Genomic DNA, 72,089 nt, shown 5'->3' on the forward strand with positions numbered 1-72,089 from the left:
AGAAGAGCACACATGCAAGAGAGCACCCAAAAACTCATCCAGGTCACCAGGGTCTCACTCAGCCCTGTGCTCACAGCTCCTAGCTGAGAGGATGGGTACCACAAATTCCTTTATTAAAGCAAGACATTAGATATAGACAAAGTCATCCAAGATATGTCAGGTTATTTGTAGAATTAAGAGTAGAATGGAAAAGGCAATAGTTTGGGGCAATTCTCCCATCAGTCAAGGGAAAAGACTAGTTTATGCTATCTACATTCAAGAGACCTGACTTATCTCAGCCAGGTCAGTGGAAACTGCAGAGTAATGGCAGGGTGTTCCTGGCTTGGTGTAGATGTGGATACACAGAGAAACCATTCCTCAGCACGTGGTTCTGGCTTTGGGTTGAAACCTTTCCAACCATGCTCTGCCAAGCCGCACCCCAGGCCAGACCCCGCCGGACAAATGCTGAGTGCTGGCAGCACAGCCTGTGGCTCAGCACCATCTGCCTTTGGCCCCAAAGCAGAGAGCAGAGTGACAGATAGGCAGCAAGAGAAGTGTCACTGACCTCTTTAATTAGAAAAACCCTGTCTCTCTGGAGAGGGGAAAAAAAAAAAAAAAAAACAAAACAAAAAAACACCATCAGAAAACACCAAAATCAAATCAAATGAGTTGATGAGTTGGAGCTCTGTTGAGAACTGAAACTAGACCATAAGACCAACTTTTTGACAGGTGACTAAGGACTATCTGAGCACAGTGAGGGGATTGAAGCCATGGTCTTAGAGGATGATACCTATATTAGCAATCCAGCTAGTTTTCCATAAAGCAAGACAATGCTATTGCTGATGACACAGAAAGGAATTACACGGAAAATCCAGACAAGGGATATAAAGCCTGCAGAAAATACACTGTATGGAAATCCTCAACAAAACTTTCTGGCTTAGCTTGGATGTAAAGAGTAGATACTAGTCCTGCAAGTAGTTTAACATAAAACATCAGATTAATTTCTTAATTATTAGAGACATAAACCAAAAACAATAAAATGTGTCTAAAAAAGTGGAAGATGTAGAAACTTAGAGAAGGTAAAAACACAGGTACTTGACAGTAATTATTACCTATAATAATAATAATAATAATATAAACCTGTTTTATAATGTCAAGTAAGCATAAAGACAGACATCCTGCACATTTTTTGAGTAAAGACCTGTGACTGCTTATTACAGCCTACTGTAAAATTTGATTAAGAAACAATGCTGGAAAACATTTTCAAAGGATCAACGAAATACACCATTATCCATGTGTCTACGATTGGATTCAAAAAGCAGGCCTCACAGCAATGAGAGATTGACTCAGCAGGGCCATAACTATGAGATAACTTTTTTTTTTTTTTTTTCAATTGAACCAAGCTGCCTGTAGCTTTTTGTAAGTTACAGCAAGTGACACAGGAATCAGACTAGTCTAATATAACTCCATTAGATCCTGCTACTGTAGGTGGAAAGCAATGACCAAACATTGCCTTTTTAAAGCACTTGACGACATCTCGTTTGAACAATATGTACTGCTATCACACTGAATAACCCTCTGGAAAGCTGTCACTGAGATGGAGTTTGTCTGTGGGAACTGCAGCAAGTCATTATTTGCCAAATACAGCAGTGGTAACAATGAAATGGAAAAAAAAGCGTTTTCAACCTATGGATTCAATCCTCAGAATGAAAAATCATTAAATTTGGCCCATGAAGTCACTCTGAAGCATGTTTTTGCCTTGACCACCTTCTAAGTTTGGAGTATCTAACAGACAACACTGGCTTCAACCATAGCATCTGCTGCTCTGCAATCAAACTTCAATTTCCCTTCCTCTGGTAGGCAAAGGGGGGCACCACTTACCTTCTACAATGGCATTTTAAATATGTTAGTTGAATATATTGAGTCTCTTCTCTGAATAAACATACTTTTCCTGTTCTTCCACCACTGTTTCTTTTGGGGAAATGAACACATGCTGACTGGCTATTTAAGTCAATTTTTTAGTACTACAACCCCGGAGAGGCAAGAACACAGTTCCACTGAATCTCCTTATGATTAATCCTGTATTAAACCTCTGACTGTAAAGCAGTTTTATACCTTGAGCATATGCATGAGCAGGGTCTATTTGCTGATTTTATTTTGCTATTCTCCCATTTCTTCACTTTTGCTGGAGCCTTTTAAAGCATTCTTTTCCCCAGACACTAAGAAAAAGGACTTTCAAAGAAATACAAATTCAAGAATTAAGTTCTCCTTCCTTCCCAATTTCTTATTTTTTCCTCTTCTTACAAGTTTATGCTGAGCTTTGCCATCTGTCACCACATGTCTACGCTGAACAACGAGGAAGAGATTCTTCTTTCCACAGCATCATCTCATCCCGGTGAATTGCTGCTGTGATATTCTCTCACTTTCAAATACAGCTCCGTGTGAAATTTTTTGCAGGATAAGACCTAAGCACAACCAATGCAAGCTTAATTATTTTTCTCCTGTCTGATTTTCCTGACTTCCTACAGGAATTGTAGGTACCGGTTTTCACCAGTCCTCATACAGTAGACCAATGAAGCAGTTGACATGCCTTGTGCAGGAAACTACACTGTGTGCCAACACTTTCCAAACTCAGCTGTTTCTGTTATAATTCTGCTTAAAATTGCTGCCTTCTAGCAAAAGCAGCTGAGGTAGTTAAAAAATAGCATGGCTGTGACTCATCTTCAGTGTTTAAGTAGAAACTGAACAACTTAAGCATCAAGAAGTCACAATTCAAAGATACTATAGTGGGACAGGATCAACATGACCAGAGAATTTTATGCCACTGTTCAGATCTATTGGTACAACTTTTTTTTTTTTTTTTTTTTCCCTGAACTCTGTAGTGAATTATCTTACTGGGCTTACATTAATATCAAAATTGTGCAGACTTCTTCAGAGAAAGTAATTTAAAAAAAACAACAATACTCTTTGCCAAAGTGTTGTTATTTTATCACCCACCAGCAATTACATATTCAGTTGAGCTTTTAGAATACAATTTTGAGAAGGTAGTGATGACCCAAACCAAACACTTTTCCTGTTAAAGAATCTGCAGTCGTCCTTGTTTTCTGTCTCTAGTGTCAACAGTTACAAAACAGAACCTCTTAGGAATATTTACTCAGACACTGAACAGATCATCATTCTGCATTAGGTTTCTTTGATATATAATATAAGCCGCTATCTGGCTGCAAGGTCCATAAATTGGCAGACTGATTTAAATTTTATTGAAAACAAATTATACAGTGCAATATTTTTTTCATTTTCCATAGATTCTTCCTAGTGAATCAAATGTATATATGCACATGTGCAGATATATATATATGACATACATAATCTGATTTTTTGAAAAGCACCTCAGAAGTTGATCCGAGTTAGGCAATTTTAGACACTGTTAATCAATGTGATTCATTTACATACACTGCCTGTATTGTGAGGCACACCATGCTCCAAGGAAAACTTTAATTAGGGCTTGGTTGTACTGAACTTTAGCTGCTATACTATTTTTCTAGACTTTTTATTTACATCTAGATCTAGTACATCCAGTATAAGACTGAAATAATTTCAATTTTTAAAACTAAGTACTACCACAAGAGTCCCATGTCAGTATTTACCATAAATCTCAATCAGACTGTAAGCACACAAGCTGAATGTGAACACAGATCTAGAAAGAAAAAGACACTGCAGGACTGAATGAGCTTCACACAGCAGATGTGCACATTTCAGAATGCTTCATGAGATGAAGACTTCTGCATCTCCCACACCTGTAGGATCAATCACATGCATGCTGTTTCACCGGTCATACAAGTCTAAAATGATTCATGTAATACAATGAAAGGGGTAACCACCATTACTCATGCTCTAAGATGTTTTCCAGCTAGAAGTTCTCAATCTAGACAACCCAAGATTTAGTTCAAAAAACTCCTCTTTCTTATAGACAGAGGTCATGTCCTTTCAAAAATGTAACTTAAAATAACTACCAATTAATCTGCTCAGATAATCTAAAATCAAGCTTATTTAATGTAAGACTCATGTTCAAAGAGAGAGGAGTAAACAGTCTCTATTTCAACTTGAAACTCATTTCTTCTACTGTTTCTCCATTGCTAAGAATGGTCAAACACAGATTCCATCATTACGGCTGCATTACAGACTTCAACGTTGACAGAAACTTCAAAATGCAAAACCCTGAAAATACAGATTATAAATTTTACCTGCTTCTTGAACTATTCACAGTTGTTCAAGGAAAACTCTCAAAGGGATTTAAGGGAGTTAAAATCATAGTTATTGGAAACTTTTTTTATTTGTACAACCCCAATTATATATCAGATGTTTATCTGCACTTTAAAAACAAAAAACAAACTTCTAAGCCAATGTGACAAAAGCATCCTAAGAGCTAAAGCGAAAGTTGCTTGAACTACAAAAGTGAAAGGAGAGCTCATTGGTATGGATCTCAGCACTGCTAAATGCATTTCATATTTTGCAAAGGGAGTCTTGCACTGGCAGTCTGTGGGGCAGCATGAAAGCAGAAAAGAATTACTTCACTTTCATCACTTATTTCCATGCTTTTCAAGATTTGAGAGCACCAACAATATCCTGCTTTAATTTAGCCCATACTAATATTTTGTTTACTAGTAAAGGTTAGCAATTAGCGCTACTGAAAGCAAACATTTCATAAGTACTACTACGGAAAGTGTGACTAATACATACAAAGGTTGGTCACTTCCTCTACTAAAACTAGCCCTGAGCATTGTTCCAGTCCAGAAGGCAAATAACAATTACACAATCAGCATCCAAGTGCAACAGATGACATTTTTGTATTAAATAAAGACACACAGAGATTTACAAAGGTTTTTTATTTTTATTTTTTGTTACTGTGTGACTACACTATTATCTAAATAAACTTTTCAACCACTTCTACGCTGTATTGTCATCATAAAGGTTTCAACAGGGAATACCATATCGTATTCTGCAACCTTTACACTTAAAAGTATATAAACGTTCAGTATCAAAAGGCCTTTGCAATGTTTTTCTTTTAAAAATGTTAGATCAGATTCATAACTCTGAGCGTATATTAAAGCAGATTTTTTTTCCAGACTTCCACTGACAAGCGATCCTATGTGATTTGTCAAAGAACAAGTTTGAGTGTGCTTACATTAACTCTCCGATGACCTTGTCCCTCAGTACTGCTTCTGAAAACAAGATTAAGAATTGAGGAGTGTTTCAGTTTTCAATGTGAGCCAGTATTTAGCCCATAATAATGACAGTTAATTTGGATTAACTTTGTTGCTAACAAGGTTAATACTTAAGGCAAACTTCATTGTACACTTATTTTCTCAAACTGTTGGTAATAAGACACTGAACATCCTTTATAATGTATGTAAGATGTGGCAGGACCCATGTAAGATATATTACGGTTTAAACATTTCCTTTTGTGTTTAGAGCAATGAAACTCACATTTGTATAAAAACAGTCATTCTTGAAATTCCTAACCTTTCAAATTTCATCAGAAATCCCATTTTAGATTTGATTTAAAAGGTTTACAGAAGTAAAGAGATGTAATGAAGCTGGTGCACCTCTAGGAAGGAGTGTAGAATATGCATTTTACAAATATTTGAACATAAGGGGAATCAAATATGCTACTACTATAAGTAGGAAAACCTTAGAATTACATTTAAAGGGGAAACCTTTTGCAGGCTATGATTCTTTTCACTAAACTTCAGTAGCTCCAACAACTTCATTTAAAGACTAAAGCTTTTTTAGCCAAGACTAATTTTCACATGCCACAATCTTCAACTTGCAAGTGCAATTTAACTTTAGCATACACTACTCTTCAGTTGTGGAATCTCAGTAAATAGAAAAGATACATCTAACAAAGAACAACAACAAAGAAAAAAAAAGCATTTAAACATTACAATACTGTGGGAAGATGTTTTCTTTCTGCTGAAATACTGGCACAAAAATGAGGAAAGATGCTGTCGGTGGCATCCTTAAGTATCTGGACCATGAGATGTGTTTACCATAAAAAGTAATTTAAAATCCAACGATTCTGACTTCATCCAATACTTTTTCTGCCTGTTAATTCATGACACATTCAAACAGCAAATAAAACAGTAACTGCGGAGAGAGCATCAGCAACCTCCTGAATGCAGGAGCCCATCTTACTGCTTTTGAGGTAGGATTATTTTCCTATTCTTTGATCCCATTAACCAGTCAAGACAAGGCAGAACTTAATCCCTAAAGTGTGCAGGGAGCATACACTTAAGAACAACAGAGAATATAACAATGACTTAATTGGGGAAAAAAAAAAGAGAAAAGGACATTTCATGAATTTCTGGAATGTGAGGAGCCTTTTGTAAATAAACTTGTTAAAAGATTCCATTCCAACCAGTTATGAAAATGACAATAGAATGAACTCATTTAAAACAACAGAAATTTTAAAGAGAAAAAATGGATTTGAGAATCCATGACTTTCCAGTAAAGAACAGTGTTTTGTGATCTATATTTATTCTTTAAATATATTTATATTTTTACAGTACAGACTGAATTATTTATACATATAATTACAACAGTAGTGAAGAACTATAAAGATTTGATTTTTTAGAAGTAAATGGAGTAGACTTTTACACAGGTATAGAACTCTTTCAGTATATTTTTAAGTTTGATTTGTACTATAGTTGAAAAAGTTGAATATATTCTTGTATAGTTTCATCATCGCCTTCTTTTCCCCTCTCTTGAAAATGAAGACAATTTAAAAATAAACATAAAACAGTTCTTAATCTTGCCTCCACACAAATTTAACAACATTTGCTCAAATCACACACGTGAACTATTACAGCGATTCCAGAGAAAATCCATTTTCACACAGTGGAGTATCAATCTGATAGACAACCCAGTTTGATAGGAAGTTTCCTCTTAACAGGGAAGGTAAAATTGTTACTCTTGTGTCACTTCCTCTTCAGGCTGTTTGAGCTCCATCAGTAAATCTTTACCAGCTTCTCCAGCTTTTGAGGAAAAGATAAGGGCTCCTTGCTTAAAGCCCAGAAGCTTCAAGCTCCTGGCATAATCTGCATATACAGCATGAATCAGTTTATGTAAATGAAGCATTAAGGAAAACAAACGTGAAAAAATAAAATTACATTTTTTTTTTCAAACTTACCCCTTAGCTCTCCCAAGTTGAAAGTGCTAATTGCGCTAATCCAATATTTCTCAGCAAAAATACAGACAAAAGTGTTGCTTTAAATTCTATTATTGTATGTATATTAGCATTTATCAGACAATGTGTGAAGTGCTATAAACTGAAACAGATAAATTTCAGATAAGCATAAGCACTACCGTAACACATCATAAATTGTGAAAGAAATTAAACTGTTAGCTCATGGTCACTAATTAGATGTGTCTGGAGTTATCAACATGACTTCTTAGCTTTTCTAATTTACAAGTTGACATCAGTGATGACTCCATAAAACACAAATCAGGGATTATCTACATAAGCATTATTATTTATTGGATATACCTAAATAAAAATGGTAGAGCACCTGTTCAGAGTTCCAGAACACCAGGTTAGAAGTGCAGACTGTAATGAAGAATACCATAGATATCTTTTGAAATGCTTATTATATTTTCAGATCATCCTGAATCTTGACCTTTAATTTTATGTTTTTTCTCTGTTTCAGAACTGATTCCTTCATAAAAGACTTAAGTCAATAAAACAGTATGTTGTTAAGGAAGGGATTTTTTTTTCCCTGAGCTAGTGTTTAAAAGATAGACTATATAGTAAAATCAGTTTGGTTAAAGTAACAATGTCTGACTTCTGCAAAGAACATTTTATCATCTGTTCTTTTTTCTCCTGTGTTTATTTTTTTCTTTTTTACTTTTTGTTTGTTTTCCAGCGCCACTGGCCTCATAGAGCATCAGGAGGAAGAGGTGTTACAGATTTATGCAAGTGATTCCTTTTCACTTATTTCCTTACAATTCCTTCATGCACACTTCCTGGAAAACAAAAATAGGATGTTCTATTCCTGTGCAGATTAGTTCATCTAACATTAGTTCACACAAAATTGTTTGCAAGTAAACAGATGCATAAACAGGATTTCAGAAAAAGGATATTTGTATCATTATTAACTTCGAATGCCCCGTACTTCAGACAAGCTTCAACAAATAAAGCCGCTCTATCAAAGTACCTCATACTGTAAAATGGAGGAAAAAGAAAACAATAATTTGTTAGGATAGGAAAACAGAAAAATATTCCTGGACACTGCATCAAAACACTTGCACACAGGCTTTCAAAAACTTTGCACAAAGCTCTGGAGTGGCAAATCTGGAGGGCTGACCAGCGCTTCTGAACATCGCCAGGGATAATCAGTACCACCATTTAGCTGCCCCTTTGCCACATACTCGCACTCCCCCCCATCACACACTATTCTCAGTTTCCAGTATTGCTCTACCTTGCTCTTTGCACTTTTGTGCTTCATAGGCCTTAAGCATCACTACATCATGACACCTCTCAGTGCTTTTCTCATAGTAGTGAATGCTGCTACGCTGATCCTGGACAGTATGTAGGAACAACCCACACTGTTCCCATATGCTGGCAACTTGCGCTGCCCTCGCACCTGTTACTCTGGCACTGCCCTCTTACCAAGCATCTTGTACACCCCCTTCCTCCTTGCACTCAAGAAACTGACATTTGATGTAATATTTTTGAAAGATCAAGGCTCAACTCACTGAGAAATAATCACAGCTACTATAAATTGTTACTGCTTGGTCAAAAGGTGCCAGCAATCTTAAAGTCTGCAGTAAATTAAAATGCCAGTGTATTTCCTGAAATTGCAGCAGAAAGCTCAGTTCAAGACCACAGAAATGACACACCGCTGAAATTAAAGTTAATTAAAGAAAAACACACTCAAATAGAAACAAATGTCAGAAATCAAACTGTAGACTCTCTCTCTTCCCTGTGACTTTTGAGTCACAAATGCTCAAATAACAGTTTTAGACAAGACAAAATACAGATTGTCTTGTTTCAGCTTTACCTGTGCAACATCTCTGCAACTTTTGTAAAGCATCCAAGTGACAAGAGGACAAGAATGGCTTTGGACTTCTGGTTGACTTGTGGAGAGCAAAGGTGATCTACCCAACGCTTTAACACATCAGCACACTCCTCTGAATTCAAACGAACCTTTAAGAGATGGGAAAGACAATTTTGAATCCTCAACTGCTAACTAAATAGAGCTTTGTTTCACTTTTTCCAGTCCTCTGGGCAGAAGGAAAATCATCTTAAATTACTGATTTTATTTTAAATAGTATACTAATCTCTTGAGCAAATATAATAAAGAAAACTTATATAGATATAAAAAGTCCACTCAGGTCCTCTGACATTTAAACGTGATTAACATCATTTTTTACCACAAGATTTTACTAAAACCTCAAGTATTAAGAAGTTAAGAATGTTTATCTACTGAAGACTAAAAGACAAAATTTCTTTATTTTTCTTATGAATGGAATCACTCATTTAGAAAATCTGAGAATGTTTTTTTTTTTTTCCATACTTTCTGCAGGAGAAACAACACAAACTTTTCTTAGGCACACGGAAAGATAATCCATAGTGACTCCTGTCCATTACATAATTTAATGTAGAGTATTAATGTTAAGTCTAGGTACTTTTACTTTAATAAGGTCGCCATAGTAAAACAGAAGTTGGTGCAAATGTATGTGGTTGGTGTTAACTTTAAAATCAGCACACACGCTACATCGAGTTCAGCACAAAATCACTGCCTAATTATTTATCCATTTCCAGGAATTGGTTTTTGCAGTTCACAATGAACTCTGTGCTGCTGTGACTATATGCAACTTCATAAATCCAAAAGTTAGAAAACCATTTTTAGGCCCCAATCCTGTCACAAAAGGCTGAAGAACCTGTGAATATTAGCTAAATGGATTGGCTTGTTATAGCTTAACATATGGAAAGAAACAATGATATTAGTTGATATATTGATTGATTGAACTTTGGAGAACTTAACACCCTCAGCATCCTTCATACCTACATATACTAAGTAGGTCGTTTATGCTACACCACAGAAAGTTGAGCAATTACATACCTTTGCAAGCCATGCTGCACGATTCCATTCGCCGTACGTTTGCAAGTAGCGACAAGCATCAGCAGCCTTATCTATCAGACACAGTAACTGTACACCCTCTGGAAAATAAAAAATAGACGACATAATTAGGGGAAGAAAGAGTTACTATATACTGTGAGCAGATCACTCATCCCCAGCAAAAGGATCTCTATTATATTCCTTCTTAGCATACGAAGATGTTGAAAAACTAAATTCTACCACTTGGCTATCTATATAACATGGGTATTGGTTACCACATCTTTTTCTTGGGCTGCAGAGCTTAGAAGTACCTTGCAAAACGTTCATTTACCTTTGTCCTAAATACAAATGACAAGCAGTTCACTGGATTTCTCGTCATAAAAAGATAATGATCTGTATATATCATACTGTTTTCATAAATAACCCTTTATTTTAATGTTGTCCATACTGTAATTTCTAACCATTTAGTGTTAATTGTCCACAGAATAGAAAGTATCTTTTTTTGGTCAATCACCATATTATGTACATCTCTTACATCAAGCAAAATTAATCTGTAGTTGCAAGAAACAAGTTCTGAACAGGAAGGAAAACTAAACCTGTATTTCAGCTTCAGTACTAAGACACTGAATTTAAATAATTCTTTACTTAGGCAAGTGGAAAATATGTAGTTTTACACGTTCAGCCTCTTCCCATGCAAACAAACAGTTGATAAGATAATTACTCCAGAAATACATTTGCCAATGAAAATTAATCAAGACAAGCTAGTGGTTCGGACTAGACGATCTTTAAGGTTCCTTTCAACCCGAGCCATTCTATGATTCAAGTTGAGCTTCATAACCAAGTTAGCGCTCATTTTTGTGCTGAATGCTGTAGAAAGAACATACTACAACACATGCAACTTGCAAGATCTATTACACAACAGGAAGTATTCCTCTCCCAGATGCATTACTGGCTTTAATAATGATTAGAATTGCTAATATACAAGCAAACACAAAATTCAACACACATTTTACCTGAGAGCTTTCCATTAGCTATCATGTTGGTTGCTACCAATTTAATGGTGCTTTGAGATGGACCTGATGAGGTGACAGTGGTTACCAAGCAAGCTTTGAGTGAATCACAGTAGTAATGGGCATTCTCTGAACTTGTTTCTAACAGTAGTTGTACTGCTCTGTCAGTCTGGCAAGAGAAAAAAACAACAGCTTTGACCATAACATATTCACTTTTAAACAGTCTTTTTATCCCTTTTAAGACATGGAACAAATAACAATGAAGGTTATTCAAAAACAGACTACAGATATATATACCAGGGTAGTAATGATTACAGTTCTATTTCAGAAAAGCATCCTCAGTGAGGACAGCATTTAAACATTCATTATGAATATAACGCTTAATCACAGCCTAAAAATTCTACTATGGGCCAAAGAAAAGTTTAATTCAGAACATTTATTTCCTTGTTTACAGAATCTTTTGCAAAGTTATAAAATGAAAAGAAGCCTTTAAAATAAGCAGAAGAAATGTAATTGTAAAGATATAGAAACTGGCCAGGATCTCAAAGGTTGATTTAATATCTGGTATTTTGGAACTACTCTAGAGTAGCTGCCTCTCCATAAACAGCTGAACCAGGGAGGCTTGTTACACCAGCTACAGACACCTGTCTCTAAATGGAATTAATATATTACATGAATCACTCCACCTCTTCATTATTATGAGGGACCTAACTTTTAGAGAGGTCAATTTGGTGAGGTCAATCAAACTGATGGCTTAGTTACAGAAATAATGAAAAGCCACATTAAATACATATTAAAATCCAGCCCAATGATTTAATACAGTGGCATTTACGGATGATCTACAGATAGTAGAGACTAAGTATTTCTGCCACCTTTTACATAGAATGTTTGCTGACGTGCTCAAATGCACAGTGGCATAAAAGTCGTTTATGTTCGGCCTATTCATATCAGGCTCATCCATTCAGCGAGCAGCTCAGACATATCCATTATGACATAAAACGAGCATACTAAGTGAAGACTAAATTATCCCAACAATATTGTTATTTAGTTACCTCTGGGCAACTCAAAATGCAATTTTTCTTTTCTAGTCACAAAATGCAAGGAAAGATTTTTATTGGGTTCCCATAAAAATTATACAGTCTGAAGAAAGTACCACCAAACATTACAATATACCATGTCGTTACACTGCATCTGCAATGTAATGCATTAAGACAGTAAAAACTATGCACTGGGTGAAGACGACTATGAAACAACACGAGTTAAAACAAACATAACTTTAGCTGAGCAGGGTAAGTATATAAAACAGAGAGAGAAGGACAAAAAAAATTCAAATATTACCCACAAACCTGGCCCAAGAGAAGAAGTTGGTCAGCACACTTCCTGGTATGATCATATGTTGATCTCTTCACCTCCTGCAGATTTACCCTTTCAAGTTGGAATTTCTGCATGAAAAAGAAAAAAAATATTAACAGAAGATAATATTATTAGATAATATTAATAAAAAGATAATATTAACAGAAGAGAGAGAGAACCAAGCAATTTAAAAAATAAGGAAGTATTTTAGAAGTTCCAAGAACTTCCTATTTTTAAATAATAGGGGGTGATTTCATTCAGAGTTGTATGTTTTATTATAAAGTTAAATATGTGCAAAGAAGAGCTCTACGATAATAAGAATGCTACAATGCTGAGGTTTTGTTGTTCTGATCACATTCTTATTAAATTTTGTTTTGGTTTGGTTTTGGTTTACTTTTAACTCCTTGAAATACCTGGAAGTAATGATTTTCACATAGAATGTCATAACATATATCCAATGGATTAACCAACTGTTCTTGAAGGATAGGTGCATTTGTTGGTTTTGCAGGTTTTTCCTGGGATAAGCTGTGCAAATAGTGGGCAGCAATGGTCCAGAAATGCAGTTCAGATTCATCTCCATACAGTCTGAGAAGATAGAAATCAGCATGAGAAATATGACTGTACTTTTCACATAAAAATTGTTATAAATTTAAAATATCTTTTTCCAAAGAATGCATTATTGTGGGCACAAGTATTTTGCATTATCAATGGTACAAACAACACAAAAAGATTATACCATAATATTCAGCAAGCTACGTAAGTAAGAAGTTGGCCAAAAACATTTACAACAGTAAATAAACTCACTGAACGTCTAGCTTACAAATATGTGGATTCTTTTTAATTATTATTTTACATTTAATCACTAATATCCTTTTAAAACTACAATAAAGTTACTAATAATTGCTTGAAAAAACATCTCTGAATATAGACAGACTAAAATTTGCTACAATTTAGGCAGAAGAATGACACAGAAAAAAAACCATTTCAAATAAGAAAATAGGCCCTCCCTTGTTTACAATATAATCTATTCTGTGTTGAGAAGTTCTGAATTATGCCTTGGGTCATTGTACAAGTATAACGTTAACTACATTACAGCATTTATGAAAGAACGATGAAGACTGACTGAAGATATATCCAACAATCAAATAAAACACAGTCTCAATAATGTAAAATTTTCAAGTTCAGTCCTGAAAAATACTCTAATACACGTGTAACAAAGTACTCCAGCAACTGCACTGAGTTAACCCGGAATTAGTTGACACCTTAAGTTTTAACAAATTCACATGCATTTATAGGATCAGAATTTTATTAAGAAACATTTGGTATAGTTATCTGAATATCTGCTACCTGGCAACTAGGAGACATCTTTGCAACAGAGTAAAATCTGGATCAAGCAACAGTTTCTTTATGTCACTGCAAAAAGAAAGAGATGTAAGTAATATGTAAAATGCTGTGTAAGACTGTATTTTTTTTTTCATTTGTTACATAATATATGCCATGTGTTTAAAAAAACAACTTTTGCTAACTGAAAAAACTCAACATGTCTGAAATCTCAAGGAGTAAGTCACTCTACCTGCTTAAATACCAACAGTGAGTCTGTCAGGAACACCTTACTCTTGCAATAATGGAAACAACCACAAGGGTGTATACAAAGCTGTAACTTAATCTTCACTGATTCTACAAATTACAAAATTAATTACAAATAATTATGTAATTATGCAGTGCATTAATTTTCGTTTTCTATATATTTTTCAGATTGGCTAAAAATACCCTAAGTTATTTTTTTCCATCCTACTAAATGAAAGAGAAAAAGGAAAATGGAAAAGCTTCAAATTCAATTTTCATAGCTTAAATGGAATGCCAAAATCTGTTTTCTATGTAAGAAGAGCAATGAACATGAACATTACTCTGGAAGTACATCCTCAATAGAAGATTTTTTAGACGGGTTTGTCTTTCCTTCTCTGAGAGTTGACTGAGCAACAAACCTTGGAGTATTTAAGTAGCAGTGTCCAATACAGTGTAGACCAAGAAAGTACCATACATCACAGAGTATTGCCTAGCCAACTACAACCACACAGTCCTGTTACAAATTACATACTAACCTTAATCTGTATCTTTAAATCTTTTGTTGGCAATCACTACTACAGTAAACTAACGTTAAAAAATCAATACTGACTTCAATCACAATATGTATTCAGAACAGTACATTTTGACTATTGAGTCAGTATTTAACAAAATACTTTGAGATAGTTTGTCTATTTGAAAAAATAATTGTTTTTGTATTATGGTTTATCTTTTAATAAGAGAAAATAAATGTATAAGATCTCAATAAAATGAATCACCTTTTGGAGTTACATAAAAATAAAAAAATTAACCACTTAAAATAATATTTGTCATTACTCAAAGCTTATATTTAGAGAAGTAAAAAACATTCTTTTTTATTAAGCTGTCAATTGCCACATTTTTTTTTGCCTTATCTGAATTCACTACCTTACTAAAATGTTAATAAGGAAGCTCTTACTTTGACAATGAATTCAGCTGCTCTTGAATGAGATTTTTGACATTTTCATTCTCTGGGTAATCTCTGAATTAGGAAAAAAAAAAAAAAAAGAAGGATTCTTATGTTATCAAGCTCACAGTATTATCTGTAAAGAAAGTGCATTATTATTAGTCAAAAAAACACAAGAGCATATCTGGAAACAACCCAGCATATTTTTAAGAAAATACTTCTTGCAAGATTTTTGTCTAGTTTCACGATAGTAATTGAAGACTGTCTGCTGTCTTTCAACTTCACTCAGTACAACCAATCTTTCTTTTCCCCCTTTTCTTTTATTCATTACCCTTGATGCTAATGAATATGCCAACATCAAGCCCACTATTAAACCGCCTTCTTCTCTTATACTAATACTGAAGGCTTAGCAATTACATTTTTGTCCTGCATCTCTCCTTTACATTTTAAACCTCTTATTCCTGTTTTTGATTCCTTGTTTGCAGTCTTATCTTCAACCCTGTTCTTCTGCTTTACTTATTCTACAAAGTATGTTATCTTAGCACCTGCAACTACTTAGCCCTTCTAGCAGTAATCTCATCCTCACTGCAACGCAAGCAGGCATTATGAATTTCCACGTACCCTTTTTTGAAGATTTTGTAAGAATTTGACTCCTCCACCTCCTTTTGTTCATTTTTGTTTGTCCCATGACCTACCATTCTCTTATGGTCAATAACTTGTTTGCTATATGATTCATATTTATTTGTATCAAATAAGTGAATATTTGATTTGAGCTTTTATGTTTATTACCTATGTTGAGTGTAATTCTTATATACTGCTAGTCTTGTTTGGCAGAATCTTTTGAGCATATACTTATGCAACTATTGCAGCTACAAAATTTTATGGGTCACTGATCACCAACAGTAAATGCAATAAAGGATACAGAAAGGTGCTCCCACTATGATGTGAAACATGGCTCACTATAAGTAACAACATACCTTTTATATTAACATCAGTTAAGACACTTTCACTTAGACTCTGGGAACCAACTCTAACTATTCTTAAATTAACTTTTTTCATGAAGAGAACACACTGTTCTCTGAAGTAATATAACCTGGCAATACTGTAAAGCAGACATCAGTTTTCAATAGCTAAGGGCTACTGAAAGTTGAAAGAAACACAACAGGTGACCTTAAATCCTTTTCTATTTATTACTTTTAAAGTGAAGCTATTATCTTTCTGACCATCCCAAAGAGTGAGGAAGGTTGCCCAAGAGTTATTTGCACAAGACTGATAAAAGATGTAGGAGTAGGATTCAAAGAACCGTCTCCTTACATGTTCATAACATCTAGAGAATATTTCTCATTCCACGGCTGATGCAACAAGAATGCTTTCAAAGCTAATGAAGCCCTTGGAACAAGCAGATAGGGACACCATGCAGGTTCTGAAACAAAAGGAAAAGATTCATCGTTGAGTGGCTAACATGCAATAATACTCTGTTCAGTAACCATAAAATGTACCACCTTGTTTGTAAGCACCAGAAGAAAATCGTAAGTCACACAGTCATATCCACAGTATGGGTTACTAGAGATAAAAGCTTATTGTTACATTCAAGCAACAACATTTCATAGAAGGTACAGAGTTATCAACCATGCTCAAATGAGCATTTCAGAATTCCATATCAAATTTAGTCACAGACTTCTGGAATGCAATATACTGGCATTAAGTACAGCTGTACATGATAATTACTGCTACTACAAAGGCATGCTTGAAAATTCATACAGCTATACCAAAATATAGCACAATGTACATTTTACTTTTACTTTGCAATTGTAGCTTCTGCAATATACCACGAGGGTTAATACTCATCGCCCCAAAGGGATGTTGTGAACTTAAATACCTGTTTATATTTGCAAAGAGACAAAATGAAAATTATAGTACTGTCTGTGTCATACACATTTAAAAAATCAGTAATTCTGTATTCAATACAAGGTTTAGATGATCCATAGAAAATGCTACCCAGTGACTTAGGAGTAAAACACATACGAACCAGTTACATTATTAAATAAGTATTCAGCAATTCCCTGTACTCCATATGCACTGAATGATGTAGGAATCCTGTAGATGTGATTTTGCAATTAAAAGATATAGCAGTATAGAGGCAGAAGGACACCTAAATCACAGGCAACCTTAATCCTGGCGTACCGTTATTTCAGCGTGCTTGGTTTTAGAACATTAAATTTTTATAGTTCAACATTACAGAACATTTATTTGATAAAAAAGGCTGTGATAAATTATGTTTTCCTACAAACACCCCACACCATAGCTCTCCACATCACAATCTTGTTACGTGCGTCATAGCCAGAATCTACATGCTTTAAGAAGATTAATGAGGCATGGCAGGACTGACCAAAATGCTCACAACAAAAGCAGTTATTTAGAACACCAAAAAAAAAAAAAAAAAAAAGGAAAGAACTTCACATTCCTCAGTAGTACAATAATGAGGCAATTTAATTATTTCCTGGAAATACCTGATTAGACAAGCTCTAGGGAACCTGTACAGATGGCCTGGGCTTAAAGTAAAACAGTAAAAGCAAAGGTGTTTAACAAAAGCCCTCAAAATCTATCATGTCTTTCTCTAAAGAAAGGGAACCTCTTAAGTACTCTAAGACTACTATGTTAAAACCCCAGCCTTTTGTTCTGGGATCAAGCTCAAGGACATACAGACCATATTCATCCTTTTTTAATTTTCTATAGGGTACTTTATTGTAAGAATCAGAAAAAAATAAGAATATTTTGGAGTAGCTGCCTTGGAAAGAATGGGACTTGGGTAACAATACCGAAGACTTATTTATCCATCAATATTGTTTTATCTTCATCAGTTTGGTGATGCTTCTTGGTGAAACTGACTGTTGTAATTCAATCTCATTTTCCTCTGAGGATGATCCTGTGCAAGTATTCTTCCATCACCCCTTGCAGAGCAGCCTGGCCTTACTTTGACATGAGTTCTCAAGAGGTCAAGTGCACAGGTCACTCTCCTGTGATAACCAACATCAAAGACATGGAACAAACTGTAGCTCAGAAACACCTCTCCCTTTTATCAGGGTGGCCAAAAAGTTAATGGTAGGTCCAAAACTGAGCATTCTGCTGTACTAAAGCAGCTATCATCACTACTAAAAGAATAAACTTACAACCATTAAAATACATCTCTACTTCAATTAACAAATGGAAGTCAGTTATTCCAATACTGAGGGCCTAAAAATGTACAATGCTACACTGTATTGTGGTTTAAAAAAAATCCCACTTGAGTAAGAATTATTCGAATTGATATGTGAGAATTTATAAATATGAGCAAATTACATATATATTGATATTTCAACAGAATGGTAGAGAGTGCTATTATTTATACTGGGAGATAACCTACTCTGATAAATCTCATTTTAAAACTCAGAATTTCTTTATTTTTTTCCTACCAATTGGAAAACACTTTTTGGTATATGAAACTGAAAAACTTCTATCTGCATTAGGCAGATGCCAGCAGGCTGTTTTAAGTCTTGCAATATATTAACTTCTGAGGGTTTTGTAAGAAGATATTGCTAAATGCCTAAAAGCTACAGCTAGATTACAGAGAAGTGAATTTTGATGTCCAAGAAACAACATGACAAATTACTTGTTTGACAGCTGAAATAAAAATATTTTATTTTAATGAAAGTAACCTAAGAGGCTGTCAGCTTACAAAACAACACTGAAACTTGTTTTTAAGCCCCCAGCTGAAGAAAATTAATAAGTAGTAGAACAAGGCAGTATATCTTTGGAATGTTATTTACGTAAAGATTCTGTGCAAATATATTCAAGCATGAATGCAAGTCTGTATTATTACTGCCAGTGTGGTTTGTCACAAGTAAAGCAAACAACGTCAATTGACAGAATTTTCAGTCCAGAAAGGTTTCTTAGTTACTGGGTTATTACTTACCAGCAGCTTACCGGAAAGAAACTGTAATTTATTAAATCATGGCAAGGACTTGGTTTTAATTTTCATTTGGAGTTTCCCAGATCAGTAACAGAATTGCGCATGTGTGGAAATCATCTTTAAGGTACTATCATTTAGGTACACAAAGAACTGTGTAATTAAGCTGATCATTTATCTGGTTTAACTTGGTTTCTTTACAGAAAAGTTGACACTACTTTGAATAAAAATATTTAACAAGTATAATAGCAATTTAGACAAAGCATTACTCATTTTGAATAGCAACTCACTGCACAACTATTTCAACTGATTCCTGCTTTAAAAATTGTATTCTCTAACTCATAATTTCCTGCATTTACTATTTATCTACACAGTTTGTCTGTCCCTTAAGACTGACAATGTAAAAGTAAAAAAATAAATAAATGATGTACCTTAAGTATTTAAATTCTCTGCTTAACTCTCTACTTAAACATATGACAAAAAATGTCAAACAGCATTAATATTTCAGAAGTCAGTAGGAAAATCTACTATGAAAAGGCAATGAATCAGTCTACAAACTTCCTTTCATATCTGCAAATATCAGAAGAGACTTTTGACATATCAAATATTTCAAAATAATGTAACCTATTTCAGTGATGCTTTTTAGATATTCTTTTAATTTATATTCCAAGTAAGATATTAAAAAATATAGTTTACTCAGGAGATTAAGCTTGTACTGAAAAAACACCCACATGTCCTAAGCCTACAAAATTTAGCTGCAACTATGAAAAACACTATAGGGATACCTAATTGTCTGCATTCAACAATTCTATTTTCTATTAAAATTGGTTAACATTTTTATTGTCCGCTTTCAAAATGAATTATCTAACAGTCAACAACAAAAAAGAAATCAACATACCTATTAAGTCTTGTTCATCCATTCTGAAACATGATGGTTTCATGGACATCTCTAGAACTCTAATGCACCCATCATCTGAGGCCAAAATCACTTTGTCTGAAGTGCACCAGTCTACATCCAGGATCCGGTAATTGACATTTCTTCCACTTCTTAAACTGCTCACCATTTGTACCTTGAAAAGTTGAGATATGTTTCATTTTTAGTAGGCTCTCCATCATGCGGTGTAAAACTCTGTCACATGCCCATGAGGCATACCACAAAATTTGCAATAAAAGGTGAAGTTAGTCATAAATCATTTTAACGATGGTCTCCTCTGGAGAGTAGGAAATTTAGAAACCTGGAAGTATGGCACTTGGTTGCGCTGAACCTGTCCTTTCTTCCAATCAAGAACTAAGAAAAAATTCTTCTGAGCACAGCTGCATAACGGTCTTTTTGTCATCTTTTCTGAAATAAGATTTCCTTGGCAAATTGGTGGAAATGTACATTCCCTTGTTAATTCCAATCCCTTAATCTAACATAAAGACATCAAGGCAGAAGCAACGTCTCATCAATTAACTCACGCTCTTCATAAACTTTCTTGATAAATATTGACCTTGCCTAGAAATATATTTAGACATAATATGAACGTAGCATTATGGGAATATGGTGATTACTTGTTCACAAACTCAGAGATAAACAAAACCTGAATTATATTTTAACCAGTAGTTAAGAGATTTTGTAACCGTTCTGTAATATCACAGAACATTACTATTTTTAATGTAAAGAAATATAATGAAATATTAAGAAAGCCTCCACTGCAATCAGTATTCCGCTGTTTCCCTTTACTTGTTCTAGAATAAAACATGGAGCTAAGAAAGATGTAATGTACGACAACTATAGAGCATGATTACTCTTCATTAGCACCGAGGGAATTGAGAGAAAAATGTGGAAATAATGGTTAACTGGTTGTTGGCAAAAGAGAAGTTCTAAGGAGAGGATTATAAGGATAATAGGCCTGAGACTATTATTTTTACAGATATTTAGGAAGATTTTCACCTGAAATCACTAATGCATTTTAAATGCTTCCATGTAGGAAACTCCTTCTCTCATCCCAGAAAGAGATGAGGAAAACCTACTGGAAGAATGTCCAATGGCATTAAAACTCTTCAAATGGTCTTGAAGGAGAGACTCATGGGTTAATTAATATTCTGCTCCTCTTACACAATTCACAGTTGTTGGTCATATCTGCTGTCCAACTATAATCATCAGTAGAGATTTTCCTATTGCTCAAATTCAGTGTCTGAGTTAGGAACTAGCGCTCACTATGAAGCGAGCAGAAAAAAAATAATCTTGTTTTGTAACCTAAACTTACTCCACGGGGCTAAGTTAAAATAAGTATATTTATCTTTCCTTCCACATGGTTACTACAATCCCCTGGCAGAACTAAGAAGCAAACCCCAGAAGATTTCTGAACATTTCTTTATTACATCTCTTTACTACAGAATTTTTTAATAATATGAGAAGCCAGACAATGTTAATTAACAACTACCTAACTTTCTGGTATTCCGATATATTAAATCCATACGCATACTCTTTAATATACACAGAAGTTAAGAAATCTTTAGTAACAATACTTTCTTGTCCAAATATTAAAATTCTGATATTGAGCCCTTTGGTATCTTCAATGTCTGTCTCAAAAACATTACAAGAGAATGACAAAGAGCATCTCTGAGACACTGTCAGCTTTCTGAGTGAAAGGTACTTCTCAGTTGATGACAGCTTAAAAATGTTTTAGAAGAACTGTAGGTCCTCTGAGAGAAGCCATACAACTTTATTATACAACTATCAGCAAGAAATCATGACTAGGTAAAACTTAATCCCCGACTCTTCATGATTTTCAGAAGCAGTAAGTATATTTTTCAAAAAAGCACATAACAAAACACAACATGTTTACCTCTTTTGAATCCCAAACTTCTGCTCCATCATTGTACATTGCAATAAGTTTTTGATTTCCTTTCCCTGGGGCAAAACGTATCTTTTTCACCCAGCTTCGGTGTGTAGGAATCCCCCTAAGAATAAAATAGCACAAGAATTTTTATCATCATTCCATACCTAACATTGTGGGCAATTAAATCCTTTCTGTGAACATTACACATCCTCATATTGTATAGAATGAGGAGAACAATCCGTATATATGCACGCAGGCACAGATGGCTATCCAAAGTATCATGAAAAGTAATAAGATTAAATGCCCGAAAAAATTACTACGTACTTAACATTTTGAGAAGTCACTGCAGATTTAACCTAATGAGAAAGATATCTAGCTAATTTTATAACTTTGATAAAATGTTACTTCATCTGAAAATACAAAAGATTAAATGTAAAGAATTGCAATAAAGTAGGCATTTTCTGAAATTTTATTCTGAAGTCCTTGCATTTTTCCCCTCATATACCACAGATGATCTCCTACAGTGAAGGACAAAGATGAAGGAATAAAACCATTCTAATGCTCATCATCTCATGCTTGCCAGACTTAATTTGCACTCGTACCTGGATACTCTAGCTTTCAAATCCCAGAAGTTTAAGTTTCCATCAACATCTCCAAGAACCAAGGTATCCCCTTTCCAGGCAATACATGTAATGCTACCCATACTTCCCTGGAAACATTTCAGAAGCAGAATAAAATATTGTGATTAACAGAGCCAAACAGGAACAAATACTTCAACATTAGTATTTCATTAACATATATAAATATTTATGAAATTAATAAAACAAATGCTTCTCAGTTAAAACAGAAAGAATTCTATTCAATGTAAGCAGTTTTCATGTCAGTCATCCTCATGAAAAATCTTAGGTTTAAAGCAGTGGAAATCGCTTCTCTATCTCTTGTTGCAATGAAATGCCCAGATGTCAGACTTCATTTTATGCACATCAGAAATAATAAATCTGAAAACATATTCTTTAACTTTTCCATAATTTTGGAACCATATCATAGCATTATATAGAAAATTGGAACTTACATCAGGAGGAATTCTTGCACTATCTTTTACCGAGTTTCCTTCTACTGTGAGATGGTAAACCTGCCCATCAGCGTCCGTAAACACAAAGTGCTCCCTGGCAGAAATGTTCTGGCTCAGTTCTGATTTACTTTCAGCTTCCTGTAACAAGCTTTAAAGCGAACACAATGAGACAAGTCTTTCTTTCTTGAAATCAGAATTGCAAGGCAAATTCTCTTTAATGCACAGAAGCAGCAAAAAAATACACGTTTCCTACAAAACAGTTTACCAGAAACAACAGTTAACTTATTTATACACTTGTGGAAAAGTTCAAAGGGCAAATAAAGGTTTTACTTCAAGAACCGGGTAACTAATGGGCTGCGATAGACACAAGTCCCACTTGGTATACTGGTTTTCCCACTCAGCAGTAAACCAGAGTTCCCCACCTAAAAGCTAAAGGGAGGCCCAGAAAGTTGTTTTACCTGATATGTACTCAAAAATCAGCTCACAATATTCTGTTCTGTAGAACAACAGCATAGAGAGGAAAAACAACTGATACATACAAATACATACAAACTGATACATACAAATCTGAATCACAAATACCTGATAACAGATGATTCGACGCTGCTAACTTCAGTATCTGATGCAACTGTCTGCCGGGCCATGGCCTCGCGGGCTGCTAGCTGCTTCTTCCTCAGGCTTTTCAGGTTATGAGAAGGTGACCACTCCTGTGAAAAATTGTTCAGGAAGCATTACAAGCATTTACTCCCTGAATTTACTGGGGAACTTTCTGTTAATTATAATGATTTCAATGAAGACTGCTTTCTCTGACACATCCCTCCATCACTCAAAATGCAGATCAAGTATCCATCAAGTATCTCCTTTTCTTACCAAATTTGATAACAGACAAGGGAAAAGGAAGGGGGAAAGCACTTATGCATATGCTATATATATAACATTTTGATACAGATTTGTTCATAGATTTTTTTATACTATCTCAACAAATTACATTCAACAAACAGTAAGAAAGACTATTCCTTACCAAAGCAGTCACTGTAGGGAAGTTTTTAGACATTTCCCTGAGTAGAGTGCATGTTCTGACATCCCAGATTTCCAGTGGTTTGTCTTTAAATATCACAGCTAGATACTGCCTGAAACACACAAGAATTTACCACAACAGAAATAATCATTCTGTTTTAATTTTAGCAGTTTACCTCACACGTTTTTCCTGTCAGCGCTCTCAAAAAGTGCTGATATGGGAAAAAAAAAAAAAGAAAAAAAAACACCTCAAAAACTAAGATGGTACAGAGTACGTTAATTTGGCTCAAATCCCAACCCAAAGTTTGTGATTTTCTTGAGTTACTTTGGTGCAAAGACTGTCTGAAAAAAGGTCCTCCTTGACGACTAAAAGACTTAGAAATTTCTGTCAAGTTGGTGGCACTGCTCAGTTACTGTACAGGAGGCAAGGGAAGGAATCCAGAGAAAGCAGCAGCACCTCTAATTTAGCCATATTCAGCATGAGTTGATGACTGCAAATCTATCAGTAAGACATACTAAGTCTGTGGTTTGGATAGATTTATTTCTCTACTCCAGACGCACTTCCCTAATCCAGTGATAAACGAACATAAAATCCTCTTAAACTGAACCATTTGTCAGTCATGTCTTCAGACCTTTCAACTGTACAGCTAGATTAGTAATAACACCTTCAATCTCCTACTTTTCACGTGGCATGAAAATACAAACAAGCTCTGTAGTTTTACGCACTCTTCTCAACTGAACTAATTTCTATTCATACAAACTAAACTTTCTTGTTCTCACTTAACATTCTATAGTCTCTCTATCTAAGCACACTTTTGTTCTTAATTTTTAATGTATTGGCAAGACCTTATATGGCTGAATTCCTAAATTCTCTGGACCACATGCACAATTCCCAAAATATTTCTCTACAAGCTAGAGAACATTATTGTTTTTTCTCCATTGCAAAGAGAAAACTTTGAAAATGTAGAGACAATGTCTTATTAAACTCAATGCTATTTTAATTACATTTATAAAAGAAAGTAAAGCAATCTTTTTTGATTGGATTCTGAAGTGTGTGACAAAGTCAACTGCAGAAACACAGCTTTTGCTCTTGAGTATGCTTTCTCTTGATGCTGTTGCATATTCGTCTATCCTATCTGAAGTGTTTTTTCCTGGTATTTCTGTTATTTCTATTAAGCAATGAGGATCTGCATATACCACAGTAAAAAGCTTACAATATACTTACTTCAAATGAGACACCTTTATCATTTCAATAGCTGGCTCATCACTGCCTCTCTCCCCACGAAATGCAATGCTCCTGCCTGGATCACAGAAATGACATTGGAGGAAAACAGAAATACTTAACCATGCTGAACTAGAACATCTCCAAGCAACCTGCATATCTGACATTGTTTTGTCACTGTCAAAGTTTTACTGTATTTCAAAGGATTGAATCATAATGGAAACTGTACAGTTTAATATAATTCCTAACTTGTTTCTGGAGCACAACGACTGAAACTGCATAATCAGCATTATGTAAATCTATACAGTGTTCAAAGAGTTATCATTTTTCACTCATATACAATGAGATCCACTCTTGGTTTCCCAAGGAGGAATTTTGAGAAAAAATTCTGAGTAAATTTCAAATTCTGTAAGAGAAATAAACTTTGCTATAATATTATATTTAGAAGTAGCTTCAAAGTATTTCCATGGTGAAGTACCAACTCATTCTACACTCAGAAGAACCATTATTTCGCTAATGATCTACAAACACCAGAGTATCATAGAATCTCTTACACAAGCTTCTCTCCCTCCTGAGCTTTCAAGGGAAACTCAGGTTTTCAAACTTACTTCTCTTGTGCCTACTCACAACTAAATAACTAGGTTTATTCATATTAATGGCACGAGATTAGTAATCAAGAATCCTAGCTAGAACTCCCATGTCAGGGGCCAGCCTATAGGAAACCTTCCAGCTCTGTATTCTTCAGTAATGATCAAACACCTTAGGAATTTTCTTCCTTATCTCTGTTCAGAAACATAAATGAGAATTTTGTGTAAGTGCTCATGAACTAAATACAAATCAGCAGAGTTTCCCTGGACCTAAAACAGAAAGTTGGGATAATTACTGATGGAAGAACCAACAATCAATTAATCAGCTATGCCATTCTTTTAAGCTTTATAAGAGGAAATATAACATTTTAAAGCAAACCATGGGCTAAGGCATCAGGTATTCCCATTTACTTGGAACTTGTCTACCTGTGGAAATACTGCACCTTTTATGACTCATTATTATAAATATTTCAATACTGAATTACAAGCTGAGTGAAAAATCACAATCATATGAACCAAATTTTAAAAGTTGTGTATCTTTTCTGTTTTATTTAAACAAATGAACAAAGGACATTTTCAAGAAACACTTAAGAATATTAAACTCAGAAGAACACATTGAAACAATGGACTTAGGATCTGACACATTGGAAACACACGCATTTTGTAAACAATCTACACCACTAATACTCTTTGTGTGAATGCTCCTAAGGTTCCTGCTGACGCACATGCTTTTAGTCCAAGCCTCGGGTAGCTGTACAAAGGTATTGTCCCAAGCCTGCCTATAGAGCACCAGCTGGAACACATTATGTGGTTTTCACAAGGAAGAGCACAATCAGTTAAGTTCCTATGTACTATTTTATCATGACAACAGAAGAAAAAAAAAAAAGTTGTAAGAACTTTAATTTGTGACTCCCCAGCAAATGTGTCAGTCAGCCTCTTGTACAGATTTCTCGGGAAATACTAACCTGTTGGTAGGTCCACCAGCTGCAGCTCGTTCCTTACTAACCCCAAATTGTTAGGTGTTGATGTGGCAAAGGAAATAAAACCAGACAAGCTTATCCACTCTATTCCCCTGTCATCAGAAGAGAGCACACAGAGCTTATTAGCTGAAATAGTCAAATGGTCAGAAAATAGCCTAGACTGAAAAACAGCTTTTTATTTCATGCATATTCTTCAATTTGAAAATGGCATAGAAGCAATTTTCTAAAGTTTATGGAAACATATTTAAGCATAGAAAGAAGCTACACATTTACAACTACAATACAAATACAATAACAAAGTTACCAAAGAAAATTAAAATGAGCTTTCTTTTAGGACTATACTGATAATTAAGTTCTTTGGTTAAACAAAAATTTCAGTTAGAAACATAGGTAGCTTTTGTGAAAAATCCCTCACATACTCAGCACTACAGTAGACTAAAGGCACTGCTCTGATTAAACCGGTGATTTACCAGATGGGAAGAACTATCAAGTAACTCAGCATGGAGAAAGGGAAAAATATTCATACAGATACCAGGGCAGGGAGATATGTATCTTGCAGTCCAGAGAAAGGAGAAACAAAGGCGATAAAAGAAGGGAGGCCCTGAACAGGTTTCAAAGGTATCAGAAACAAACTGACAACCAAAAATTTTTTTTGCCCTTTTAGATAATGCAAAGGCAGCCACAACCGAAATACCTTGAGGTGTTACAAGGATGTAAAGTCTCAATGTCTACAACCTAATGTCAGAAACTCTTCACTCAGTAATTCTTGAGATACACCACAGGCAGCAAAAGGATGGAGAGCGACGCTAGGTGGTACTGTTCCAAAACACAACAGCCCCGTCCCTCCCCATAGCCCACACACTTCGCGCCAGCATAAATATTTGAGTGCTTTACCTGCAAATTAAAACAAGAACTAATCTGAAAGAAAACTGAGACTGTGTCCAAGTTAAATTTAACAGATATGAAAGGATTTAGGTTTTCCTCAAATCTTTCAAACATAGACTACTTAAAAACTGTCTCCAGGACAGCTAGGTCTTCAGTTACATCATTTGTAAAATCACAGTCTGTTTGCAAGAATATAGGTGAAATATGGGACATATTTATGATTTACTGTCAATAAATCCAATTTACATCATATTAAGTAGAAGTTTCCTAAGAAAACAAAAACCATTTCCGTAATATTTTATACATACAAGTTATAGCCATGTTTATCTTTATTTTCTTAGATCAAGCTATTAAAAAAAATGTGAAGTGTTACTCCTAAGTTCTCAAGAAAAGTTTAAAAATTTAGGACCCAGTTCTTTCCCCACCAGGGCCTATGAAATTTTAACCAATAACTTCAATCAAAACAAGAAATACACAATTATTAATTGAAACATTACAAGAAAGACTTAATAGAAAACCACGATTGCAGTAACGTGTGACATTTCAGCCTCAAATTTTATTATTATTTGAAAAGATCTTACAAATCTCACCATTTGAAAGTAATGTCTTCACAATGATTCCTGATAATCAATGGATAACATGCTAATTCTGGTAATTCAGGGCCCTCCTGAAGATAGCCAACACAAATCAAACTTTGATTTCAAACGTAACTATCCAACAGCGCCTGTGAAATGGCTCAACAAGATCCTTTCAGAAATCTGATGACTTGTTTACAGCTGCCGTAGAGCATCTGATTTAAATCAAATCTCACCCATGTCCTGTTTGACTTGCTGGGTATTTGCAAACTCTTAAGGAAGGAGCCTCATTTCCAGGGTAAGCAATGGATCTCCCTCTAGTCTACCCATCTAGCTCCTGCTAAGTACCAATCTGGAGAGTTCCTGAGCTGCAGAGATTGTGTAAAAGCCGTTGAAAGACTCCCAAGCTATTCACAGCCCACTCATTTCTTGAACCCATTTATACTTTCTGCCCCCCACAACTTTCCGTAATGACAACTTTGGAGTTCAACTGAATACGCAGGATGTCATTGCTACGCTGCTTACCCTTATCAGATGATGCATGTTTACAAATGCACAGAAACAAGTTTAGCACACTAACATGCTAAAGTGTAGAGCAAAGTATGGCAGAAGTGGCAGATACTTTACATTCATCTTTTTCTATGTGAGAAAAGTGTCTTTTTTCAAGGTGATGACTGTTTGCAAAGCAGTTTCCCAAAGCATTATCTTCAATTCAGCTGTCAAAACTTGGATGTAATACAGCAATTCTCAAGTTTTGCCTGCAGGCCATAAACATTCTACTTATAGTCAGTGAGATTTTAATTTTTAATTTTAAAAATTAAGGTTGTTGCCACCTTGAGCTTGTTGAGCTTCAGGAAAAAAAAAAAAAGAGAGAAGTACTGCTCTAGGAGAAGTGTAGAAGTACTGCTCTAGTCATAGCTACCTACAGGGGAATGAGCATTGCAAACACACCACTTTCAGCAAACAAGGAGCTACACCACAGGCATTTTATGTACATGAAGCATATGTTCTCCTCTGTGCTGAACATGTACTATCATCACCTATCTTACCTTAATAGCTTATAAAAAATTTAGACTGCTCCACTTAGAAGACAGGTCAGGTAACAGGATTAGCTACTGGATGGTTAAGAATTAATTACACTCTCTGTATCCTAAAGGAACAAACTGACCTCCTCCTCACAGCTTCTTCCAGCCAGTACACATGCTATGATCTTCCTCTGTTTTTTGCCTCACTTATGCTCCTAGCACAGCCTGATTAACTTTTCATCTCCATGTGCTCTGAAGCATTTCTGCTTCTTCTTGCCCTGTACTCCTAAGAAAAAGCAAACTGAACTCAAAGGAAAAGTATTTACCCACACAGTTCTAATGAAACAGGGAAATAGCTAAGTAATAATCATGGACAAAATGAATATTCAAGGTTACTCTTGCATATGAACTATCTAGGACAGAAAAACTATTCTCCCTCGTCCTAAACACAATACAGATCTGCAGAGATCTGATTAAAAAATAAAATTAAATTAAAAAATCAGCAGGTGACCACATATGTATCTTCTACCAAAAAAAAAGACATCACTTTCACCTCCAAAAAAAGCGTCATAATTGCTAGCATCTAGACATCTCATTGGCCGATATTTTAGCACATTTGACATAAAAGTGACAGTTGCCATTATTAAGATCCTTAGTTTTATTACATTTTTGTCTTAAACTACAAGGCACTGAAAATTCTGTTGGCATTGAGTTACAATTCCAGGGTATTATCATACTAAAATAATGGAGTTCCCTGAAGCTGTATTTTCAGTTAAAACTGAAACAGAGGCATTATGCAACTTATCTACATTCTAGATGTAAAGCAAAAATTCTCACTGAAGGAAAAAGCATTGCACTCCATGAATGTTAATTTAAAAAAAAATCAGTGCCTTTTTCTCTATTGCTTAAAGCACTCCCTTGAACTTGTGAAAATTATGTAGAAAGTCCTCAGACCACTAAGATCTGGACAAAGAAACTAAAATAAATATTTAAAAGATTTAATCAGATAACAGTTTATGACTGTGAGCATTAAACAAAATTCACAATCACTTTTTATTCTAGAATTACCATTAGTGTGAGGACAGTTGCTAGGAATACAATGTATTCTGAACGTTTTTCAAACGTTGCAAAAAATTTGCAAAGTGAAAAGTACCCAGTAAAAATAATTCCAATAATACACAGAACCTAAATGAAATAAAAGATAAAAATAAAATCATTTTTTTTTTCAAAAGTATATTTCCTTCTGTCTCCCCATTATTAAATCTGTGAAGTGCTAGTTGTGGTTTTAATTTTGAATTCTATAATCATTGTAGTGAAAAAAAAAAAGAGCAATAGTATCCACCTAGGCTGCATAACAGAATATAAAATGAAAATAATTTTGTCAAGTAGTTAATGGCATGAAAGAAGAAAAAACAACCAACCCTCAAATGGATTAGTGCCTACTAATCACACCACAAAAGCAAGTATGTACAAATATGCTCCTGTGATTTTGGTGGTAGATTCAAAGCAGGTTTACATAATCAACTCTCTTAGATCTAGCTATTCTGAAACACCTGTTCTTCTTATCTTTTTGTAGAACAAACAGTAAAATGAAGATGTTAGCCTGAAGAAGGCTTCATGCCACAACTCTGATATACACTTTTACTAATATTACTACTAAAAATAAATATTTTAATTTTCATACTTAAACCTGTCTGGAAATACATATCTAGCCAGCACTATCTTGAATACCTTTGCCACTAGTTATGCCACTGTGTAAACAAAAAAATCCAAACATGTACAACAGCTTTAAAACTTACTCTGTTCCTACTTAGGTTACACAAATACTGAGTCCTGTATTCAATACCTAAAATCTTTTAAAGGTAAAATTATTTTGACTTCAGTTAGGGCTAGACCTGTCTCAATAGAAATTTCAGACACAAGTGAGCGAAAGAAATCAATTTTGGTGTACAAAACAGAATTATTTCAAAGAACATAATGTGCTAGTCATGACTACAAATAAGACTCTGAAATAGACTTTCTTGTGCTAAAAAGACTTCTTTGTACCACAGTGTGCTAAAGAGACTGCAAGTAGCTGATATGCATCCTGGATCAGCAGGCACAGAAACAATTTAAATATTTATAGTTCAATGTAATTTTCACTCTAATTTTGACACTGCATTACTGCTTACATTCAGCAAAATCACTGGCAGGTCAAACTACTCAACAGGTAATTTTGTTGAATGCCATTAACAATGAAACAAGACCCGCCCCCCCCCCACATTGCTTCTTCAACATAAGATGTTTTAAATTTTGTCTCCCAGAAGGATTATAGTAGAAATGAAACTCTTACTTGACTTCACAGGAATGGATGCTTAACTCTTTGTGTAAGAGACCACTTGTGAGATGAAACACCAGGACAGAGCCATTACTTGTACCTACAAAAAGTGATTATTTTAATATATATACATATATATACACACACAGACCAGTTTTATTCTTGTTTTTCATAATTTAGTGAAAACGCAAGATTTACAGCTATTTCTCCTTTTTTCCACATGTAACTATTGTAAAAAAAAATATAGAAAACGTATTTTGATTTCTAGTGTTTAAATCCCAAATATTATACCCTCCAAGGTTCCGTGCAGCCAGCAAAAACAGTTTGGGTCAAGACATTTCCCTGAAATCTGTCTTTGTAGAGCCTATAGAAAATCTATTGATTCTCCTTGTATTTTCACAACATACACAGTAGCAGGAGAAAGGAATGATTTTGTTTTGATTACTCAAGATGAGCAAATGCCTCAAGGAAGAATATTAACTGTTATCCATCAGTAATCCTGGGGAGAATCATATGTAGATTTTACCAAATCATTAAAGTAATTCTGCTTTCTCATCCCTGAAATAACGACCTTTTTCAAATTATAAATTAGTAACTTAGTAGCTATTAGCTTCAAGTAGATCAAATACCTCCTGAAACATTTAAAGTTACAATTTTCTATTAGACACTGGGAAGACTTACTCATCCTCTTTTTCCTTTACACTCATCAACTTTATTTAAACACAGTAATGGAAACCTAAAGAGCCATTCAGGTACCATAAGTTTAGAATGCTACAGACGTTGCTCTAAATGCACTCTACACCTACCTATTTGCTTCTTAATCTTAGTATTTCACCTGTTCTAACAGCTACAGCTTATATAAAAATCTTAGAACATATATATGATGATAAGATAAACACAATCTTGCTAAGATATTGTAAATTTTCACGTAGCATTACTTTAGCTTGAGGCAGGAAAAATGAATCTGAAATGAATTCTATGAACCCTGAATGCAAACTAATATGAGGGTCACTATTTGTGATTAATTACACAGGAACAAAATTAGATTTTTTTTTCCTTTGTTAATACTATATTTGTATTTAATCTAGAATATATAATTTGCAGACCAATTGATAAGCTAGTCAAGATACTTACCAACAGCAAGGAGTGGCTCATACTGTTTAATGTTTTTTGTTGTAAGAGGTGGGCACATACGGATAGCAAATGGAGGCAAAGGAAGTCCTGAAAGAAGTCCAGTCAGCAAAAATTTGAGGTGCACTTCTTGCAGAAAAGAACTTTTTAACTGTTCTTCTCCAGCAACTGTCCCTTGCCCTGCTTAAAAATTAAAGCTCTTGTTAGTATTCAATTTTCATCTGGTATTACAGCAAGTTATCACACAGGAGTTCATAAAACAAAAATTACAGATCATCTAAACATACAAAATATCAAAGCTTATTAAAGAGGCATTTCTTCTTGTTGAACTCAGTATGATACAACTTTTTGGAACACAGTACTTCAGCTAATTTCTCCAATACTGCAATATTAACTTTCTTTCCTAACATTTAAAAAAAAAAAGGGGGGGGAAGAAAAAGTGGAATAATTTCAGTCTTCTTACAGAATTCAAGAGTCTTTTTCTTTCTACTTTTGTTTTTTTTTTGAATGTTGGCTCTCAATATAAAAGCCTAGAAATTATTAATCTAATATTTTCTTTAGCAAACGAGAACTGTATTTCTTTCTTTCAGAATTACTACTTAATTTGTGTAAAAAATAATTCTAATATATGGAATCTTAAGTAAGCTGAAATGTACAAGGATTCAAAAGGCCTAAAAACCAGTAGCAGTAATTAGTGGAAGATATTCTTACCTATCATGTTGTCTAGTGAGAGGTCAGGAAGTTTATTTTGGAATGCTCCTACAGGAATTCCACAGAACGAGACTGGAGAATACAAAGGTGATGCACTTGAACTGCTGTAAAAGAAATGAAAACAAGTTTCTAAAGCAAATTGGATGACCTGCTTACTCAAGCCCTTAGTTTAGCTTTTTCCGAAGTTGCTCGTTCAGTATATCTACTGCTTATTACTTGCAGAATATTTTGACAAGATTATTCCCAACATTTACCAGAAGATAATGCACACAAGGATGTACATATTTTAAAATAAGTCTAATTTTCCCTACACAGATATTTGTAAGAGAAAAACAGACAGATGTATTCCTTGTTCTGAAGTGCACTGAAACTTTACATGGAGGCTTTTCAATACATTGTTAATATTTAGAGCTACGTTAAGGAATACAGCTAAGAAACATTCATTAATATTTTGACATTTAAGAACAGATTACCAAACTTTCGCTCAGAAAAAATTTCTTACATGGGTTCCAGTTAACAATACCTAGAGCTGAAGCAATGCCTTTCACCTAAACATAGAAAACAACTGCCTTTTTGTATACAAAGCTACAACAGAAACATTACCTATGCTAATATTCTTGTGAGATATCTATTATGCATCATTTTTTTTTTTTTTGAGTTATTTTCCCCAAGAGGTGTGACTGGGTTCCAGTACAATCCATAGCTGAAAGGGATTCAAACAGCCCCTGCAAGCTTGATGAATTATATCCAGCTGGGCTGAGGACAGGCCCCTGTGATAAGCAAAGACCAAAGACTACTGACTGCAGACAGCTGTACACAAAAAATTCAGTTTAAGGCACGTACAAAGCCTTTTCCTTCAAAATTCCAGTTTAACAGACTTTGACTTCAAATTTTAATTAAGACTATCAAACCCACCAAAATCATGAGCTACTACAGGAAGACTCCTTAAAAACCCATTAAAGACTCCTGCCAACTAGAAATATGGTTTATTTTTCGGTACAATCCAACCATATCCAGATTCTTCTACACTCAGTGGTTCTTACAGTATTATTACATTTTTCCTCGTTATACAATCATGACAAAAATCAATGTTTTAGAAATGAGCCTAGCAATCCAAGAAGTAAAACTGAGCAACATATAGATCCTAAACAGCTGTATTGGCTATGCATCACAAGGAATCCATCTAACAGTATTTGGGGGAACAACAAGAATAAAAATGTTAAAACACTGAGCAACAAAACAATCTACGTTGAAAAACTGGTATTTGTGGCATTTAAAAATATATTAAGATTTTTGTATTTTTTTTTATGACGGTAAGTTATTTATATTACCCAATAGTATATTAAAACTTTACTGCAGCAGAATGACTTCAATGCACTCCATGTTCAAGGAAATATACTACTCCATACAGCATTTTTAGAGAGTGTTCAAAATTTAGAACTGTAAAGACTTGGCATATAAAACTGTTCATTGTTTACACAGACATATTCAAGACACCTACTATGCACTCATATTGCTTTGTGTCAAATTCACACAAATCTACGTAAAAACCTTCTTCCTGCTAAGAAAATAATCTTTCCAGACTAATTTCATAGTCCTTTCATGTGATTGAAACTGAGGGATTCATTTCTGAGGAAAATTATACAGTCTGCAGAAAGCCAAATGAGAAAATGTTCCCCTAAAATAATGTGATATTCATTCTTATCTTTTGTTTCCTTATTCCAAACACCTCTTCCCCTCATTCATACACATGTATAGCACATCACGCACAGAAGCACAATACCATTACTTTCAGAATATAATTAAGTGCCATTTGTACATGTAACAGAAAAGAAAAATCCCATTACCTGTTACGCAGATTTCTGCCAGAAATACTGGATTTTAATTCCCAGATCATTACCCTGCCATCACTGACAATGAGAGCTGCCGAATTCTCATTCACAGGGCAACACACCATACTGAACGGCCGAACTGTTTTTGTTACCCTAATTGCATCACACTGACTTCTTAAATCATAAGTCAGTTCCTGAACTGGGTCCGGATCTGTAACATCAATGTGCCACAAACGACCAACAATTAAAACAGAAAACATGCAATGTGATCTTTCAGCAGAGGTAAGATTGTAGAGTGACAGAGCTCTTTCGCTGAAATCTACATGCTTCCTGCACAACAATAAGCAAAACATAATCAGACTTTACACTGTTGATTATGCTGTACAAAACATATGACCCTGAAAATTTCCTCAAAGTTTAACTTTGTCTTAGAAGTGGCTTACTCTGCTTGAATCTTGCAAAAATCTAAAAAATTATACTGTTTCACATCTGCGCAGAAAGCACATCTGTTCTCCACAATTGAAATCTCATTTGGTTTATTGGTAAAACTGGAAGCAAGTAATGCTGTAGCTTACTAAAAAATTAACAAACTAACAAAACCATAAAAAATAAATTAACCAAAAATGCCACTTATTTAGTTGTACATAACTGTGTTTTACCTTCTTTCTTCCTGTCTCCTTCATTATATTAAAATTCATTCTTAGTTATATTTCATAAAAGAAGTAAAGGTTTAATAATTTAGAATTTAATGTAAATTTAAGCCCACATCTTAGCTCTAAAATCAATTCTTCCAACCGACCAAATAACCTCCCAAAATGTCTGTTTTTTTGCAAAGTATTTTTTTTCTTAAAGGTAAAACCTACAAATAATCTTGTATATAAAACTTTCCCATATATGTAACCATTACCACTTCACAAATAAAGTAATACTTAGTGATGAAAAGATTTTCAGGATATATCTTATTTTGCATTAGGTATCAGGGGAATCAAAAACAATTTTTTGTAGAACACGATATAAATTTAATGTACTAAGAGAAAAAACATTGGAAAAGTTGCAATTAACCATCCTGTACAAGGCATGATGGTTGACACTGGTGCTAAAGTATTAACTAAAATGCCTCAAAGTTAATTTCTGGCCATTACTGGCACAAAACTTACCTGGCTCTTCATTAGGAGTTCCAGTTATACTGCAGTTAGGTCTGCGAACTCTTAAAGTTATACAACCATTTTCATGTAGGCAAAATAGCCCATCACGCTGAAAACACGGAATTACCTAGGCAAACAGATAATGTATTACCAAAATTTTATTCTTTGCTAAATATGCTTGTAATTTAATATTCATGATGTATTCAAGACAATCACAAAAATTTTACCATTAAGGCAACACTTAAATGAATTTCTATAGCTACTAAAGCAAAGTCAAGAATCAGTGACAGGAAAAAGAAAGAAAGAAAGAAAAAAAAAAAGGCAAGAGCTGCATATCATCTATTTTTATGATTGAGAAATTGTTATATTTTTTAACTCATTATTAAGGACTACTTTCCAAATCTTAATCAAAGTGTAAAAATATACTATAGCTTATTGAGGAAAAAAGCATGGCTCTTAATAATCTTGGAAACCATATTACTCAAATCCCACCTAAGACACAACCATCCATGGAAATCAAAGAATTTAATGAGGTTGTCAAAACACCTTTTTTTTTTTTTTTTTTTTTAATGAACCAGAATACCGTTATTATCAGGTAACTGAAATTAAACTAGTGAATCAGCTCACAGAGTCCCTAACTTAAACAGCTTAACCAGAAGAAAATGAAATGTCCTTTCTCCACAGCACTATTTCCACACTGATAACTTCTGTAACACCACGAAATGAAGTGGGTTTGTAGCAGACTTCAGAAAACTAAATTAAACAGTGCTTGGTTCAGAAGACATTTCTCCTGGCAAGTTAACTTCTTTTCATCTTCTAGTATTCATCAAAACACAACTATCCGTGGGTCATGTACTTGTAAATGATCGTAATAAACCATTACAATGACAGACACCTATCAAATTTTCATTACCTGTAGGAAAGGCACACCTGTTCTTTCAATGGCAATCACACCCACCGTCTGATTCACTTCCAAGTCAAGAATCAGAATTTCTCTGGGATACAGTAATAGCATGTAGTTTCTTTTGGAAGGCAAGTATGACAACTGAAGGCAGTCATTAAGTGTTACAGATTCAGCACTGCAAAATGTCAAAAATAAATTGTAAGTGGTCCAGAAAAGGAGAACAACTTTAATTAAGTTCGGTATCAACAAATATTTGAAGTTCAAAATAAAATTAACAGTGCAAATGCTCCTGGAGGTGCTTTTCTTTCAAGCATTCCCCATTTTGATAATTGGGAAACTACAGACTTCTATTTAATTAGTTCAGCAATGAACAGCATCACCTACCTTCAAAAGACACACACTGTTGCCTTTTGTCCAAATAAGATTATAGAGTAATTTTTAAAATAATGGTTAAGTCAAATTGTACAAGTATAATTCTTGCACAACACAAACAGAAAGCAATTCAGTTATGAACTGTGCTAGCTGCCATGCCATTTACTGGTATTCATGGGAAGTTACCTTTAAATATATCGCTTCCTTCAAATTTGTACTGTGTGTATTACTTTATTTTGAAATAAACTGAACTAGCTTATCAAAAACACCAGTTTTCAAACTCAGAGAAAGTAGTAAAGAACAGGAATGTTCATTATTTTGTTGATCAATAGGTGATAGACTGCAGTGTAAAGAGGTTCATTAGGTACACATAATGCAATGAACTGTACATAAATCACATTGAAGAAAATCATCCTCGTACTGCGTTCAGTTCAGAAACTCTCTTAACTGATTTAACGTATCATCTCTTTCAAGGGGTTTTGTTTGTCTGGTTTTAATCTCATTCTGCCGTACACTAAACCCCCCTTACATGGTTCTTGCTTCTCATTCCTTTCTCCAGGACTATGAATCTTCTGTTTGTAATCACTTTCCTGACAATTTCCTGCTCCTCTTTCCTCAACGTTTCCCTAAATTAATATAAAACCAGATAAATCACTGCTGCTACAATTTTTCTTCCTTTTTTCCCATTCTGGTCTTTTGTGGTGTTCCAGAGAGAAAGGAAGAGATAAAAGAAATTACTATCATATCCTTGGCAATATTCATATACAGCTTAAAATATAGTTGGAAGAATACAAAAAAAAATGGCTCTTTGTTGATATACTGTTATTATGGAGCATACAAAAGGTTGCAGCAGCATATGTACTGTCCCAATATTTGAAAATCTGGTGCTCTATCTGATCTAGTACGTCAGGCATCACAGAAAACAAAATAACCTTTAACCTAATATAAAAATCTTAATATCTTAAATGATTACCAAATAACATATCTTTAAGTTTTCTCCTCAGTTTGCAATATAAACAGCTTATTAAAACAGAGTATAAATTTCAAACCTACACTAAAGTTTCATGTCAAGTGCTAACTGACAATGCACTCTGATTAGTTGGTTCTAGTCACTATTACTACATAAATGAAAAGTGAGAAAGGAAAAACTAATTGCACCACAAAAAAAAGGTCAAGAAGTTCTAAAAAAATCTTAAAATGCAACATCTTTGGTTTTAAAAGGTCATAAAACACATAAATATGTATGTACAAATTCTGTTTATACACTTAACTTAGAAAATGCCTGTTACGGCACTATCACAAACTACTTTGGGATAACAGCTCTTCACAGGTATTAGTACTTGAAGAAATTTTATTTTATTATATCCTTTCTCATTCCATAATTAAAATGAATTACATTATCCTATTTTCATCTTTTACCCATCCCTCCCGCAAGAAAGATGTTTCTGAATGTACACCTGCATGACAATATAATATAGGCACACAGAGCACAGTTATGTTTTAAAAAGCAAGCTGCAACTAAAATGAAGAACTGTTTTTTGAAAGGGTACATCAACTGTATCAAACTAAGGTACATCAACTAAGAAACAAAGGTTAAAGCATGCAATTACTAGAAGCCAAACAGACTTTCCTCACATTTTACAATGTTTTCAAATGCACCTTAGTTTCAGGGCCATGAAGACAAAGAATAGAAATTGCTATTCTCAGTCTGCCTACTCCTTAAATAAATTGTTTTTTTTTTTAAAAAGTATTATCTTACAATATTTAATCTAATAATAATCTAATAATATCTATATAATACATAGGTATAAAAAAACATTACCTGGGAAGAAATATTTGCAACCTACCTTGGTTTTTCATTACTGATTAAAATTTTCACTTTATCAAGGGCCTTTTTGGCCCCTGTAGTAGCAGCCAACTTGTGAGAAGGACTGGAATGGGGACTAGAAATGTAAACCTTCTTCCCTGAGCTGGCAGGAGCTTTCGAAGGAGAGAAGTCGGAGATGAACACTATTCCTTCACTTGTGAGCACTGTACCAAGAAAAACAGATTTTACAAAATAAAATCTGCAATTCTGTTGAGGTGTTTTATTTTAACGAAATTTTGGTGAGGAGAAGTTATAATAGCATTATTAATACATTAAGATGGAAAATTCATAATTCTATCTTACAAGCACCTTCTACCAAAAGAGCAGAAGACGGTCAACTACTATTAATGAAAATCCATGCAATTATTTCAAAATTAAGTCTGTACAAAAAAAAAAAAAGGGGGGGGGGGAGGTTATCGGTAGAAACCTCTGGGTTGTCCCTTCGTATTTGTTCAGTACAGTTATTCTGTCATAAACTGTTTTTCAGGAAGCTTCATAATGTAAATAGCAGAGTTGCCCACATTGGCTATAGAACCATTTTTTGTTCTCATGAAGCGCATTGCTCAAAGAATTGTTAGCACATTGTTTATGTGGCGGCATAAAGACTCAGCTGAGCTGTAAAGATGTAGCTAAGATTTTACTACACATTTATACCAAAAAGCTCTTTTTCTAGGTTGAATGGTATGACAAATAATAACAATAATAAAACCTACAAAGACTGGAAACTGCAGCTTGTCTTCTACAGATCAGGAGTAATGAAGATAAGTGAAAAAACAGCGACACTTATTTATCTTAGTTTCTTTCTGCTAAAATGTGAATGTGTGCGTTACACCCCCCTTAACATTTGAATTTTCGAAAATTGATGCTCACATTCATCCTTCAACAAAAACCTTTCTGTTGAAGATGCCATTTATCTGGGTTCATTCTCATCTCATTGGATTCACTCTCAGCATCCAATTATTTTATAGCTTTTTATGTCACTTTAACAGGGTTCTCTGTATCCAGCTTCTCCCAGTTCCCATCTCCATGTCTTCCATCTTCTTTTTGAAGTCACAAACGTATCTTTTCAGATCTTTAAGTTGTATTCTCTATTCATGGGCACTTTTTCCCTCCCCATCCCAATGACATCATTTTTCAGACAAATTCTATATTGGCTGAAGACTCCCGTCTTTGTTTTGAAACTTCTTCCTGGCATTAACAACATAAATCTCACTAATCGATTACTTTAATGTCACAGCCTCTAGTTTAAGATTTAAGTCTAATGTTTTTCCTGGTCACACATATTCAGGTCACACCTGCAAACTCCCTGGCCGTATTTCTTAGAGCATGCCTTTTTTTCCTTCCATTATAGCTCCTCTCCAACTTAAACTAATGGTACTACAACACAACTATCTGTGATTCTTGATACTATCATATAGAATTTTTCTTTTTGCTAGTTCCAACTAACCAATGGCAAACTGAAACTGTCCTTTCTTACTATTTTATACGTAAAAACTTACAAGCTAGGTGTGATGGATCAAAGGGGTCAAATGAAAAAGACAGGATATTTTCTGCATAACTTTTCTTCCAAAGTTTGGTGCCTGTGTCTGCATTCCACAGTACAATATAGTTAGGTGGATGAACTGCAAGCAGTAAATCTCTAGAAGCATCTTGATTCCACAACCACTGCATGTCTGTCAAAAGAAAGAAGAAAAAGGAAACATTGAAATAAATTTTCACAAATAGTTCTATTCTGAAACTATTCTTCTGTAACACTTTATCTTTAAAGAAATGATTAGCAACTTGTTAGTAACCAGGTACTTCTATTTCACAATTCTAAAAAATAAATTCATTTTATGGTCTCAATTTATATTTTTAACAAGCAACAATGCACTGGGTTATACATGTCCACACACACGCACAGCGCCCACATCCTATCTGAAGGATGTCAGTTGTTTTCAGCCAGCAAATTCCTACCTGAAAAAAACATGCTGTATTTTACAGAACCACATCAGTTATAATGAAAAGAATTATACACCATCCCTACTTAACAGAGGGGTGGTTTCAGTACGTGACCTGGAAATGAATGTTTTCTCTACTTCAAATACTTTTTAGCAAGAGGCTTGAGTTCAGGAGTAAAATGAAACTGACTGTAATACACAATCAAGAACATAAATATGCCCTTAAACACTATGGTCAGTCTGAAGAGGCACGGTTGCTAATCACCACAACTCAGCATCATTTAAACATTCAAGATAAATGAGCATAAAAGCCTATGTTTTCTATCTTAGATCAGCCGGAAGAACCAGAGGCGACTATACTGGTAAAGTTGTACTGGAACAATTAAGGCCTTTTGCATTTGGAGATGGGTTGGGTCTGTTACCCCAACCCTAAAAGTAGTGCTTTACCTTAGCACTTTTATACCTGTTTTGTTAATAGTCTATATACACTTAATAAGAAGAGAAGGGGGTGACCAATAAATCCACAGAGGAGGGTGCTCAAGTGTTCTCTGAATACTTCCATACATCCGTTTGCCCCAACCTTTTTTCTTTTTAAGTTCCCATGAAGATTTACTTGGAGTAAATTCCCATTGCTTGATCACCTTGGTAAATTTGTTCTAATCAAACAAAAATAAGGCAGGAAGGGGAGGTGAGAGAAAGGCAGAAATGTCTGTTAAACTAAAATGAAGGCCACACACAATTCTTCATTTTTGGTAAATTTATAAATCTCTACAAAAAAAGAAATCAAACTTGGAATAAGATGAAAAGTAAACTCTACCACTGAGTCAACAAGAACACAGAGCTACCTCTGTTACTTGAAAGGAACTGTGTTAGAGCTATGTAAATGCTACACAGGCCAGACAGGCAATGAAGTGTCCCCTCAAGTCCAGCTCCTACTACTGCATGGCTTCAACAAGTCACGGTGTCTCTACAGCATACTCATATATATTAAGATGTTGGAAAAAAAAAATCCTTCCTAAGTCATTCCTCTGTTTTAACAATTCACCTTTTTTTTTTTTTTGAGAGCTGATAAGTGTTTTTCAATGGGTCTCAGGGTCTCAGAAGGAAAATTTAAAAATAAAAATAAATCCATTCGTGTCCTAATCAGTTAAACTACAAGTAAACAAATGGTTAAGTGTTTCCCAGGTGAATATAGTCTGGATCAAATAAAGACAAGTGCCTAACACTGAAGCACTGATTTTTTTTTATTGAAACAGTGAAGCTCCAGCTGTTATCCTGCCACGTTCTTGCAGATAACACAGAGAGCACCAGATCACCTTGGTGCTTGATCTCTATTTGCACCATTTTCTACACGCCTGTAAAAAAAAAATAGCCAGAGGCTTCAGAAACAGATGGAAGCAAAAGAAACTGCTTTTGTTAGAAGCTATTGCTAAATTAAACCAGGGACTGATTAAAGAACAGAACTTTAATTCTGTTGCATATTACCTTATTTTTCACCCAATAGAACAGCAGATTGAAAAGCCTTCATTGGGCCTGCAAACCTGGAAAAATCTTCAAATGGCATGGTCAAAACCACACCAAACATTCAGTGAACTGGTGTCATTGATAAATAAAATGCAAGTTATAACACAAAAAAAGAAGAAATAAACAGAAAAAAATTAACTGCAGTGGAAAGAATAAACATTCAGTGTCTCACTAGCAGACTTCCAGGGCACTGCAGTACTGTATGTACTCTCACGGGCTTCACAGAAACAGAAGTATAACAAAAAACAAACTAAGTGGGTTTTCCAATAATAGAAATCAAGGCAAAAAATATGTGTAACACAAGCATCATCACAAGTTTTTATGTAAATTATTTTTAGAAATTCATTGTGATAGTCTCTTTAGAAACAAAGCGTTCTAAATTTTTCTACAGAAATAACACGGAAATATATTGCTAGTGGGGGCAGCAGTGGCAATAAACAGAAATCTAGAGCATGCAGCAGAGCACACAGATGCTGCTGTACTCGCAGAGTTATCCCTTCCAGCTAACCCAAAGAGCTCACCTGGTGCTGGAAGCAGACCCCTCACATCACCAGCTCAGGTAACGAGAGCAGTCCAGCCACAGCAGCATGGCTTTCTACCTGCGTTCCAGTACTCAAACCAGCTCTTGGACAGCTCTGTTATGAGGGATTCCTGTACACAAAAAAGTGCCTACCCCAATTAATTAGAACCAAACAGTTCTAATACACTACTATCATCAACTACAGCTGCACTCATTAAAGCAGCAGTAAAGATAATAATGGATGTGTGATGCAAGCAGAAATTAAACCTAGATATTTGGATGCCCTGCTGTGAGTTTTAACCACTACTTCAACTTCTTCCCTGGTGAAGTGCAAGACATTAACTAATGAAAGGGAACATCTGACGGATGGCACCTTACTAATAAACAAACACAAAAAGACCAAGAAAAAAAAACAATTACTTTTCCATATCTTCTTAATTGTGTTATACCTGGCCCGTGGCTACATTTACCGTTCTCTATCCTTCATCAGCCCAACTAAGATAGCACTGATCTCAATACCAGGCTTCTAGGTATTTCTACATGTAGCACAGGCAAGCACAGATCTTCTATAGCTTACAACATGAAATACATATATATATAGAGAGAGAGAGTTCCTTCTCCTTTTCTTCTGGTTTCTTTTTGGTTTCGATTCATTCGTTTTGTTTGCTTCCTGCAGAGATTTGTAAAATGTATGCATTTAAAAAATACGTGCATCCTGGGCACAAATACGCTGAGAATCCCTGAATGAGATCATGATCTTTTTTCACGGAAACAAGATGAAGAATTTTCAAACATGCAGCTGCACAGATTTGTTCAGGCAGAATTTACTGCATATTTTTCAGACTTTCCCAGCATCACTGGGCTACCATCCACGGAACAGAATCAAAAGCAGCAAGTATCACCACTGAATCGTCTTCTCAAGTGAACGCAAAACCCAGTTATTTATACTCTCTCAAAATTTCCTCTCTCCTGACTGTTCACTTGCGTTAATCCTTCCCATTTACTGGGACTACTTGACTGCAGTTGAAAGCTAATTCAAATCTGTCATACTCAGTGTCAAAACTTCATACAACTAACTCGAACTATGCATGAAACCTACTTTGTTTAAAACTGTCATCTACTCTAAAATTCGCACAATATATTGTTCTTTCTCCATTTCACTTTTCACGTAAAATTGCTATCTGTGCATGTAAAAGCCGCCCTGATCCTACAAATCAGAAAACTGTACAGATACACAAAAAAGAAAGCTTTCTGATTTATGTTGTCATGCTCATATACTTAATCAGCAGTAATGAACATAATTGTCGAAGCAGATTTGTACAATTGAAACTTTTACTTACAACAAAGTACTACAGTACAACAGATGCCACTAATGTTCAGGTACAATGCAAGCTGTCTAACATCCCCAATTCAAAAATAGTAAAATATACTTGACACCATAAACATTATTACTCCAGTCAATAATATTAATAAAAATGGAATATAACTTTTCATCAGATCTTAAAAAATGTTGCCATATGGATTAAATCTCACAGCATTTCTCTGGGAGACATTTACAAAGAACAAATGTTCTTACATTTACAAAGAGAGTGAGTAGGCAAACATACAGACTTGTAATACTGACTGTAAAATTCTTTGTCAGAACTGAGCACAGTTCATAGCCCTAGGTGATTGACTGGTACATGATGCTCCATAAAGGAACTTCCATTCAAACGTCACACATTATCATTACCTTGAATTGGTTTTGCATGTTCTTGTATTTCACAACGAGCTGTTCCTGTTGCCACATCCCATACAATTATTTTTCCAGTAGCATCAGCAGAAGCTAAACGTAAAGAATATGGAGAGCCAATATTGTGATGGTAATTTTCTTTAGCCCATTTAACCTGAGGATACAGAAGAAAAGTAGTCAAGAGATGGAAACATATATAACAAAGACATCATCCAAAATATTTTTCAGATGGATAAACAAATAATTAACTCATCAAAAAGGATAACAACAGTTAATAACATCTGTGTAAACATATATCAGTCGTGCAGATTTAGGATATGTTACAACTGCGATGCATGTCTGCATGGACGGTATTTTCAAATTTACATAAATCAGCATACCTTGTTCCTGAAGACAAACTACAATAATCCATAAATACAGACTACAAATATTAGAAGTCTACTCAAATATTTAGAAGAAACTGCATCTGCTATCTTCTTTATCCTATTCAAGATGTCACCAAAACTGATTTTCATATACCCCTTTCTGGTTTCGGGTTGCCAACTGCACTGACTTGCAAGAAGATGGCAATACATATGTACATGATGTAGCCTGAAATTTGAAACATTCCATCTACAAGTCTCCAGAGACTGTAACAGGTAACACTGGCTCCTTCCCTACATATTCAATACAGAATTGTTTTGCTACCCGCTTTAAAGGCCAAGTTCTACCCCTAAGGGAGAATGAAGACACTAACAGAATAATAAACCTTAATACTAAGGTAATGAGAATTTATCTACTACAAAAATGATGTTGCAGCTAGCTAGCTGTATGCTGTCACAGTACCTGACAGAGAAAGTGTTAGGTCAAACACAACTCTTTTCTACAGATATTGAAATCATGACACTGAAAAAAAATACAATTATCATTAGGTACCACTAACTATACAACATGGGTTAGATTTATAACTGCATTCAGGGCACTGTAGCCACCTTTGTGCTATCCCTGTCAGAGGTTTTACCAGTACGCATCTCAAAAGCTCGGCTGAATAAATTAAACCTTTACACATGCACAGTAAGCAATTTTCAAAGAGTTCTGGCTAACAACCCAAAGCATGTTTCTACTGGAATAACAGAATAATTCTTGGGAGAGTCTCCTCTACCTGCAGATTTCAGTTTTGTAACTCCTGCTTCCCTGCTGCTCAAAATAAAATTATCCTTGCAGGCGCCTGCATGCAGCTATGTAGTATTAAAATTACACAGCTGTTGAAATCTACACAGCTATTTCTTCCTCAGTTAAATATATGTTTCTCTGAAGCAAATGCCAATTTTGGAAAACATCAGTTCCCAAGGTAGGATCTGTCACCAAGTTATGAACAATGAAAAGAAGGCCTTTACACCAGCAGTCTTAAACAGAGCTCCTACTGTTCTCTAGCACCATGAGCCCTCTTTTCGCATTGCAGTCACTCTGCTCCAACAATGTCCCCACACATGACCTGATCCTCTGCTAAAAGAAAACATTTTGCCTCTCTACCCTGACTTCAAAATGTAGCAGCATTGGTCAGAAACAAGGACCTAAGGCAAATTTTTAAAAATTATTTTTCAGAAATTATCTCACCTAATTTACAGCCTTATTGGCCCTGTTTGCTAATTGAGCAAAACAGACACAAATGTAGATTTCATTACTCTCTTTTTTTGTGACAGACCAAAAAATTTAAATCATGTACTTACATATTCTTTTGTAAAAACACTCTTTCACATACTCATTGTAGAGGTACAAAAACAGGTATAATCCACTCCATACAAATTTATCAGCCTCCCAAAAAGCCAGGACTACCACGCTGACAGCTAACGTAGAACATTTTTCAGTGAAACCGTTACCTATTCCAGACACAGTTGTAACAGACAAATGCCAGGTAGTCTTTAAAGAACATTAGTGAAACAAACTGCAGCAAATGAAACAACTGCTTATTTCTTTTCTTTTTTTTCTTTTTTTCTTTTTTTTTTGTTACAGAAAGTGGCATGTTTTGAAATTTTTTAAAACTCAAGCATAAGTTTCTGTGGAGAAGATCCCCTGCAGACTATGTTTGCTGGCATGAATCTCTACTGCAAAGAGTTCAACAGCCAAACAGACACAGCAGATCTTTTACACTTCCCCTACAGCCTACACATGCTTTTAGCATTTATAAATTCTTAACAACAACAAAAAAATAGAGGCAGATAGGATTCAAAGTTTTTCAGAAACTTACATAAAGGTATCTACACTGACTATGACCTCATAACAATTTCTACTTCTTAAAGTGGAGCAGAATTTCCTTCCATTCTTTCTCCTCACAAGTAAGTCACTTTTTTAGTCTATTTCTGTTAATAAACCACCAGATAGTGAATTTGAAAAATTATCCTATAAGTTATATAGAAACTATTTGGACTTCAATACTTGGTTTCTTATTGAAATAACGTTACTGCTCAAAACTAGCGAATTTATCTAAAGTACATGAAAATGCTAGCACTACTTGGATCAAAAAATATTTTGCTACAACTTGTTATCTAAGCTAAGTGGAGATTTTAAAACATAATAATCATTATAGCTGCTGCCTCCATACCACTTATTTCACTTATTTATATATATATATACATACATATATATATATATATATTTTTTAACACAGTTAGAGACATTGGAGTTGATGTCTTGCTCATTTTAAAGGCTAGCCTGAAGACAAATGAGGTTAAGGGTATGCTTGCCCAAACACAATGCCAGAAGTCAGGGAAGGTACTGATCTACCAAGTGCTGCGTGTTCTGTGGTTGCTGCCAACTACACACCTTTGCTCTGTGATAACGGAAAAATAACCTCTCCTTCCTAAGATTCAAATATATTTTTATATATCTAAAAGTATAACATTGATCTCAGCCCAAATTTTAGCATGCATGGTTTGATTTCACCATAAAAGGGATCATGTTAAATATAGGTACTTTACAACAGATTTTATGTGAAAATTGAGTGCAATATGAGTATTGAAAATCATTTAGAAAAATAAGATATACACCAGAATCACGTAATGCACCTTAAAACGTATCTCACCTTGACAACATTTGCTTTGTGTCTTTCCAAAACCTGTAAAGTCTGGGCAGTATTGGCATCAACTACCAGCACAAGGGAATGGCATCCGTATGCAATCAAACCTTGCCAGCCCCTAGAAAAGCACACACCATCATCAAACAAGCAAAAAAGAACAAAAAGCAGTTCACATCAAGAGCAAGATTATTTTTTTTTTTTGGTAAATTGAGTGTACACTACCAGACACAAATATCAAACACTAAAAACTACTTTACATAAAACTCAACAGCATTATAAAATGCGATTGCAGCACTGTCTGCTGAACTGTATGCTGATGAGTCCCTATGAAACCATAAAGCACACATTTGTGCCCATCTATAAAAATCCTCTTCTGTAAATTTAAAACATCATACTGGAATACATGCACAGCATTCCCAAATGTTATATGTAAGGAGCATATTTGCTTTTATATAATTGCACGGGGGGGAGGAAGCATGTGAAGAACTACAAGAATAGTTAGTCTTTGATGCAGTCTGACTTGAGGAATGATTAATGTGGCCTCTAATGATATATACATGGATATGGTGAGAACAATAAGCGAGCGAGCACAGTCAAAGGAGATGAAGTTTCTAAAAACTTCCAAGAACTTTAGTGTTCACTGCTTTGCAAGCTAACAAACGTACAGGTCACACTTTTCCAAAACGACTGGGTTCAGGCCAATTCATTTGAAGCTGTTTCCATAGGATTCAGCAGCGCTCGCTTACTGCTTCCTAGCACAGCTGGGCGAGCTTCTCGCTCAGAGCCATGCAAACAAACACCGAGGCATGCACGGACTTCGGACCTCAAGCCTCAAACAACCCCAGAAACTGCAGCAGCAGGAGCCACCCGCTCTCCAACGGCTGTTGCAGCACCAAGAGCTCCGCCCACAAAAGGGCATCGCCGGGAGGGCCTGGCACACACCCACCCGCCCTGAGGTGGTTGTGGCATTGCTCTCCCCGACAGCCGGAGAGCCGCACCCCCTCTCCTCGAGCAATTCGGGATGGAAGAGGAGGGGACCGGGCAGCCACCCCTCGTCCCCCCCCCACCGTCTCCCGGCGCCCCGTACCAGTCCGCCGCCCCCCTGTTCGGCGCGCTGAGGGCTCCCGTCAGGGTCCTTGCCGCCAGCTTGATGTTCACGGTGAAGGGCTGCATGGCGACCCGCGGAGCCCCACAGCGCCGCGGCCCTGCCCGGCACGGCACGGCCCCGCTCGCAGGAAGCGCCGCAGCCGCCGCCGGTCCGTCACGCCCGGCTCCGCCGCCGCCCTGCGGCTGCCGAATGGCCGTTCCGGGGCTGCCGGTGGGCAGGAAGCGGTTCTGAAGTTTTTCTCAGAAATCCCGAACCTGTCCCTGTCCCCGAGCAGGAGCCTTTGCTCGGGGTAAAATCTTCCTCGTTCCTCACTGCCAGCCGCAAAGGCCCTCCCGGGGAGCCCTCGACAGTGCGTGGCAATGGGGGTTGGCCTCTCAAACTTTCAGTCATACTGATAACTGTAAGAGTCGGTCAAAGACACTCTTTAAGACTCAATTTGGAGTTTTAGAAGGAAGACATTTTTTAATTGAGGTGTCAGACACATAGGGGATCACTCCACCTAGTGTGTGTGCCAAATTGTCTAGCCACAGGGGTTCTATACAATCAAAATATACATCTTATTATGTCCTGGAACTCATTAAAGTATGTATGCACATTTATTTCTACTGGTGGTCTTTCAGGCACCAGGTTCTTCCAATGTTTGTGGATGGGTCAATAGTCAACTTAGGCATGCATACTCAGCGTTGAACCAATCAGTCATCAAGGTTGGAAAAGGCCTCCAAGATCACCTGGTTCAACCATCACCCTACCACCAATGTCACCCACTAAACCATGTTCCTAAGCACCAGGTCCAGCCTTTCCTTAAACACACCCACGGCAGTGATGCCACCACCTCCCTGGGCAACCCGTTCCGATGCCTGACTATTCAGACAGAGTAGTCACATGCATAGCGTGAGTTCCTCACCCAATCTTTTCAGACACATCCTCCAGGCCTGGGTCATCATTTACACATACAAAGTTTCTAAACTTACAGAATCATAGAATCATAGAAACACAAGGTTGGAAAGGACCTACAAGATCATCTAGTCCAACCGTTCTCTTATCACCAATACTACCCGCAAAGCTACTAAATCATATCTCGTAGCACATTGACCAGGCGCTTCTTGAACACCGCGAGGGATGGTGACTCCACCACCTCCCTGGGCAGGCCGTTCCAGCACCTGACCACTCTTTGAGAGAAAAAGTTTTTCCTGATATGTAATCTAAATCTCCCCAGGCGCAACTAGTGACCATTTCCTTGAGTCCTATCATTAGTTACCTGAGAGAAGAAGCCGACCCCCTCTTTATCACAACCTCCTGAAGGGAAGTTGTAGAGCGCAATGAGGTCTTTCCTGAGCCTCCTCTTCTCCAGACTAAATAATCCCAGCTCCCTCAGCTGCTCCTCATAAGACTTGTGTTCCAGGCCCCTCACCAGTTTTGTTGCCCTTCTCTGGACACACTCCAGGGCCTCGATGTCCTTCTTGTAATGAGGGGCCCAAAATTGAACACAGAGCTCAAGGTGAGGCCTCACCAAAGCTGATTACAGGGGGATGATCATCTCCATGGCCCTGCTGGCTACACTATTTCTAATACAGGCCAGGATGCCATTGGCTGTCTTGGCCACCTGGGCACACTGCCGGCTCATGTTCAGCCGAGCATCGATCAACACTCCCAGGTCTCTTGCCTCTTCACAGTCTTCTAGCCACTCTGCCCCAAGTTTATAGCGTTGCATGGGGTTATTGTGGCCAAAGTGCAGGACCCGGCACTTGGCCTTGTTAAACCTCATCCCATTCACCTCAGCCCAGCAATCCAGCCTATCCAGATTCCTCTGAAGGGCCACCCTACCCTTAGGCAGATCGACACTACCTCCCAATTTGGTGTCATCTGCAAACTTAATGAGGGTACACTCAATCCCCTCATCCAGGTCATCAATAAAGATATTAAACAAGATAGGCCCCAGTACCGACCCCTGGGGTACACCACTTGTAACAGGATGCCAGCTGGACTTAACTCCATTAACCACAACCTGCTGGGCAAGGCCCTCCAGCCAGTTCTTTACCCAGAGAAGAGTATACCTGTCAAGGCCACAGGCAGCCAGTTTCCCCAGGAAAATACTGTGGGAGACTGTATCAAAGGCTTTGCTGAAGTCTAAGTAGACTACATCAACAGCCTTTCGCTCATCTACTAGTCTGGTCACACGATCATAGAAGGAGCTGAGGTTGGACAAGCACAACCTGCCTTTCATGAACCCATGCTGGTTGGGCCTGAACCCCTGGATGCCACGCAGGTGCCGTGTGATCTCACCCAAGATGATTTACTCCATAACTTTCCCTAAAACCGAGGTCAGGCTGACAGGCCTGTAGTTCCCCGGGTCCTCCTTACAGCCCTTCTTGTAGATGGGAGTCACATCAGCAAGCCTCCAATCCTCTGGGACCTCTCCAGATAACCAGGAACGCTGATAGAAAGCGGCTTGGCAATTACCTCCGCCAGCTCCCTCAGCACCCTAGGGTGGAGCTTGTCTGGTCCCATGGACTTGTGACATTCCAGATGGAGGAGCAGGTCTCTAATTGTCTCTTCCTGGATCAAAACTGTCTCTTCCTGGATCAAAACAACCTTCTTTCTATCTAACTAAACATTGTAAAGGGTTGTCCTATCTGTTAATAAAACATTTCCAATCTGGCTCTATTATGCTATCAGGGAGAGAACCATATGTCCTTCTGACTTGGAATCAATCCAGCCCAGAAGGAAAGCACAGCATGGGGATCCCCGAGCCCCTGCCTGCCTTTGCCGAAGGCCTCCGGGAGAAGACATGGCTGCTGCCTGTGTGCAGCTGGACACCAGAAATCACCTCAGAACAGAGGGCCAGCTGTCACCTCAAAGACATCCGACTGTCCCCCAAGAAACCCCTCTGTGTCAGTTCACTGGATTCATGGATGCTGCAGAACCTTTTACCAGACCCAGCAAATTTCTATCACCAAAGTCATCTTTGCTCTAAACTCACCTCTTAAATGGAGAAAGGCAACAGCAACAACCCAGCTGCAAAAAAAAAAAAAAAAAAAAAAAAAAAAAATTGCTGCTCCGTGCCTCAGCAGCAACATAAAGCATTCACTTTGCACCCTGAGGTGCTACGTCCTTCGTAACACAGCCCACACTCCAGCCTGGGCCTGTTCCAGTTGTCACATATACTTGGTAATGCCATCAAAGCTGACATATCCCACAGCAGGAACATTGTGAGTTTGCTCTGGCAAGCATCAAGATGCAAAGCAGCAAAATACCCATTTTTTTTTCCTTTTCAGTTAAACTGGAATGGCAGCATTTGCCTTTTCTTTCAAGTTGTATGTGGCGATCCCTGCCAAAACCCAGGAGCAGTCAGAAGGCACCGTGTGCTCATGTTGTTTTATTCAGTTGTGTTGAAAGGGAAAGAGGTTGGCTCCCATGTGTTCTTAAAGAACTGGAAAAAACGGAACATTTTCTGTACCACAGCATTAATAAGACAGTCAGAATCCAGTAGCTCCAGGCAAGTTTCTTGAATTGTACTTGACATACATTGTACCGTGTGGGAGGGTTGTATGTCTTCAAAGTAGAGACGGCTGGTAATTGTTCATTTATTTTTCATTGTGAAAAAGATGCCACTAGATGGCCAAAGTTGGCATGATCATAATGCCAGCTGCAGGTCTTTGCAATGTGGCAAACTTTGCCACAGAAAAAACAGTAAGCGCTGTTCCTCTTTTTTCTCTCTCTCTTTTTAGTCACAATTCAATGTGTGCAAGCAAGAACTCAAGAAACAACCTGCAGCCGATGCCTTTTCCAACTCTTTTCTAGAGAAATGTGCTCTTGAAACTTAGAACGTTACTCAACACGTTTTAGGTTAATTTTATTATTGGAACTTCTTATTTCTCAAAACCTTCTCGTCCCAAAATCTCTCTCTCAACTTTAAAGCTGATGAATTACTGTCGTCTGGAGATGTAGAGGACTTTTTTGTTCCTTTCTCTTTGTCACCATTTGAGGATACCAAGATCTACAGATCTATTTTGCAGAATCCTTGGCAGCCATTAACCTCAGTAATTCTAATTATTTTTTCCCCACTTCCGTGGTTTTACTCTGTATCCTTTGGCATCCTGCTGCTACTCGTGTTTTCGGAACAACAGAAACAGATGCTTTTCTTCACAGTTTTCTATCTATTTGCTTGACTTCTGAAAGAAATGCATTTTAATGTAGTTGAAGATAAGGAGAAGATACCAGAAGGAGAGAAACAAAGAAAGAAGTTGGTCCTGTGTCAACAAAATTACAGGCGGAAGAATTAAAAATCTTAAAAGTGGAATGGTTTTCAGGATTAAAAAACAGGGTGAAAATTAGGAAGCATCAGTCTCCTTTCTGAATATTTACTGAAGATTCATCAGAGAGAGAAAAAGAAGATGAGGAAGAGCTTTGTGAACAACAGTGAGGGTCATTGGAAGAGATGAAAAGAGTAAGAATATTGTAAGATGTCAGAAGGGAGGAAGAGTTGTGCACTGGATAAACTATTTGTGATTCCTTGGGTCCATCTGTTGGTCCGCTCACCAACACAGAGACTGATGCACAGCAAGTGGATGTGAACTATAACCAGAGTCGCTAACTTTTTTTCAATGTGGTTAACATTATGTACTCTTCTACATCTTATCATTCATCTAAATCACAGCCAAGCAAGAATGCAAAATATTCAGGTCCAAATACAATACCCAGTAAGAGAGACTTCATTCCAGACAGCTTCAGCTCCGGTTGTCCTCATGAAGTACGTGTGGAGAATGAAGTAGTGGGTGATCATAAAAACCATTAGAGCAAAAAAAAAAACAAACCTTCAGATTAAATAAATAACAAGACCTATGGTTTTACATAGCTTTAGGCTCATGATTCTAAATAATCATGCTGTGAATTTGAACTAGAAAAAGCAGGATCAAGGTAAAGATATATGCGCAGTCTCTCTCTTTTGGGTTTCTCTTTTATGTAATAGTAATTACTGCAGGAATAATCCCCTGAAAGCTTCTGGGACTTCTTTAATTTCCATGGCCTTAAGTTAGAGCTCCAGGAGCTCCTGGGATCTACCAGCGAGCCACCACAATTCTAGCCTGTATGCTGTTATATTTCATTATACAAAACCTAGTTTAAAATCAGGATATGTAACTAATTCATACATGCTATTGGGCAGAATCATATTTGCTGTACAAATTACATTGCTATTACCTTATCACTATCAGTTTTTAGGCCATACCTTAAAAGCTTAAGTTCTCTTAAGTTCCTAGTTAAATGTTCCTTCTTGATCTGGGGCTGACAGCGAAAAACATGCACAGCATCATGCCATGTCCTCTGCCACCATGACTGGAACTTCCTCAAATACCAGACAACTCATCTGAACACAAACTGCCCTTCTGCACCTGCAGCTTGAGATCACCGAGTGTAAAGATAGATACGGTACAGCTGTTTTCAAGGAAGCTGTACAGGAAGGTAATTCCTTTGAGAACACGTTCCCCATCGCTTGACATGACAGGACACCGTCTTTTCTCAAGAAAAAAGAAGGCTGGGAGGTCTGCATTCAGAATCAGTAAAGAATTGAGCTCTCTTTCAGGAAAACATTCCCCTCCAGCAAAGAGGCATGAGCTTATTCAGCAAAGCATGCTGTGCAACAAACCACTTCAGGTATTCTATAGTTGCACTAAAGCAAAGGGTTTGGAAACATCTCAAACATCTCAAAGCATCTGCAAATATAGGTGAAATTTAATATGCTCCTCCTGGCTTTGAAAGTTAGTGTAGATAACTTTGTTATTTAAAATGAAGTGGTTTTTTTCGTTTCTTTTCTCTCCTTTTTTTTTTTTTTTTTTTTAACCCAAAGGGAATGTATCTGAAGTCAAGATTCATTTAACCCCAGCCTAACTCTATAACCCTGCTAGGGATCTTTGTATTTTGTTTTGTATTTTCAGAAAAAGATTAAAGAAAAGATATTGATGAAAGAGATTCAATTGCTACAACTTTCAATTGCTACACCAAGTGACGCGCTTGGTGGATGAGGGGAAGGCTGTGAATGTGATCTACCTTGACTTCAGTAAGGCTTTTGACACCGTTTCCCACAACATTCTCCTCAAGAAACTGGCTGCTCGTGGCTTGGACTGGCATACCCTTCGTTGGGTTAAAAACTGGCTGGATAGCCGGGCCCAAAGAGTTGTGGTGAATGGAGTCAAATCCAGTTGGAGGCCGGTTACTAGTGGAGTCCCCCAGGGCTCAGTGCTGGGGCCAGTCCTCTTTAATATCTTTATCGATGACCTGGACGAGGGGATCGAGTGCACCCTCAGTAAGTTTGCAGACGACACCAAGTTAGGTGCGTGTGTCAATCTGCTTGAGGGTAGGAAGGCTCTGCAGGAGGATCTGGATAGGCTGGACTGATGGGCTGAGGTCAACTGTATGAAGTTCAACAAGGCCAAGTGCCGGGTCCTGCACCTGGGGCACAACAACCCCAAGCAGCGCTACAGGCTGGGAGATGAGTGGTTGGAAAGCTGCCTGGCCAAGAAGGACCTGGGAATACTGGTTGATAGGCAGCTGAATATGAGCCAGCAGTGTGCTCAGGTGGCCAAGAAGGCCAACAGCATCCTGACTTGTATAAGAAGCAGTGTGGCTAGCAGGGCTAGGGAGGTGATTGTCCCCATGTACTCAGCTCTGGTGAGGCCGCACTTCGAGTACTGTGTTCAGTTTTGGGCCCCTCGCTACAAGAAGGACATGGACGTGCTCGAGAGAGTCCAGAGAAGGGCAACGAGGCCGGTGTGGGGTCTGGAGAACAAGTCTTAAGAGGAGCAGCTGAGGGAGCTGGGGTTGTTTAGCCTGGAGAAGAGGAGGCTCAGGGGCGACCTCATTGCCCTCTATAGGTACCTTAAAGGAGGCTGTAGAGAGGTGGGGGTTGGTCTATTCTCCCACGTGCCTGGTGGCAGGACGAGGGGGAATGGGCTAAAGTTGCGCCAGGGGAGGTTTAGGTTGGATATTAGGAAGAACTTCTTTACTGAAAGGGTTGTTAGGCATTGGAATGGGCTGCCCAGGGAAGTGGTTGAGTCGCCATCCCTGGAGGTCTTTAAAAGACGTTTAGATGTAGTCCTTAGTGATATGGTTTAGTGGAGGTCTTGTTAGTGTTAGGACAGAGGTTGGACTAGATGATCTTGGAGGTCTCTTCCAACCTAGACGATTCTGTGATTCTGTAACTTCAGAATTCTGCTGAAATAAACATAAAAATAAAATGAATATATGAATCTGAGGGTGCAAAATATTTGGCACCTAGAACCCTATCAGTTTTATGCAAAATTAGATGTTTTTGACCAAAGTCTCAATTACGTGTCTCCCTTCCCAAATGCATTCAGCTCAAAAGTTTAAAAGTTACCCAGCAACTCTCCAGAATGAGAATGCCAATCCCACATATCCACATCCAATGGACGTTTCATTGATTTCGACTTTAAAAATTAGCTTTTTCCTAAGAAGGGAAATAAAAATTTCCCATCACTCTAACATAACCCTGAGCTTTTTTACTGGTTGTGATGACTATTTTTTAAAGTTCAGTGGCTGGCTGAACACATCTGCTGCAGATAAGCATGGAAGTTTTGTGCTTAGGATGCGAGGTACCATGCAATAGATATTCATCCCAATAAATGATCCAGAGAATGGGTAAATGGAGAATTAAGACTCTTAAGAGGGGAGTGGTTTTCAGGATCAAATAGCAGGGTGAAAATCAGGAAGGATCAGTCATCTCATTCTTACTGCTCTTTTTTGAAAAAAGTCCTGTAAAGTGTTCTGATCTCTTTGGCATACTGATACATATTGGGTGGAGGACCAAAGACTTGCAGGTAAATAGAAGCAAAAAATAGAAGTTAGAGGAAAGTTCTGGAATGCACAAGGCTTTCTCACTCAGCACAGTGATGATCTGTGATTTTCTACCTGTGCCACAATGTGTTTTCCTTCTGGAAGAGTTACAAATCGGTCACAGGCAGGAAGAAAAGTTGCAGGTTTTGGAACACAAGGCCTAAGTGCCCCAGAGCTCCTGGTCAGCTTGATTTGGGATTTGTCACCTTCCCAGTTTAAATAAAACAAAGAATGATCACGTAGGAACAAGTCTGTAAAAATCAGAAAATCATGCAGCAGTCAGTAGTTGGCAGAATAAAGCCATAATCTCTGCGATCTGCACACCAGCAGCAGAACAAAATATCCAGATTTGTGACAGTGACAAAGAGTTATTCTCCACAGCTGGATATTTTATATCCAAATATATTAAAATAAATAAATAAAATACATAAGCTTCTGAAGTTGGTACGCTGATGATGACAGCTACACAGTAGAAGTCAGCTCTACAGAAACATCACGTGCATAAGAAATGGAAAGAAGTGGAGTTGACAGTAATTAGAGTGGAATACAGGAACCATGGGAAAAAAAAGGAACAATATATGATCAAGGGGATGAAGGCAATCGCAGGGGTTTTTTTCTTCAATAAGGCTGCCTCCTGCAATGGATGGTTTTCACACCTGACTGCTTTCTCACGTGGTATTGAGTTACGGAGAAATCAAGTGATTATTGGAACTTTTTCTAGGGTGGTGTGTTACTGTTCAGACTGCAGATTTTAAAGAGCTTATGTAAATGTTTCCCGTAAGCACAGTAATTATTTGATCTGACTTTGAAATAGTGCTGAAAAAGCAAGTTCTATGGTCACTGATCAAGGCAATGCAGAAGTAAAAATCCTCAAAAGAGCCATCATATTTGACACATAAATTGTCCTGTTCTTCTAAATGTCTGCAGGGTAGAAAATGACTTGGCTGATATACCGTATCTAATAATAGATGAATGCCATGTATGCATATATATGAAAATCATCTTCTGAAGGGTCCATTAAAAAAATACTGATAGAGATCTGACCCCTGCCTTACCAGCTATGAATTAAAATGTATTCCTTCCCAGCCCTGTTTGAGCTGCATATGTTTTTTCACATTCTGTGGCATCAGCAGTATGCATCTATTTTTCCCCTTCAGTAACAGTAGTGGAGAGAGAGTCAGATATTTGCTTTATTGGTGATATTCTAAAATGTTTTCATCCCCTTCTTAAATAAAACTCTTTAAAATAAAATACTGTTCTCTCAACATGCAAGGGATGTCACAAAAGTAATTACAGGTGTTGTCTGAGTGCATTCTCACACATGGAAGAGACAGTTTGGCTTCAGCCACATGAGAAATTGCCTTTAAAACCTCGACACCTTCCCATATTAGATTTTATTTATTTTTCCATTTCTGACTGTACTCTCTTCAGCACAGAAGAAAAACAAAAGTGGGTTTAAAAAAATGAGAAAACAAATGGCAAAACAAAAAAAGGAAACAAACAAAACCCCAAACCAACCAACCAAACAACAGAAAACAGGCCTTGAGGGGTTGGTATGAAATTCTTTCTAGAAGTATTATCAGCTAGAGACATCTCATGCCTCAGAATTATGATCTCTGTTCAAGTGGGAATTGCAATGCAATGCAGGAATTAGAAATCTCTCTAAAATCTACAACTTCTACAAGGATACACAATGTTCTTCCACTCTTCATTAAGCTCACCTGAAATGACCCAATCAGTGTTGAAAAAGCTCAGAAAAGATTGAGAAATTACTAGAGAAATTATATATATATATATATATTTAAAACTTCACTCATTGTAGGGTCATAGAGTAGATCTATGCATGTGGGAATTTACATTTACAGGGGAATTGATACAGGAATGCACAAAGATGCAGCAATTTTTCACACGCCGTGTATTCAGAAGCACATGACAGCTGATTTTTTCACAAAAAATTTGTGTGGAAGTAACCTTTAAAAGTGACATTGAGTAAGGTAATTTAAAAAGTCATTTTTTTCCAGAGTGGAAGGTGGACGAATAATTCAAAATCTATTGGCATTAAGTGGAATTTTGTTACTCTTGAAAATATACCTCCGTCTCTTTCTTGTCATTTTAAGATTATTACCTTGAAATACTACCACAAAGGAATCTCTGTATTCCTGTACTGCAAATACTGGGCATGATTTCAATTTTCCTTTGTTTCTCCTCTCCAAAGTAGGACTCACATGAGATCAGGAAGGAAGGAATATATTCAGTTTGAAGCCAGTTCTCTCAGGCCATATTTCCAAAAATAGACTTAATGAGTGGCATTCTTGCTAGGACAGAAATCATAGGAGTGAGAAACCTTAACTTCCAATTATTGTTATATGTAAAAATTTGGTTTGTATTTTCCAACAACTATAAACCGAATTCCACTCTTAGTCAAGTCTTCAATTCTGACAGTGTGGAATAATAAAGACCTCCGTCCTAGAGAACGTACTCCTCCTGCTGACTGCTTGGGCTGGCACAAAGAAACATCCCACTCCTGAGGTCCCTGCTACTGGAGCCTACCCATCCATCTTCCATTTTATTTTCATAAATCACGAAAATGCAGTTTTTCTTTCAAATAACAAACATTTATTGTTCCATTTACAAGCATAGGATTGCCCTTTGTTCCTTTTAAAGGATTTTTTAGTCATTTATCTATGTTAGTAAATGTTGTGTATTACTGCCTAAAATAAGAACCTTTCAGGCAATTGCACTAAGCGCTATAAAAATCAGGTAGGTGTATAACCATTTTGCATTCATCAAAATTGTTTTAAGTATGAAGTCTTAAATTCCAGAAGACGAGTCCTCTGACTTTCCAGGGTACAGAACTGCTTACTGGCACGTAAAATCCAACAAATAAGATAGATGTAAATTTGTTTTCAATTTCGGAATTTGACTCAAATTTCAGATTATTTTATGAAGTGGAAGTGGTCACAGCATCGAGCCTGCCAGAGTTCAAGAAGCATTTGGACAACGCTGTCGGCCACATGATCTGATTTTTTATTTTTTTGGGTGATCCTTTGGGGACCCAGGAGTTGGACTTGATGATCCTGATGGATTCCTTCCAACTCGGATATTCTGTGGTTCTATGACTTGCATGGCTGACAGCCATAATTTCTTGCCCAATTTTAAGGAAGAAAGCCAATTCTGAAATATCATCTTGTATTTTGTAATCCTTTCTAAATTAACTTGAACACAAGAAATCTCAAGGACTTGATTTTTACATGGCATTAACAAGCATGTCTAATCCATTGTGCTACAATTTACTAAGGGATAATTGCTCATTTACAGAAAAACAAAAACAAAAGAAAACTTAGCCATTCTTCATACACACACACCCCGATGTTACCACATTTCTTCTATTTTTGCTTTATTTTGTGTGCTTTAAAAATTTGGAAGGACCAGTTATGTGGCTCACAGGAAAGTGTTTTTTCAGTGGATGAGACCAGCTATGCTGGCATTGTAAATATGTTGTTGTAGCCCTCTTCATATCCTTATTTATGCATTAAATGTTGGAGAGTAATTTAACAATTATTTTAGCAAGATTAGAAATTACATGAGGATGGTGGCAGGGAGGAATAAGAAGAGAACCAATTAGAAAGCTGTTTATGTCAGATATTACCACTGGGATCATATAATTAAGCACGTTCCTCATTCCATTAGGAAGTTCAATGAAAAGTACATTATTGTTACTCAGCAACATTTTTTCCTCTTCTAATTTTCATGTTGATCTCATCAGTCCTCAGAAGAGCTACTGAGCAAAATGAGTTCTTGCATCTTTGATTAGATTGAAAACAATCTGATTTGCAATTTTTCAATATCCATTCTAGTCAGTTCAGTGAGTCACTGTCTGAGGAACTTTAGTGTGCAAAAAGATTCAATAACAGGCAACAATTATGTGTTGCAGATAGATCACAAATACCAGTAGACACGTGTGGGGTGGGAAGAGGATGGGTTTTTTTGTAAAGAGCTCTGAAGCAGAAATGGAAAACTATGCTGCCCAGTTATATGAAGCAAGTCTTTACTCAAAATTCAGCAGTTTCCTAGATACCAAAAAGTTTGCCTTTGGTTAATTGTGATTCCTCAGCCCGATGCCGATTGTGCTGTAGGAAAACGTGTCTCATGGGAAGATGAAGAGCTCATCCAGGTCACCCAACAAAGTGGCAGCACAGCAAGGAAGAAAGTGCGAGTCTCTCATGTCCCAGTCTGCCGCCCTGCCCACGTTCCCTCAAATGAAAGGATTCACAACCAGCAGGAGGCTGCTTAGCAAAAAGCCTCCTCATTAACTCGTGCATTGTGGATTTCGTATCAACTCCTCTTTGAAAATTACTGTTTAGCTGTAACTAACCCAGGCGTCTCCTGTAAAAGTCCTTGTAACACTGAAACCACTTACAGCTACTGGGATACAAAACACATCTGTCAAAAGAAAATCCTCATTAATAAAGAATGAGAATTCTGGCTCTTTCACAAAGCCTTAATGTGACACAAAACCCCTCCTTACTGCTTGTGATAATTTCGCCTTTGAAAAGAATGAAGTTTTCTAATGTGAGCTCACATCAGTGGATTTACTGCAAGGATGTATATGATCCATTCCTTTCTCTCTTACCAGCAACGAAGAAAGCAGGTGCAATGAGAAAAATGGTTGCATAAGACACCATAAAGAAGACAAGCTGTTCTAATATCCTTTTTTTTTTTTTTTTTTTTTCCCCACGTACCATGAAAGTTCAGGGTGCAAACAGTCCTGCTGTGCACATTTGGCTAATCGCTCTCAGCAAATGCTGAGATGCTGCCTGGAAACAAGGTCTGATTCATTTGCTCTTGGCTTACTAAAACGCAGCCTACCTGTTCATATTTATCATATTAAGTAACCTCAGCAGCGTTACTCTGCTGAAGAAGGATGACAGCAAGGAAATTAATTGTTTCGGTGAAAACTTTTTGCCTTGTCAACAAAGCTTCCAAATTTCCACAACAGCAACTGCTATGAAACTTGAGATATTTACATCTTTAATTTTCCCTTGCCACGACTGCTTTAATTAACCGACATTACAGTGGCAGTGACAGGCACAGATAGATGCTAGAGCTAACTACTAAGATGGCATGAGTTAAGATTTAAAATGTAGATTTAATTTGGGAAAACACAATATAAAAAAAAATCAACTCTATAGTCTTTACAAAGGTAACTGACTGCACTAACAAGATGACCTGTCTCTTCACCTCACTTAGAGGAAAGTGGATTTTGTCAGCGTAGTTGCGTGCAGTCCTCTGTCATATTTACTGTAGTCTTTCCCAAAGGCTATTGCTCATACATTTGCAATTCCTATCCATCTCTTTGATTAAGCAATTGAAACCCCTTGCAGCTTTTCAGTTCCTACATATTTTGATCCACTTGGTCACTGTAGGAATGTATTTTCAAAGCCATCTGCAAAAAACCTGCAAAGACTTTGGGAGTTTTGATTGTACCACCTGGAGTCCTCAAAGGCAATGACATCTGCTAATTAACAAATGACTCTGAGTATATTAAAAATCTATCCCCACAAGTTCATGCCTGAGTAAAAAATAATAATTAGCTTGGTTTGGGTTTTGTCGTGCTTTATTGCTCTCATTCTCTTCTATGATAGGTGTTTTCTAACAGCCAAAAAACAGGGAAAAAAAAAAAAAAGACCAAAAATGTAGAAGTAGAAAGAGAAGGAACAGGTAAAGGACCGGAGGGTAGAATTTCAGTCACACCCAGTAGTGATAAAACAAAGGTTTCTAAAAAGCTGGGGCAAATATGTTTGTTGTCCTTCCCTTACTCTCCTACCACAGGCAGCTGTGACTGACTGTTTTTCTGTGTGATCAGTGGAATTACTTGGGGAAAAGTCCTGTTTTGTGGACTGGCCATCTGTTACTATTTCTTAATACCTTACAGTTAAAAAGTTTGGATATTAGAAGTCTTTTCTTTTTTTGAGTTTAAGTGTATATTCTGCTTATATATTTTGCAACACGTGCTGAAAATAATTATTTTTCATTCATGAATTTTAGTTTATTTACTATGTTCCATATATAACTTTTTTAGCAAAGTTCCCTTTAAGTCAGCCTTTGAAATAGTTGCTTTTTAATGTGCAAGTAGCAGATTCCCTAAATTTCTGCTGTTCCTAGCTCAGGTGAAGGTCCATGAGGGAGGATCAGATTTGCTTGATCTCATTTTCAAGCTATGGGGCTTCTTAGCCCTAAGGCTAGAGACTGGATAAAATCACAAGTCATATGGAGACTCCAGGCTTCATTTTGACTGCAAACTAAATACATCTCTTCCTCATACCTCAGAAGAGAGTCTTCCTAAAAATGATTGAAAAGTAGCTAGGATAGCTTTGAGGGCATGAACTATTTTAGAAAATCCCATTCTAGTATTTTCCAAAGCACTAATGGTAAAAACTCCTCTCAATTAAAGTGTATCTTTGATTAATTTTAACCAATTTAACCATTTCATTAAATGGAAGATTACAACATTTAGATTAACACCTTTCATTATCCCCATTAGTTTCACAAAAGTCAGAAATTATGCCAATAATTTCTAATTTTTGACAATTAACTTGATATCTGACATGCAGAAACATTACGTTTAACAGAAAACTACAGTCTAGCTATGAAAGAAGTATGCAGTGAGCATGAAGCAGGACTTTATTCTCTTTTTGGTTTAGCATGGTTTCATTTATTTATTGGGTTGCATGAAAGATGATAACCAAAATTTCACCAACCCATTTCTAATGGAAGGCAATCAACGTCCTCATGGTAGGTCTTAGGCAGCTGTCAAGTGTCTCTCTGGGGACTTCAGGGAAAGAGATTGAGCTCATGTTCCACAGTGCAGCAAATGTGCATTCATTTCTTGGTGCTTTCAAATATATCCTGCTATTGCCTAATTCTGAGATAGTATTTCTGTAATTATCAGGCAGCTTGTGAGAAGGAATTAATCAGTGATGCTGTGGGGATGACACACGCATCTATATTTAAACTGATCAACAGTATAGAGCTATAATTTATAGGATTAAGAAATCACAGCACAATCTTTCAGACCACAGACAGGATATATAGCACTGTACTGCACGTTCCAGGGGCTGAGTAGTTCGTTTCTCTGTCAGTTTGCACTAAAAAACTGATTGCTTATTAAGAAGAGTGACAAAAATAATTACTTTTCATAATATTACCTACTGTGAAAAAAATACATATATATCTTTACCATCAGGAAAAAATACCAAACTTTCAGGTTTTAGACAATAACATGAAAACAAAGCTTTAAATATTTTTGAATTCAAAGAAATTGTGTGTTTGAAACAAAAATAACATTTGAACCTTGCATGTGAAAAACAGATAATTTCTTCTGAAAACTAAATATTATTTTTGTTAGAAACATCTCGATTTTGCTCAGGCTGAAAGTGAGTGGTGTCAATAAAATATAACTTCATCTTTTTTCTACATTTCAATTTAAAGCAATTTCACCATCAGAAACCTGAGATGGACATGACAGTCTTTCATACCCACGTTGAATATGCAAACAAGTGAAATCATTTTGAGTGGAATTCCCAAGCAGCTGCCCTTGAACTTGTGAACTGGATTTTATGAAGCCGACTAGGATGCCACTTTTAATTATCTTTAGGATGTTCACAAGGTTTTCTGTAGAGCAACCATCATCACTTTGCACTTAACAAAGAAACATGGATATGGTCTTATGAGGACGGCTCTGCATATCAGAACACATAACAGGAGCTAGACAAATAACGTGAAAGTAGAACATTAATAGTTATTTTGTAGTCAATTGTTATTGGGTTCTATTGTCACTAGTATTTTTATTAAGTTATATAGAACCATTTTTGATTCATTCATTTCATTTCAGACAGCTGCTGTAAATGAAAGCAATGCATTTTAGGCATATGTATACCACACACAAATAGAATAATTGCAAAATGAGCCCTGAATCAAAAATCAGTTGAAAGTTCTATCACGTTCTACAGGGACTTCCATAGTGAAAGGAAAATTTAGTTAGATGGTATCTATCTAAATCTTATGTAGATGATATCTATATTTTATCTATCTAAATGTGTGAATAGAAACTGAATTTAAGTTTCAGGCATTACAGCTTGAGCTCTATGATTCATTAAAAAATGTAATTTCCCAGCAGTTTGTCCCTGAAAGCATAAACCAGTCTTTGGCAGTCACATCTTGAGCACAGAAGAGGAAGTATGAGGTTGTCATTGTCACTTGCTGCGGCAGCATAACACTGCATAACAATAGGCTTGTATATGTACAATAAGATTACCTGATGTCTCCATTAAATCTTTGTCCAAGTATTATCTACATGTCCTGTCTATGAGGGGCTGAGGAGGTTTGATGTCTATTGCCGCAGTAGTCAGTTCTGCTGAATTCCAAAACTAACGTGGCACAAATGCTTAATTCTACACTTGAACTGTCTTTACAAAGAGGAATCCACTTCATTTGGATGGTGAATTTAAAAAGGGAAAGAAAATCCACTACTTCAAATTGATTTCTTTTCAGGAGAGTGAAAATGGAGATGACATAAAATCAGAACTACATCAACTTTTACACTTCATTCTTTCATTTTACTCAGTAAAGACCAGAGTTGCATATTAGCAACTGAAATATGTGGCAGAAGATCTCAGGTTTGTAAACTTGTATGAATGTTGTGTTTCTTAGAGGCAATGCTGAAAAAATGAAATGATTGCAGATGAAATGATGGATAGATGGCATGTTTGAAGAACTTTCTGGTGAATTCGCACACTTGAACCATGTCAAGATCCAGTAACGGGATTTTACAGTTGCTGAATCTCTAGATGCAACATTTTCACCATATTGACTGTTTCCCTCGCAGCACCAATTCCTGGAATTCTGGTGCTACCTAGAGTTCCTACTATCACTGAAAGTAAACAAACAAAAAGATGGTAGTCCTCAAATAAAAGCTGATCTAAGCATAGCCAAAAATTTCAAATGCTAGAAACAATCATGGTCCATCCTTACAGTCCCCCTTGATGTGCATTTTCACTAATGCATTTTTCCCTCATACTCCTGAGGAACAGATTTGCAACCTTTGGCCACTCAGATCTGGACACGAAGCTTCTCCCAAGACAAGCCTGATTTTCCCAGAATGGCTGTTAAGAAGACTGGTAAGGTCTACTCCTTTTTAACCCAGCATGACTTCTATAACACCATTTACACTGAATGGGATTTCAATGACACTAACAGGTCTTATCTAGTCCTCCTATGCAATATATGCAAGATGTCCTCCACCCTCCTGGGATACTAGCAGGAATCCTCTTGCCTTTGCTCCATAATGTCTGGACGCTTATTTTGCCTGCTAATAAAATATTTTACTCTTCTGACAGAAAGAAAAAGAGAACCCTCCTGCCCTTATAACACACAAACCATGGTGAGCTGTAGCCTGTCTTGGTTTGACCCATACAGATACATTGGCTGTCACCCTTACAGCAGGAAGCCCTAACACAGCAATGTCACTTCTCAGAGACGCTCCATTTACTGGGATCTGCTTAGGACCAGAACAGCCTTATGCACTGACAAAAATTTGATTTATACAGCTGCTTTGATGACTGCATGAGAGCCACTGAAGAGTAAGGTTATTATACTACTACCTACCTCCACCTAACAGACTGTAACCGCCTTACAGACTTGCTGGTGATGCTTCTGGTAAAGCCAAAAGCTGAATCCAGATAACCTCAAACCTCAAGTCAGAGGTACAAAGACATTTTTCTCCTCCAGTCTCACAGGACTGGGAGGGATAGTTCTTCCTTCCCCTCCTCTGGTCTCCAGCCCAGCGTTGGCATGGCTGGGATTGGATGACAAAGACCATTTCCAGTCTGACATTTATTTTGAGCTGGAAATCAGTCTTCTGCTACAAACTAATCTCTCTAAGTGTGCTGGACCCAGTGAAAGATAAAGGGCAAACCTCTTTCCTTTAACAGAATTCCGGCAGCCAACAGAAACTCTCTCTTTATCAAACTGAGCCTACAGCTATTAAATCGGCTGTAGAAATGGAAGCGGCACACTTCATTCTCCTCCAGGCTGACTGCGGAGCACACCCAGCTCAGTTTCATCTTTCTTTTCATTCAAATTACCCCTTGTCCGAATTTGAGCCCCATACATCTATTAGGAGTTGCGTAGTGCATTTGTTTCACAAAATTTCATCCCCAGAAAGCTGTTCTGTTCATTTGAAAAGATTTGCCCTCTGGATCACCATACTCATTAATCCCAAGCAGGATTTCTGTATTCCCCCACTTGTCTGCCTTTGACAACTTTATTAATTGCTGAATCGATACAGTTTCCACTGCTAACGTCTGTCAAGCAGCCGAAACACCAAAGGAAATCTGTTCCCACAGCCTCTGGTACAGCAGAGATGATGCTGACCTGAAGCCAGTGCTGCTGAATTTAAGTAGCGGTACAGTTGTTCTACCCTGAAAAGGCTGAAAAGACAGGCAAGAACTGGGACACGTTCTTTCCCCATTTGCAGTTCCATTATATGCAGTAGGCTGTACAAAACAGAGGTGCAGAAGTCATGTTGTCTGCAGTCTTTTAGACTCCCAATAATTTTGTAACTCCGTTGGCAATTTAATACAACTGCTCTCAGCATTTTTATCTTAATCCATACAGGAAGTGCACTGTATCTCTAGCAATAGCACCTTTAGGAAAGGACTTAAAGTGGAAGAACTCTTATGTGCCCAAGATGGCCAAGAAAAACCTACATAATGAGAAAAAAAACCTACTCTGCCTCCTAAACTCAGTGTAGCTTTCTGGCCAGCCGTGTTTCAGAACATGTGTCTCCTCTTCTTCTGGCATCAGCTTAATAAACAAACAAACCCACCACTTCTCATGCCTAAAACCATAGGGAAAACTGGACACCATCCCATTCTGTAGGGACAAGCAGAGTAGCCAGCTGGCCTGGCAGGAAACTGCACCCAGTAGGGCACACTCTGGCATGGACAATGCTATGCAAAGATGAAAGTATCCAAGGTCAATGAGCATTTGTTGCATTCATTAGGAAAACCTTCCTTCATCTTATTTTCCTGGATGTCTGAACAACATTACACGTGGGTGATCTATTAAGAATCATCAATTTTTAACAATACTTTAACAACACCCACATTCCCTATGGGGACGAATTGCAATGCCTTTTGTGAGCAGGAAGACAGTATTCATCTCTACAGCTGCTACCTGCCCTGGGTTGTTACCAGAGAAAAAGAAGTGTGTCTGAATAGCTGTCTGAATACTCTGTATATTCCAGCCATGTCCTTCTTCCAATGGGAAGTGCTCCCTTCTTCAGCATCATTGAAGCAAGAGACTTGAGACTTCCAGCAGAGCAGGAGCTGCAGACAGCTCTGAGCAAACTGGATTCACCTGGGCTGGATCCCAGTACTGAGGCTAGCAGGACTCAGGCAAGCCTTGCTTTCTAATAATCTCAAAATCTACCAACATGTTTCTCACCTTCAAACCCCCAAAATACTGAAAGCTCATTTGTTTTTAGAGGTACAACATCATTTCCACGTTTTCAGGGAACGTATTACTGGAAAAGACATTCATAATAACGGGACCTGTCTAGCACGTCTTGTTCAGTAATAAAGGAAGTTCTGCTCAAGAAAGGACACCAAGGTTCAGCCCATCGTCTCAGTAAGACCTAATTCATGAATTTCCGTTGGATACATTTGTATAGCACTCTCAGGCAGAGTGCTAACAGCACCTCATTTTACAGGTAGATGAGGGCTGGCCTCAGACTGAAGATATAAAATCACTTTGTATAGGTTTTCCCTAAACAGAAAATTGTAAGGTATTTACAAGAGAAGCCTCAGTGTTTTACTGTCCACCAAAGGCCCTGTTTTTCAGTTGCTATTCCCAGTGCAGTAGAACTCTCTTAAAACTCCAAATGTGCATTTTGGGGAGTTCAAAGCAGGCAGCTGAGGGTTTCTTGGCCCACAGGTAATTGAGAAGAGGAAAAAAAAGACTCATTCCATCATGAAAGAAAAAAAAATGAGGAGGAGGAGGGGAAGAGGGAGGAAATGGGGAAAAAAAAAAATCTACCTTGAAGCCAAGATTTTATTCAGAAGGAAGCAGCCAAAGCTACGGAGAACCAGAATTTGTGTTACAGTAGTTTCATGCCAGCAGGGTAACCTGCTACAGCTCTGGACCACTATCATCTGAACTTCAATCTCAGCCACACCACAATGATCTATGAAAGCTCTGGAGTATTTTTATAGGCTTTTAGGGTACTCAGGTGTAGGGGTAAATAAAGATGTATGAGTATAGCTCTTTTATTCCACCAATCAAATTTGTTCCAACCATATCAGCATAATGGTAAAAATGCAACATTTGTCATTTTAACATCTCAGCTTAAGTTAATCAGCTTGACTGATTGCAAACTCTCCTTCAGTCTTGCGAGATGCTGCAGTGCAGCCACTAATTTAAAAGGCAAGTGACGTGCTTTCGTAGAAGAAAGTGCCTTAACTCTACAGACCCTAAAGGCAGCAGGAAATGTAACTGTAGGAAGAAATTACTGTCTTATCACCAAAACAGTCAGGCAGAGGAAACAACTTGTGGCTTACTGTAATTGTACCCTGCAGTTTGCTTGTTAGTATTATGGTTGTAGTAGTAATGTACATAAGAAGTCATCTCAGCAAGAAAAAAAAAGTGATGAACATGCTGTAAAATTGTGCTCTTCTAATGAAATAGATGCAGCTACACTGAGCCACATGTGAACGTGGGAGAAGTTTGTTATGATGCTGTTGTTTTAAGCAGATGGAAAGAAATGACTTACATTGGAGAGATGCTAAGTTTAAGATTCCCATGTGAGTAAAAATTGACAACCAATTTTTTATTAACCACAGCCCCTCATGAACTTGACTGATGTCTCACACATAAGAAGAAGCTCAATAAGTCACTGCAATGCCTGCACACATTAAATCATTCCTGCAGAGTGGAAGGAGAGTGAAGGGTGCTGTCCCAGACTCAACACCAACATCAATTACAGTATTTTTTGCCCCCAAAGTCTGAATGAATCACATTTTTCACTTTAGAAAGTGGCTGCAAATGCCTCACTCTGATAAGCAAATAGCACTTTTGGGGTTGGGACTGTCTTTGAGGAGGAGTGTGTGCAGTATTCATGGTTAAGGACCACCAGGCAGTACCAGATAACTACAAGGAACAGAAGCTTAAGAAACTCAGAATACTTTTCAAACATTTTTTTTTTCTTCTTCCTAGAAAGCAAAGTCCTTCCAAGGACATTTTCTCAGTAAGACATCCTCTCTTCCTGCATCCTCTTCTCCTCCAAGGCAGTGATCACTGTGCTAAGGAGGACTACAGCCACCCCTCTGACCCACATTAGGTTAAAAACCTCAATTCCCCACTGTTGTGGGACACAGCAGAAACTTTTACCATAGACTGGAACAGACTGGAAATTTTCCTTTTGTTTTCCAAGTGTTCTCAGACTGCCTTGTTTGCCTAAATGAATCCCTTGTGATATGTCTGTACAGTCATGTTGGCATTTGTCATTTCATAGCACCTATAATGAGAATAGACATAAATTGGATTTATTTTTAAACCTCATTTAAACCCTGATGTTTACTCTTAAGTTACAAATTAGTTCATTAAAATTCCCTTCCTAAATAGCACTCTTAAGGTGTACAAGTACGCCCACCACTGCAAACACTCTGCCATTATTGTTATTTATGTAGTGCAAAATATTTTAACTTTCATCAGAGTTGAAAACCAACTCAACATGTTTGAGCGTCTAATTCAGTTGAAATGTTCCACTTTCCTCCCAGGAACCCAGTGCTTTCCTCAGACTACTGAAACTGTATGACACTGGGGAATATATTATAGAAAGCACTAAGAACTGCCAGCAGCCAGCACCAAAACCTTCCAAGCCCCTTCTCACATAGATGAAAATCCGTAAACACTCCAGAACTATAAATAAGATTCTTACTGTACATTTTAATCATCTGAGAAAACTCATTTCAGGATTCTTTGAGAAATTCTGAACTGCATTTGCATTTATTACTATTCTCAATGAGTAGTTGTTTCCCAGTTGCAATCCACTCTGCAACACTACCAGTAAAATACAGATTTGTGTTTAAGAAACTAAGTTATCCTAAATCAAAATACATTGCTATAGCTTATCCAGATTGTTTTAATATGCTAATAGAAATTCAGCAGGTATACAACACTCTTTTGATGTTGTGATTTTTACACAAAATGGAGTGTAAACTTTAACAGCACATTAGCTCCCAGTCCAGGCTTCTACTCATAGCTGCCCATTTTAAGGATGTTCAATTTAATTTCTCTATGTTGCCATGAAAGCTGAATCATGTAGTTATATTTTTAATATTCAACCCTAGGCTGGAAACGGTAAGGAAAATGGGAATAATTTTTTTTTTTTTTAACCTTGCCTATAAATATTTTAGGGAACATCTCTTTAAGAGGGGGAGGAGAAGATACTCAAGACAATGTCTTAACACTGTTATAAGCAAGAACAAAAAAGGATAACCTCTCTCTGCACAAATCTGAGGTTAGAGGGAAAAGGTTTCTAGCTAGTGGACAATATCATAGAATCATAAAATCGTTAAGGTTGGAAAAGACCTCCAAGATCGTCTGGTCCAACCATCAGATCATCTGATCCAACCATCATAGCCTTCCAAAAAGGAGCAACAGGGCCAACAAAGGTAGCAGATCCAAATCACTTCCAGAGACATCCTTATCCAAAGCCTCTGTGTGTTCATGTTTAGGACCAGTGTCCACTGCATATGGGATGACAGCATGGGGAGTTTCCACACACAGAGCAAGTAGGAAGAGTTTGTTTTTTTAAAAAATCCTAATGATTTATTTTAAAACTGTCTTCCCTCTCTTCATCACTGAAGGTATAAAATGCAACAATTTAGGAAGAGCATTAGGAAAAAATGTTATT

General features: G+C 36.8%; 1 protein-coding gene across 4 annotated transcripts; it reads right to left on the bottom strand.

Annotated features, from left to right (window-relative positions):
• Positions 1 to 4,875: 4,875 nt before the first annotated feature.
• Positions 4,876 to 49,402, bottom strand: WDR11 (WD repeat domain 11). 4 transcript variants are annotated; one of them, XM_050712026.1, is made up of 29 exons: positions 49,244 to 49,402; positions 48,163 to 48,274; positions 45,102 to 45,255; positions 40,885 to 41,058; positions 39,366 to 39,549; positions 37,156 to 37,321; positions 36,255 to 36,369; positions 35,113 to 35,308; positions 33,266 to 33,369; positions 32,558 to 32,734; positions 31,439 to 31,523; positions 26,607 to 26,713; positions 25,058 to 25,133; positions 23,837 to 23,945; positions 23,398 to 23,522; positions 22,816 to 22,963; positions 22,346 to 22,452; positions 21,750 to 21,864; positions 19,817 to 19,988; positions 16,287 to 16,395; positions 14,985 to 15,047; positions 13,811 to 13,876; positions 12,877 to 13,048; positions 12,457 to 12,552; positions 11,114 to 11,279; positions 10,104 to 10,201; positions 9,039 to 9,184; positions 8,116 to 8,198; positions 4,876 to 7,100 (listed from the first exon to the last, which is right to left on the bottom strand). In XM_050712026.1, the coding sequence occupies exons 1-29, from the start codon at positions 49,327 to 49,329 to the stop codon at positions 6,946 to 6,948; spliced, it is 3,666 nt and encodes a 1,221-aa protein (XP_050567983.1). In that variant the 5' UTR covers positions 49,330 to 49,402; the 3' UTR covers positions 4,876 to 6,945. The 4 variants fall into 4 exon arrangements, with proteins under 4 accessions (XP_050567983.1, XP_050567985.1, XP_050567984.1 ...); XM_050712028.1 differs by having other exon boundaries at positions 33,266 to 33,366; positions 49,244 to 49,387; XM_050712027.1 differs by having other exon boundaries at positions 32,558 to 32,737; positions 33,266 to 33,366; positions 49,244 to 49,387.
• Between the last annotated feature and the right edge of the window lie 22,687 nt (positions 49,403 to 72,089).

Source organism: Cygnus atratus, chromosome 7 (genome assembly GCF_013377495.2).
Source record: "Cygnus atratus isolate AKBS03 ecotype Queensland, Australia chromosome 7, CAtr_DNAZoo_HiC_assembly, whole genome shotgun sequence".
NCBI classification, from domain to species: domain Eukaryota; kingdom Metazoa; phylum Chordata; class Aves; order Anseriformes; family Anatidae; genus Cygnus; species Cygnus atratus.

What these genes read in the sequence shown, in the direction of transcription:
- WDR11 (XM_050712025.1), bottom strand. Translation starts at nt 49,329, where the DNA reads ATGCAGCCCTTCACCGTGAACATCAAGCTGGCGGCAAGGACCCTGACG. An exon ending in ATAAAGGTGTCTCATTTGAA is followed by an intron (nt 23,946 to 25,057) that starts GTAAGTATATTG and finishes TGTGTGTTTCAG; the next exon opens with GCAGTATCTAGCTGTGATAT. An exon ending in GTTGCAGAGATGTTGCACAG is followed by an intron (nt 8,199 to 9,038) that starts GTAAAGCTGAAA and finishes TCCATTTTACAG; the next exon opens with TATGAGGTACTTTGATAGAG.